The 65,430-nt window shown below is 45.6% G+C and overlaps 1 protein-coding gene and 2 gene segments (V, D, J or C); 2 read left to right on the forward strand and 1 right to left on the reverse strand.

Moving 5' to 3' along the window:
- Window positions 1-4,768: 4,768 nt before the first annotated feature.
- Window positions 4,769-8,814, reverse strand: LOC132430794 (trypsin-like). The gene is made up of 5 exons (XM_060020033.1): window positions 8,775-8,814; window positions 7,130-7,289; window positions 6,130-6,383; window positions 5,438-5,574; window positions 4,769-4,918 (listed from the first exon to the last, which is right to left on the reverse strand). The coding sequence occupies exons 1-5, from the start codon at window positions 8,812-8,814 to the stop codon at window positions 4,769-4,771; spliced, it is 741 nt and encodes a 246-aa protein (XP_059876016.1).
- A 13,985-nt stretch (window positions 8,815-22,799) lies between these two features.
- LOC132430551 (T cell receptor beta variable 4-1-like) lies at window positions 22,800-26,562 on the forward strand. The segment is given in 4 exon segments: window positions 22,800-22,848; window positions 22,961-23,264; window positions 26,043-26,128; window positions 26,474-26,562. Coding segments are annotated over 4 exon segments (528 nt in total).
- A 16,180-nt stretch (window positions 26,563-42,742) lies between these two features.
- LOC132430552 (T cell receptor beta variable 6-6-like) lies at window positions 42,743-43,262 on the forward strand. The segment is given in 2 exon segments: window positions 42,743-42,791; window positions 42,877-43,262. Coding segments are annotated over 2 exon segments (435 nt in total).
- Window positions 43,263-65,430: the final 22,168 nt, after the last annotated feature.

Here is a 65,430-nt window from a genome sequence, read left to right on the forward strand (position 1 = left end):
GAGCCGTCTGAGAGTTTTCAGAGCAAGTGATAAGCAAATTAATTCTATCTGTTACTGTAATGAGATAGCAAAAAAACTTTTGCTAATCTCAGACTGTTACCTCTTTACATTGCCTTATTTTTGCTATGAAATATCATGTCTTCCTGGATTTTATTGAATCATGAATTAGGTATTTATTTGTAGTAGATATCTTTTGGTGAGAGATATCTCTTCTGACTACAAAATGGGTTTTTAAATCATAGTATGCTTTCACAGTTCTTTTGATGTTTTTCTTTTGATTATACTTTGGAAGCAGATCTTTGCTTTCCGTTTACCCATTCTTTGATCCAGTTTTCTTTTCCTGTGGCATTTGCATTGATTAGCATTATATTCTCTAGTCTCTATTTATTTGTTTTCTGTTTACCCAGTCAGAATGAATACACCGTGAAGGCAAGGTTTTAACTGTTTTCTTCCCTGCTGTATCTTTAGTGAATAAAACACTGTTAGGCAGGTAATAGGCCCTCAATAAGTTAAGCGGTTGGATAAATGAATAGAATAGTTACATTGTCTCCACTGTACAACATACCAAGTTTATTTAATCAGTCTGCTATTAATGACTATTTGAGTTATTTCCGGATTTTCAGTGTGATGTAGACAATACATCAGTAAGCATCCTTGATTACTCTTGGTGGAGACTGTGGCTGCCTCCTTAAAATCTACAGCTCCTTTTCTTGATAGCTAACCTTATAATTACTCAGTTAACCAAATATATACCAAGTAGGCTGTGTTTATTGCAAAATGAAAAGGTTACTCGTGCGTTGATGGTGTGCCATGTAACTTAATTATAAGTTCAACAGCATAATCCTCTTCAGTTTTTGGCTCAGGGATGAGAGAGTGACCAAATTCAGTTAAGGAGACACAATATGTTTGACAGCAGCTTCTGGGGAAAAAGCTTCTTTCTCCCTATACACAGGCAAGGGAGAGTATGGCTCCAACAGCTGTCTTGATCACAAGGCTTTATCCTTAGGATAAAGCTGACAGTGGTGCAGAGGGCAAAGACAGAAATAAATTGGGTCCCCTGGTGGCATTTTTGAATTGCTGAATCAAACCATTCTTTCAGTGCTCACTATTTCTAAGCTTCCACCAGTGCATTTTAAAGTACATGTTAAAGTATGAGTTGGACATTCTGTTCCTTGCAACTGAATGATTCCTAAATGATACACTCACACTTACACTTTTTTTTTTTTTTTTTTTTTGCCGTACGCGGGCCTCTCACTGTTGTGGCCTCTCCCGTTGCAGAGCGGAGGCTCCGGACGCGCAGACTCAGTGGCCATGGCTCACGAGCCTAGCCGCTCCGCGGCATGTGGGATCTTCCCGGACCGGGGCACGAACCTGTGTCCCCTGCATCGGCAGGCGGACTCTCAACCACTGCGCCACCTGGGAAGCCCCACATTTTTGTTTTTATAAGCACATTTTAATAGGATAGGATTCTAGAAGTTTAGTTGCTGGGCCAAAGAGCATATAGATTTCACATTTTAATATAATTTCACAAATTGTAACAAATCATATTTTAAATAAGAGATAGAAAATGCCAAGATATGCTGAAAAGGGACTATTGGATGGCGTCCAGAAAAATGATTTATTTGCCTTTTCATACTTTACTCTGGGCCTGCCCTGATCTCTCATCTTTTATGTTATCTCACTTATCTTTTCAGGTCTCTGAATCTTCCCTCTACCTGAGGTGGTTAGGTGAGTAGGTGTATATTGGTGGTGGTGATGGGTGGGGTAGAAGAACGTCTCAGAGGGAACAGGGAAATCTTTAAACTCATTTGTCTCTGTAGAGAAGCCTGAGATGTTTATTTAAGGTAGATATAAGGTAACATTTAAAAACAACAAAAAAAGAGGAGTTATATGTGAAATTATTTTAGGCCATAAGCAAACATAAAAGCAATTCAATAACAACTAAGGAAATACACAGGACAGATTAGTTATAACTGAACACTTAAGAGCCCTGAATGCAAGGCTAAGGAATTTGGGCTCCATCCTAGTGGCATGATAAGGTAATATTAAGGGCTCAGGACTGCTCCCTACAAATGTGCCACCCAGAGGTATACAAAGGGATAGAAAATTGGTAATAGAGGAATGTATCTTCCCATACCTTCCTCTTCTGAGATACCGGTTATGGACTGCATACCTGTGTCCCTCACCACCAAAATTCGTATGTTCAAACCCTAACACCCAAGGAGATGGTATGAGGAGGTAGGGCCTTTGGAAAGTTTAGATGAGGTCATAAAGGTGGAGCCCCCATGATGGAATTAGTGCTCTTATAAGAGGGAGATGCTGTTACCTAACACAAGTCTGTGTGACATAATGAGGCCAAACAATACCAAAACATCAGAGTTGGGAGCAGAGAAAGGTTTATTGCAGGGCCATGCAAGGAAATGGGTGGCTCATACCTTAAAAATCCTAAACTCCCTGAAAGCTTTCAGCAAAGCCCTTTTATAGGAAAGCTGAGGGAGCGGTGTGGTTAGTTGTTGCAGATTTCTTGCTGTCAGATCCTTTGTTCTTGAGGTCAGGTCGCGGTCAGGTCACGATGTTCCTGTAAACCTCCACCAAAACAAATGTTGTTCTCTGTTCTGACAAGAAAGTGCAAGGTCCCAAGGCTCGACTTTCGCCCTCTGAGGTCCAGGCTCTGGCTAAGAGGAGGGGGTCCCCGCACAGGAGGGTTACCCTGCCCGGGAGTGCTCGTCCAGCACCCAGGCCCCGCCGAAGACGTAGTTCTCCGCTGACGATGCCCTCAGGGCCAGGTCCCCAGACCCTGCCCAGCTGTCATCACTGAGGGAGCCGGGCACCCAGGACCCAGCCAGTGCTCAGGCTCCTCAGGCCACCCAAAGCGGGGCTGGGGAGCAGGTCCTGTGGACCCATGCAGACTGCCGCGGCCATTAGGTCGCAGAGGCAGGGAGCGGGGAGAGGTTCCCCCTGCCTCAAGGCCTGGGCCCGGCCAGTGGGCTGCCGTGGCGAGGGCTCTGGAGCTCTGCAGGACACGGCACCCAGCCTGTCCCCGAGGCCCCCCCAGCGCACCTGCTGGCCCTTGATACACCTCTTACCACACGCACTGCTCCGCGCGAGGACCACGACATGGCCAACCATTGGCCAAGGGCGACCTCCACCCGGCAGGTGAAGGGTCTCCTGCTTCTGATCTCGCAGTAACAGTTGCTCAGTAACAGGGTAACGGCCGCATGCTATTGGCTGCACGCCTGCCCCGCCCCTATTACAATACTAGAGTCAGTTCTCTCAGCCATGAGAGGATACAGCAAGAAGGCAGCTGTCTACAAGCCAGAAGGGGGCCCCCACTATCTCCCGTGTCACCTTGATCTTGGACTTTCCAGTCTCAAAAACTGTGAGTAATTAATGTCTATTGCTTAAGCCACGCAATCTGTGGTTTTCTGGTTACAGAGCACCAACTGACTAAGGTAATACCCATCCTTCACCGTATCACGTTATCCTACTGGGACTACAAACATTTTTACCTTTCAGAACTCCTCGACCTATTCCAATGCTGTTATGCTCAGACCATATTGTATCTTTCATCCTTGATTCATACCAAATACACATAGGAATCATGTACTGGGACCTGTACTCCTAATCATCCTCTAGATGATCCAAGGAAAAATGAAAAGTTGCAGGGAACAACATTGAAGAACTAAAGTGGGGTGTCTGTGCTGCCTCTCTGGATAGGGCGGAAGAGAACAGAGAGCACCACCCGTATAGTCAAGACTTTTATGATCTCATGGTAACAGATCAATTTTCCACAAAACTTATCTGCATTTGCACCTTTTTTTGCTTACAGTTCAAAATAGTACCTACGTTGAGCTGGGGTTTGGGCGGTCTAGTTTGGGACGGGGTACAGATTACCGGCAGAAATCATGCATGCCGTAGCGTAAAATTCCAGATGGAAAACAAGAGTATCTTGGAGAATAAAAGAAATAGGTAGATGAAACCTTGGAAATACAGGATCTGTACTTTTTAAAACATTCTCCATGTAGCCTTTCCCCTAGTCTAGCCTCACAGAGTTTCAGGTAGATTAGAGACAAAGGGAGAGCACAGGGTCACACAGCAGCAGCAAAGCGATGGGATAAGAATGGCTGGGGCTTCACTTCAGCCGCAGAGTGAACTAGTTGAGTGACTTTAGGCAGTTGATTTTAACCTTCTGCATTTTAGTGTCATTATCTGTGTAAAAATATAGTGGTAACAGTGATGGCTAACCTTATTCATCTTTATAGCCCAAACATCCACACGGAGTCTGGTGATGTAGGTGAGCAGTAATTTACTTATTTTTTTATTTTTTTGCGGTACGCGGGCCTCTCACTGTTGTGGCCTCTCCCGTTGCAGAGCACAGGCTCCGGACGCGCAGGCTCAGCGGCCATGGCTCACAGGCCCAGCCGCTCCACAGCATGTGGGATCTTCCCGGACCGGGGCATGAACCTGCGTCCCCTGCATCGGCAGGCGGACTCTCAACCACTGCGCCACCAGGGAAGCCCAGTAATTTATTTTGATGAGGCTGAATGAATGACTAAATAACCTTTCAAATTCCATCTTCATGTAATAGTTCAACTCTATATCCACCCTCTTCTCAGTAGCCACATTGAAGAGAAAGTACACAAACCAAGTAAGGACACTTCTTGGATATATCTGGTACAGGAGAAAATGTTTTTATTTAGATACTGTTTTCAGGATGGGAGGAAGGTGAAGCTGACTAACATGGAGGGTCATGAAGAGATGACGCCGTTTAGTTGTCAGCGATAGTCTTCTGAATCCAGTTCATGTAGTTGCAGACCTTAGTGTAGACACCAGGTTTGCCTTTCAGAGCGCAGCCATAGCCCCAGGAGACAATGCCCTGGAGCTGTCCTTTGCAGACCACAGGGCCACCAGAGTCACCCTGGGCAAGAAGGAAGAGCCAGTTAGAACTCACAGCTGTGCCCAGATGGGAGAAAGGCTCAAAGGTGTTCCTCCTTTACCCGGGGACCACCTTCCCAGGCTGCTGACCCTCCATGAAGCCCTTCTCTTTCCCTGGAAAACCAACCCTCAGTCTCCATACTGGACCCCTATTCTTTCCCCTCCTTTGAACTCCCTCTTTCCTTAGTTGCAGGGCTGTAGTGCCAAGAAGAGGTGGACCGGGCAGTGCAATGCTGCCCATCTAGCCCTGCTCCTTTCAAAGTTTCCTTCTGCTCTAGCCCTCCTCAGAAGCCCGCCTGGATGTACTGTTTGCACATGATCTTCTGTGTATCTTTTCCCCTGATCCCTAACCATTAATATGGCAAAATGAATTTATCATTTATCCCAAATCTATCCCTCAGCCCTCATAATCAGCCCCAGGGACAGCTTTTCAATTGTCTGAGTTTCCGAAAAGAGATATGTGAAGCTGAGCTGGAAGGAGAAGGCGTGCAAAGCAACTAACCTGGCAAGAGTCCTTTCCGCCCTCTAGGAAGCCCAGGCACATCATGTTTTTGGAGATCTGTTTGGGATAGGCACTGTGGCAAACGCTGTCAGACAGGATGGGAGCTTTCAGACACTGCAGGAGCTCAGGGAAGTTGGCTGTTGGGAGTGAGAGTGGAAATGGAAGAGGATTACCCATCCAATCTGGGAAATTTCTTTCTCAGTATCTCTCCCCCCTCTTCCCAATATCCCCATTCCTTCTCTCAGATTGCAGGTAACTTCTATTTTGGAAGAACAAGTTATATCTGGAGGGTCTTCCAAATGGTTTTCATCAACAGATTGTTCTCTCTCTGACACTAGCATCAGTGACCATAGATCTCAAATCTAGAGACTTTATTTCTGAAGCGGGGCTATGCTTTGAAAAGTTCCAAATCTCTTAGTCTCTGTTCTGTGTACCTCCTCGCATTTTGGTTCCCTGCAAATCACTAATCACATTTTAGTTGCATACCTGGCAACTTTACCGTAGTGCTTTTTTGTTGTGTTGTCAAGCAGAGGAATGTTACGCATTTCAATTAGTATATTCTAAGACTCCATAGAACCCCACTATTCTCTGGGAACATTGCCTTGAGTGAGAGCTCGGGCTAACTGACGCTGAACACGTTTTTCACCTCTAGGATTCTCAGACTTGGTGATTCTGTTCCAGGTGACACTTACAGCCACTGCTCTTGGTGTTGCCCCAGCCAGAGATGAGACACTGGGTACCAGCAGCTGCACAACGTGTTGGCAGAGGGATAGCGGCTACTTGATTGTTGAGAGTGGCAGGTGGGTCCAGTTTAATCAGCATGATGTCGTTATCCAAGGTCCTTTTGTTGAACTTGGGATGGACGATGATCTTGGCTGCTTTGATGAATTGCTCATTGCCCTCAAGGACTTCAATGTTGTGTGCTCCCAGGCCCACCTTCATTCGGCTGGATTAAAGGGTTACAAGTTCTCTAAGTCTCCAACGTGAGCTCCTTCCCATTCCATTACAGCCCAGTCTTGAGCATAAGCACAGACAGAAGCCCCCACATACACACACAGGTTAGTGTGCACTTAAGGTAGTCCTACCACCTACGGCACAGGTTAGAGGATTCCTTAGGTAGGTGTCACTCCAAGGCCAGACTCACAACCCAACATCTTGCTAGATTCATTAGGTGTAGGAATGGGAACCAAATGATGCCAGTCAAGCAGTGGGAGGTGAAAAGGCAACTGGTGTTGATTAATCTGGTTGGGATTATCAGTTATTATAGGGAGTCGTGGCAGGCCTCAGAGATATGGCAGAATATTAAGGGAATAGAATGAGTTGTGTTTATCTTTAGGTTGTACTGGAAATGTCCTGTGTTTTGTTACTTGCATATGCCATGTTTTTCCTGGTTGAGCTATAATGATTAGAGCTGTTAAGGTACTCTAGGTATATTTAATCACTCACTATTTTTCTTGCTATGTCTTTATTGCCCTCATTTGGAAGGCCATCAGGGAACTCTAAGGGTATCTTTTTGTGGGAAAATCCCTCAATGCATACAACGCCTGGGCCGGTGGGGGGGGGGATAATGAGGTCTTGAAATCTGAATGCTCCCCCCTCAAGCATAACTCTGTAGTTCTCCCTGATTGTGCTTTGGCAGGGCTGGGGATGACCTGACCTCAGAGAACAGGGTTGTGAGTATTGGTTACTTACGACTTGTAGCAGTGAGCCGCGGACACCACCCACTGGTCACTGATGAGGGAGCCCCCGCAGAAGTGGTAGCCGGAGTTCAGGGACACCTGGTAGGGGATGGAATGTGCTTCACAGGTGTAGCCCCCGACAATCTTGTCATCATCATCAGTGGGGAAAGCAACTGACAGAGAGAAGTTGGAGCTATTGTGGAATTTCTACTCAGAAGCAAGGTTTTGCAGATTAACCAGAAAAAACATAGGTCATGTTTTCTTGTCATACATAATCAGGAAACAGTGATTTTAATATAATTGTTTCCAAAATCTTATCGTTCTATACATTTAACACATGTGCTACTTACACTATTATAAGTATCTCATTTTTAATTTATGCTTTAAATTTGATCAATAGACTGATTTTTTTACATATGTCACATACACACACACACACACACACACACACATACAAATCAGAGACTCCTTACGTAATAAATGCCTTGAAGCCCGCTACCTGAGAATATAAAGAATACTTTTTACACAGAAGCTTGTTTGCTAAGGAGACATTTAAGTATGCGTTCAATAAAGCTTTGCCGTCACCATGATTGTGTTTATTTGTAGAGTTCAGTATAGGATAAACACCACATGAGGTAACAGAAAGGAAACTTAAATACCACCTGAGAATGTTCTGGCCTGGAAAAAATGGGGAGTTTTGTACTTTTGTTTCCACAATCTCTTCTTGGTTCTCACCTAAGATGTTAACTAAATAATCTCATAGAACATTATAAGGTTTCTCTCTCTAATGTTTCCCCTCATCCCAATTATATTTCCAACATTTTTAATTTATTCAGCACTGTAAATTTTGGACCACTGATTTATTATGATTTCTAAGGACTCCAAATGTCTGGAATTATATGATATATGCCCTGTTGTTCATATATTTTAAAGTAATTTGAAATAGACTTTTTTGATATGTAAATATGTGTATTGAATTTATTTATAACAACCAAATTAGGGAAAATTCTGTAGTAAGTTTGAAGTGTACAATAGTATTGAATAGTATAAAAACAGAAATAGTCATTTCTCTATTTCTTTTCATGATTGCATGACATGTTGTTTTACATCAGAGAGATTTCATTAGTGAAGATGTGGTAAAACCAGCCCATAGCTTTTATTCACGAGAAATAGAGTGTCTTTTCCTGTTAAGATCTCTCTTAAGATGCCCTTTAGTACAGAGGAGACTCAGGCTGTGATACTCACAGCCTCTTCAAGGAGAACAAGATTAGTCTTTAGTCCCAATTATTAACTCCAAGTTCTTATAAAGATCAAAACAACATTCCCTTAACATTGACTATCTTTTCTTTTTCACTCTTACTTCATAGACTGTACCCGAAATTCAGGGCAGATTCTTCCTCTTAATACTTTCTACACTGATCACCCCTGCCCCGCATCATCTTCTGTGAGATTTAGTTACAGACATATGTACTGTACACTGTGAGATTTAGCAAGTGAGATTTAGTTACAGACATATGTACTGTACACTGTTGTTTCAACATCTTAAGCCTCTTAAGTACAGAGATTATATTCCGCATTCATTATTGTCTTCCAGAGTAGAAAGTGCATCCTTAAAAAAGTCATAGACACCTACTGATCACTTATTGATCAAGACTCACCAGCGACTCCCAAGAGAGCAAGAAAGATGAAGGTCGTCATGGTTGCTCCCCGGATCTGGACTAGGGACTATGCTGAAGGGTTTCCATCCACAGCTATTTATACCAGGCTTGTCGTTGACACCCATGGCCACAGGTGCCGGAAATGTGCTTTCTTCACTGGAAAGTCACAAATCCAAATTTAGAATTCAATTCCGTGCCACATTGAAGATGATTCAGCATCCAATTTAAACATCCACTTTTGTCCACTTTTGCAGAGGTTATGGGAATGGAAAAAATGAACCCACCTGGTAGAAACTGTTCCCCATAATAGAAAAGTAAGTTGGAGTAAGGTCACAGATCAGGGCTGCAGGTGTCCTGATTCCCAGAGAAAAAATTTAGGTACTTGGTTGTCACAAGCATGAACTTTTATGCTGAGGATTATCTTGAGAGCTATACCCTTGATGTAATTAACATTGCCTGTTTCAGAATTATATATTTGTCTTATAGTAGCTCTGGCCTTGTATACCCATGTGAATGTTTCATTATTGATAGGAACACTTGTTCTCCTAAAAAAAGAAAAACATTTCTGATTTGAAACCACAATAGTTCAAAATAGGAAAGGGAAAGAATGAGAATAATTTATCGTTATCTGAACTTAGTATTTAATAGGCATATGCTAAATACTTAGCCTATTTGTTAAACTAGTAATTCTCAGAACAAGCCTACAAGATCTCTATTATAATTCCCATTTAACAGTTGGGAAAACTGAGGCTCACAAAAATATAAGGGACTTTACCAAAATCACAAAGCAAATCCATGGTAGGGTCAGGATTCCAGCCCCGGAAATCTGGCTTCACTGCCTGTGCTCTCAAGCACTACGTAACACTTCCCTAGTCAGTTCACCAAAGTCTGGACACCAAGATAATACGGAGTTCTTGGCCAGCGAAGAGACAATGGGAATTTATTGAGTGCGTACTATAATATGTATCAAACCCTGGGGGTGGGATTTTGATACATCTACTCATTCAGTCCTTACAAACAACTTTATAAGTGTTGTACTCTAATTTTTGCCATTTTATAGACGGGGAGGTTGTGGCTTAGAGAAGGTAAGAGTTTTTTTCTCATGTTCAGTACTATGAGGTGATCCATACAGAGTTCAAACACAAGCAACCTCACTTCAGAGCCCACGCCCTCCATTGTGATGACGTACACATAATACAGGAATGATGGAATAACATTTATATTTTAAGGCAGGACAAGAAAAGTTCAACATTACATTCTCTCTGTGTCAGGTAATTTTATGCCCTTTCCTTCAATGAGTCTGTTTTTCTTTTGCTTTGGCTTCTCTAGTCACTTTCCTGGTTAATACATCACCAGTCACTGAGGCTGTGCTGTGCTGGCCCTTGACCACTACAATGTGTAGGGAAATTTTACATAAGAACTTCTCCCCTTGAAACATAATATACTAAGAAACTTACGAAAACACTGAAGTAAACAAGGAAATTTTAAATAAGAACTTCTCCCCTTGAAACATGATATACTAAGAAACTTACGAAAAAACTGAAGTAAACAAGGAGATTTTAAATAAGAATTTCTCCCCTTGAAACATGATATACTAAGAAACTTACAAAAAAACTGAAGTAAACAAGGAAATTTTAAATAAGAACTTTTCCCCTTGAAACATAATATACTAAGAAACTTACGAAAAAACTGAAGTAAACAATCAGGGCAAATCGGTGTTAGTGAATAGAATGTTCTTCCCTGGTAAAGTGAATCCTGGAACCAGGCTGTTTTCCCTGAGAATCGGCTCAAGGGTTCCATTGGTCTGGGGGCATTTCTCTTCTAGCCACATGTGGTTCTCTCCACGTTTCATGTGCAGGGTCAGAAACCTTTTCTTTTTCCTGTAAAGGGCCAGATAGTAAATGTTTTAGGCTTTGCAGGCAATATATATGGTCTCTGTCACTACTACTCTACTCTTGTCCATGAGCAACTCTAAAGAGTACATGAATAAGTGAGTGCAGCCGTGTTTTTGGGGGGGGGGAGGGGTGTCTGGACTTTAATATCCTCATAGATAAAATGAATACCCAGAGAAAATAATGGGGAAATGGGAGAAGTTAATCTTTGATCCACATATCAGAGTTTTGTTAAAGTGCCAACTTAGTTCAGTTATGTCTCTGTCAGAATTCACTTCACATTTCTCTCTCTTCCCATTTGCAGCCATATCCTACCTCCATTCCTCAAGATTAGGCTGGTAAAGCAGGCTTAATAAAAGGACAATTAAGGGCTTCCCTGGTGGTGCAGTGGTTGAGAGTCTGCCTGCCGATGCGGGGGACGCGGGTTCGTGCCCCGGTCCTGGAGGATCCCACGTGCCGCGGAGCGGCTGGGCCCGTGAGCCATGGCCACTGGGCCTGCGTGTCCAGAGCCTGTGCTCCGCAACGGGAGAGGCCACGGCGGTGAGAGGCCCGCGTACCGCAAAATAAATAAATAAAAGAACAATTAAGTTTTATCATAGAGGTTCTCAGGTATGTAACCTGAGACCCACAGCTGTCAGAACAGCATGCGCAACGCAAATGCCATCTTGAAATAATTTGGAAACTTGCCACTTCTGAATATGATAGTGAGTGGCTAGTGAGGCATTTATTAAGAGAAAACATTCTATTGGATTGGAAGGCAATGAGATTAGGAAGAGAAACAGAGACGGATGAAGGTGAAAATGATGCTGAAGGTCAAAATAGAGCATCATAAATGGAAAATGACAAGAAAGAGGGAAAAATTGGAGTACACACCCCACATTAATTTTTTGACAAAGACAGTTTTCTTTCAGATATTTATATCCCCACCAGGAAAACTTTTTGTGATCTGTTTCCAAGCTCCATCATCCCAACCTCCTTCAATATACCCACCTTGCTTTTATGGGATACATTTCCTAAATCAAAGTACAGAGATATCCAAAGAGTTCCATTACTAGGATCAGAAATATTTTTCTATTATAGTTTTGGAAATTCGGGGATTAGGAAAAACCTAGTAGGCACCTTGAATTCCACTCTAGGAAGGAGACATAGCTCCTGGGACATAGGCTAGTGAGCAACCATTCACAAGTGCTGTAACCCTCAAAACTCTCAGTCATTGTCACTTTGCTACTTCATCCTTGTGAGTGACAGTCATCAAAGTATTTAGTAATCTTAGTAGAGAAGACAGGTTCACATAGGATAAGTCATGTCCAGCTGATCCCATTTTCTTTTGGGTGAGCTCGCTAGATTGAAGAATTTGGAAGAAATTGGGACTAGCATGTCTTGTTTTCAGCAAAGCACTTGACAATGTTTCCATGGTAGTTTTGCAGTTTCCATGGCATTTTTGCAGGTAAGGAGTTGATACATGCTCTTGTAGCTGTACTCCAAGGTAGATTCCCAGCTGATTAACAACTTTTCTCCAAAGTGCTGTCTCAGAGCCCATATGAAATGTAGCAAGAAGTCCCTGAGGTCTCTGATTTGAGATCAGAGAAAGCCATGTAGCTGATTTGCTAGTGACCCAGAGCTGAGAAGAATCAACACCACAGGTGACTGAATCAAGGCACCAAAGATGTAACATCCAATGTAAAAATCTCCCTGGTTTGTCCAAGTAGTTCTCCAATCATTTTACTCTCTTAAGTGCTACTACCAGACTCAACTTTGACCCACGATTTGATATAATGCCATTCCTAGACAAATGGAATTCAAGGAGATCAAGGCTAATGACAGAGCATCAAGTAACATTGGCCAATCATCACCCTGGGCTCTTGTCTCCTCTCTGCTCATGCATCTTAGCTGTCACCATTTCCTTGTGACCAAGTCCTCATTTGATCACCATCTCCAATTAATGGGTTTCTTTTGTTCTCAGGTTTTTGTGTCAATACCCACTTAGTATCCTAACTCCTTAGAAAAGTGTTCAGCTTTACCAGTCTGAAGCCAAACTGTCATCCCCAAGCCCAACCTACTGCCTTCTTCCCATCCCTCTGAGGCTCACAGCCATCTTCATGGGGGGTAGGGGATGGGTCTATTCCTCTCAGTCCTGCCAAAGTAGCCCCAACCCACCTTTTGAGGTGCTGGCACAGGTCATAAAAGGGAAAGAGGGAACGTGAGCTGAAGAAACAAACAAGGGCAGTGATTCCTCAAGCACATCCCCCTCAGGACCAGGGAAGTGCACTGAGAAGACAGGAACCTGGGCAGGGAGACACCGGGTCCCATCCTGTCTGAGCTGAGGAGGGCTTCAGGCCCCTCTGCTGTGTGGTCCTTTGTCTCCTGGGAGCAGGTGAGTCCTGGGAACAGGTGGGACAGCTTTGTCTTTGAACTTCTAGCTTTTTTCATGGAGCTGCCTCAGGAGACTCTCTGAATGTGGTTTCTTAATTCCTCAGGCCCTATGGACACTGGAATTATATTGTTATTATAACTTTTGAATTTTGTTGCAAGATTTGATTTCCTTGTCATGAAGACAGCTAGATTTTGAGCTCCTGAAGCAAACATTTTGTGTTTACATCCCCAGTTTGTAACTCTGTCTCTGGAACGGAGTAGATGCTTAAGCACCTCTTTGCCCCTCGGGCACTTGAGCCCCAGCTACAATATCCCCGCCAAAGGTCATCCAGCCTCTGTTGCAGAGAGGAGATCATGGTATCTCCTCAACCATCCAGTTAGAAAATTCTTCCTTGTGTTGAACCAGGAAACAGTCTATTTAAAGCTCTGACCATTTTTTCTTAGTCTTGTCCCTTGGGAAGATAGAACCAGGAGAGTCATAGTAAGAAAATAAGTGGTCACTAGAGGCCAAAACCAGCAGAAGATTGTGGGTTCTAGAATAGTACAAGGAGAGTCAAGATAAGCCAGGGTTCCAGTCCATTAGAGACTCCTTTACCTCTGTATACAGCAGGGACACATCTCAAAAGGCAATCTCAAAAGCTGTTTCACATTACTGGAGAAAGGCATGCCAGATAGTACAGCTGAAGCTAGAGGCTAGCTTCATTTTAGACAACCTAGCAGAGCTATTTCTTAGAAAGAATAAATTGGTATAGGACTAGTTAGAGAGCTTAAAGATCTGGTTAAACTCCTCTCCTTCAAAAACCCTTTTCCAACTCTGGCAGACCCCAAATGATAACTGTTTTTTCTATATATTCTTTCAGTGCTGGTAAATACAGTTTATACCCCATTATTTTATTTATTTATTTATATTGAAATATAGTTGGTTTACAATATTATATTATTTTCAGGTGTACAGAATAATGCTTCAATATTTTATAGATTATACTGCATTTCAAGTTATTACAAAATAATGACTATAGTTAGATAAGCAACAAGGATATATGGTATACCCATTATTTTACGATCGGTGAAATATATAGTTATTTCTTTCTTCAGGTGCTTCATCTTGATATTGGCTCTGTTTTACTGTCTAGAATATTCACGTACACCAAAAACAAATCTGTATATTCTATGGTTTTTGTTTCTTATTGTTTTATTTCTCCTTTCCACACAGAACCCATTGCTATCAGGGCACTTCTATTGATTCGCATGGAATCAATATGGCTGTTTGGTGACCAGAACATAGCATGGGACCAGTCCTTGAAGAAGCTGAGACTTCAGTCAGGCTCTCAAATGATGAGAAGAAAGCATCTGGTTGTGGTTCTAAAGCCTGGGATCCTAGCAAGATGAACAGGTGGTGATTAGACTGTTTGCTCATCTGGGAGTGTTGGAAGGTAACCCCTAGGGAGGAAATAGTGAAACGCATGTAGTGGGCTCTCAGGAATAGCTGTTGTTTCAGGCAAAGGGAGGACACCTTTAATATGTCATGCAAGACTGACAGGTAAGAAGGGGGGTTTTGATGGGAAGGAGAAAAAAGAAAATAATTAAGATATGTATATTATCTTGATTGTGGGGATGGTATAGGTGTTTTCATAGGTCCACACTCCTCAAATGGTACACATTAGATGTGTGCAGTTCTTTTCATATCAATTGCACCTCAATAAAGCTGTTAAAAATAAATAAAATAGGGACTTCCCTGGCGGTCCAGCGGTTAAGACTCTGCGCTTCCAATGCGGGGGACGTGGGTTCGATCTCTGGTCGGGGAACTAAGGTCCCACATGCCGCTCGGTGCGGCCAAATAAATAAATAAAATAAAATTATGGAGGACAACATGCAGGAAATTTTAAAAAGGAATTGGAAAAAAAAAAGATACAGCCTGTGACCTTAAAAAGAGAAAATTCAGTAGGGAAGACGAGTACCCACATGACAAAAATGTGTTATAATAGGAGGGGGAAAAAAAAAAAAGGGAAAATCTAGGACTTTTGGAACCAAGAAACTGGCATTGCTTCCTGGAGGACAGGGTGAAAAAAATGAGAAATGCAAGTTGTTCAAAGAAGTCCAGGTAAATTAAGTACACGTTCATTAGCTATAATCATCACCCTGTCTGGATCTGTCTAGAGCGTATGCGAAACAGACAAGGTCTGTGTGAGGTTCTGCAAATTATGCAATAAGCATCCTGTGAAGTGAAATATCTCTGTTGTCAGAGGACTGAACTGGTGCATTTCTTTGTATCTCTGCAGGAAGGAGCCCAGTGCAAGACTACAGAGACCATGCCAAGCGAGGAGGGCATTCCTGAGTGAGTGGGGTGTTGGAGCCCAAGTAGGGTGAGGCTAGCAGGCTGGTGAAGCCCAGCAGATTGAGAAGGGCACGCACATGGGGCAGGGCATGCCTGTTGTGGGGTATCGGAAACTGGACTGCGGTAAGGAGGGTTCTGACGTGGGTAGACGCTCTGACACAGGGTCAGACCCAAGCAGAGTGAGAAGGACATTTACAAAGGAGCAAAGGTGGCCCTTGCAATGGACAGCTGGGTACCTGCAAGGATCCAATATGTAAATCTATGAAGGATGACAGGAGCCAGGTTTCTCAGTATTGGATAAGGGGATTGCAAATATGGAAAGGCAGAACACTAGAATAAACCTTACAATATTGGAATTGGAAACAGAAGTATTTCTGTAAACTCATGGTTTTTCCATATGCATAGATAAATTTAGAATTAAAGATACATGTAAATGTGTGTACATGTATGTACATATATATACACGTATATTCCCGAGCTCTGTCCACTGTGATGATCCTAAAGTAGTCACCCCCAAAGCCCAGATGTAGTGCCCATGTCTTATTTTCTGAACACCATTATCCAATGTATTATCTATGTATGGTGATAGATGGTAACTAGAATTATTGTGGTGATTATTTTGTAATGTATAGAAATATTGAATTGTTGTGTTATGCACCAAGAAATAATATAGTGTTGTAGGTCAATTATACTTCAAACAGGCGAACAAACAAACAAACAAACTCATAGCAAAAGAGAGCAGAGGCAAGAGGTTGGGCAAGAGGGAATTGGATGAAAGTGGTCAAAAGGTACAAACTTCCAGTTATAACATGAACAAGTACTGGGCATGTCATGTACAACATGATGAATATAATTAACATTGCTCTGTGTTATGTATGAAAGTTAAGAGAGTAAATCCTAGAAGTTCTCATCACAAGGAAAAAGAATTTTCTTCCATTTTGTATCTATGTGAAATGATGGATGTTCATTAAACTTATTGTGATAATCGTTTCATGATGTATGTAAATCACATAAGTATGCCGTACACCTTAAACTTACACAGTGCTGTATGTCAATTATATCTCAATAAAACTGGAAGAAAAAACACACAAAAATAAATAAATATCATAATCCACTCAAAGGAACCAGGACTTTGCAGAAACAGCTGATACCAAGACGGAGACAGGGAAAGTACAAGATGAGACTTGAATGTCTTCTTGTGCCATGAAGGAAGGAAATACTCAAAGAATGATGGAGACCCTGACAGGAAGGAAGGTTTAAGAAGGGAAACAATTTCCCTATTTCAATATCTCCTTTGGATAATACTTGATACACACTGAAAAATTATTCTATACCTATCCTTTAAAATTAAAGAAAAAAATAGTACCAAAAGCTCACCTCATGCCAGGCAAATTAATTTTTAGCATTTACATTTCAGCCTTGTATCCTAACTTCCATAAAGCCACCAGTAAAAATACACCAACAGCAACCATACCACATTTGGAACACATTTTTTAAATGGTTAGATTGACTCATTACATATAGTCTCTTACTATTTTCCATTATATTCATTTATGCATTTGTTCATTAAATAAGCATGTATTAAGTACCTGCAAAGTGTTGAGTATAGTTAGATGAGCTGAGGACACTGGGAGGTCCCGGCACATCAGCCTGGTAAACGGCGGGGGGGAGTTTACCCTAACTGGCTCATGCTGTTTCAGACTTGGACAGAGGCTCGGAGACTATTATTTCAGACTCTCCCCTCATCCAGGTTTCATGGATGAAGAAATGAGAAGGTGAGAAGATGAAATGATTGAGCCATCTAAAATCCAATTATATTTTAACCTTCCTAAAATACACACTTTAAAACTCTCCAAACTATACATTATCTGAAAAACCTGATTTATTGCTCCTATAAGTCTAGTAGCATTTTGAGGATGAGAACATCGTCTTTTTCACAAATGCTTGTTGAGCTAATTAAAATAGTCTATGTGCTCCATGAGGGTCTGTTTTACTCCCTTCTCTATTCCTAGTCCTTGAACAATACCTGGCATATATAGTACATGTTCAACAAACACTTATTGAAAAATATTTAAAAAAAAGAAGAATATGCTAAGTAAGTGTGTATATGATGGTGGTAGTTGGCGATGTTTCGCCAGCACGTGATACGGTGCTTCAGATGTCTCCTTGCCTGTGTATTTCCCTGCCTTAAACGTCTCTGCTTCATCCCTACCCATCATCTCTGCTCTCAGTGCTCTATCAGGAGGACTGGGGTCCCATGACTGAGATGAGGTTAACGTGCCTCTTTGACCCCTATGAGGAGCTGTGACTTTACTGAAACTCCCGGCTAGAACGGAGTGGGGGTGGTGGGGGGGGGGAGGGGGGAGGGAAGGTGTGTGGACAGTTGAGAGCACTAAGGTCCATTGCACGTGGCACCTGCCCAACCTCAGTAGCAGTGTATCTGCTATCCCTTTGGCTCGCAGCCCTCAGAGCCTTTTGTTTTGCCCCTGCGTCTTCCTCTGTGTATATCTGCTCCATATTCAGGCTCAGCAACCCAAGGAGGCGAGATGCTCCCTGGGGATACAGGTTGCAGCGTATTCCTCTTGTATTCCCCTCAGCACCCACTGAGGGGTGCTTCCTATCTAGTTAGCCCCGAATTCCTGGGTCTTAAAATGACATACAGCTGGTTCCAGGGACGGGCTCTGACGACCTGTGCAAGGCAGCCTGTCTGAGTTAAATCAGGATGAGGCTGGAAGGGGATGGTCCCGCATCCCCGAGAGGCAGCAGGGGAGGATATCTGCCCAAAGTGGTGGTGAAGGGTTGTGGGTATGAGGGAGGAGGCGGCGCTAGACAGTAGAAAAAGGGAGGGAAAACCCAGTTATTTGTTGGGCGTGGGGAGCTAATTGCAAACAAAGCAGCTGAGAAACCTCCTTGGGAAGCTGGGGCTTGGTGGCAGGTCTCCTCCTCTGCCCCTGCCTCTGTACACCCAGTCCTGACAAGACAGCCCCGACTCACCTCTGCAGGTGCTGGCACAGGGCATGAGAGGGAGAGAGGGAATGTGAGCTGCAGAAACTAACGGGGCCGTGACTCCCCAAGCAAATCCCCTTCAGGACCAGGGAAACACACTCAGAGGACTGGAACCTGGCAGGGAGACACCGGGTCCCATCCTGTCTGAGCTGAGGAGGGCTCCAGGCCCCTCTGCTGTGTGGTCCTTTGTCTCCTTGGAGCAGGTGAGTCCTGGGAACAGGTGGGACAGCTTTGTCCTTGAACTTCAAGGTTTTTTTATGGAGCTGCCTCATGAGACTCTCTGAATGTGGTTTCTTGCTCCCAGAGGCCCTTTGGACACTGGAATTACCCAGACCCCAAAACACCTGGTGACAGTGTTGGGGAGCAACGGGACCCTAAAGTGTGAACGACATCCGGGACGTAATTCTATATACTGCTATACACAGAATGCTGAGAAGTCACTGGAGCTCCTGTTTTTCTAACAGTAAGCCTCATCCAGATTGAGAAATCAGTCCAAGACGGGAGAGCCATGGGCTAATCCCAACCCTCTGACTGTAGGCCCCCCTAAGACCTCTTACTGCCTTTCTGTCTTGGTCCAGGACAGAAGAACTGAGTTTTCCATTTGGCCACAAGGGGGCACTGTGAGATTCAGGGAGAAGAGGGAGGGTCGAGAGAACTCCCTGGATGGGAGAGGGTTGAGAGAGAGTCCGGGTTTGTTCACAACACAGGAGAATGTGGTTTGCGGAGGCTGTGAGTCCGTGCTGAAATGTTAGGGGTTAAACACAGACTATTGGCTTTGTGTTGATCTGCAGGGTTTTTTTTTTCCCCTTATTAACAAGAGGTACTTTTATTTTTTTTAAACATCTTTATTGGAGTATAATTGCTTTATAACAAAGTGAATCAGTTATACATATACCAAGGTTCCCATATCTCTTCCCTCTTGCGTCTCCCTCCCTCCCTCCCTCCCTATCCCACCCCTCTAGGTGGTCACAAAGCACTGAGCTGATCTCCCTGTGCTATGCGGCTGCTTCCCACTAGCTATCTATTTTACGTTTGAAAGTGTATATATGTCCATGCCACTCTCACTTTATCACAGCTTACCCTTCCCCCTCCCCATATCCTCAGGTCCATTCTCTAGTAGCTCTGTGTCTTTATTCCCGTCTTGCCCCTAGGTTCTTCATGACCTTTTTTTTTTTTCTTAGATTCTATGTATATGTGTTAGCATACAGTATTTGTTTTTCTCTTTCTGACTTACTTCACTCTGTATGACAGACTCTAGGTCCATCCACCTCACTACAAATAACTCAGTTTTGTTTCCTTTTATGGCTGAGTAATATTCCATTGTATATATGTGCCACATCTTCTTTATCCATTCATCTGTTGATGGACACTTAGGTTGCTTCCATGTCCTGGCTATTGTAAATAGAGCTGCAATGAACATTTTGGTACATGACTCTTTTTGAATTATGGGAGCCTTAGCATGTGGGTTCATTGTTACCGTGCTTGGTCTTTCCAGGGTCTCCGTGGGAATCACAGCATATGCACCAAGGTCTCTCACTCTAACTGGGTCTGTATGCCAATGTCTTCCAGCTGAGTGTCCTCTGAAATCTCTGCTCAGTTCTATAGCCTTCCAGAACCTTCTAGAGTCCCGCCCTGTGTAGACACAACTGGCCAAGAAAAAAGGTAATTTCCCTTCATGTATTCTTGGGGCTCCCATAACCCAAATCCCAGCTGTCTTGGAGTCAGTTATGTCTTTTCTATATATCTTCGAGGAGCATATACTATTACTATTTGATAATGGGCAGTGTTTGAATTTACCTACATGTTTACCATTCCACTTCTTCATTATTTGTTCTTGCAATGCAGACTGTCCTTAGATCATTTTCTTTCTTTGGTCACATCCCTAATTCAGATAATTTAAACTCACCTTTCACCCCACTCCTTGCTTGGGGAAATGCTTATGTTAGCTAATGTTCTCAGGGCAATTGAGCTTTTCACTTTTACTCATTGTTCGGGGTTTTAGTTTAAATTCCATTGCTTTTTGTCATCTGTGAAATTTTGCATATGTACTGACAGCCTAACAATGCAATAAAATTTTATTTATTCATATTTTTCTGTTTTCTTGTAGAAGGGCCAATCAGTGTCTTCTTACTACAGGGAATGGCCATCATAATAATGTTAATAGTAACAATGTTGGCCTTTTAACTAGGGTTAATTTTTGGTTCTTATCTAAGAATGGAATATCTCCAACGGCAGTGGATTTAAGGTCCATCATATATGTAACCTGTTCAGGAGGAGAATATCCAACCCACTTTGCTTAAATTCTAACCCATATACCCTTACATCTTTTTGTTTCGTGGGCCACAGTGAAAAATCTGATAAAATTTATCACATTAGAAAAATATTAGTATTTTCTTCCTGACCCAGCACATCCCTGGGTTAAAAAACATTTCACTTATCAACTCTTGACTTTACACATGGATAACTACCCTCCCTAGTCCCAACATAGATTTATATAGATTCTTGTTATTCCAACTTGGTAATAAATATCTAATATAACAATAAACAAATGTTATAGTTAGCAACTATAGATCATTTCATTTTTGTGTTTATTCGTATCTTCAGATTTTCTAGAATGAAAACTCAATACTGGCATAACAGTATGTTTTAAGAAAACGGATGATATTCCAATAAGTAAGTGGACAAAAGGCATAAGCAATTTATAGTGTGAAGTAGGAAAGACTCATGGTGGATCACGCAAGCTAGTCCCAGATTGGAAAACTGTCTGTGGATCGGATGGGCCTGGTTTGGTTTCTAACATTTTGGAAATGCACGGGGCTTTGAAGATCGTTTGCATTCAGTCCCCATGTTGTAATAGCTGAGGAAATATGCTATCACATTCATGAAGTGATTGAAATACTGGACACATTTCTCAAACTTCATATAAGCTACATTTGATTCCCTAGTGGTTGTCTATGACTATACTGAATTACCCACGGCAGTAGAATTCTGGGGGTGAACGTGTTGAAGTTTTGTGCTTGTTCCTAGCTGTTGCTCAGTGAGAATTGAACAAATCAAGATGGTCTATAAGCTCCACAGGGGCTGGGGTAGTATCTGCAGGGCTGCATTTTGTTCATTCCTAAGAATCCAGACGTAACCAATCTCCATTGAGTAAAAATTGAATGTCCTAGGTAAGTGGATGAATGGTATTGTTGCCGACTGTTTTGGTTGTTTCAGGTGCTTCTTTCTTCTTCATGATTTCCTGGAGTTTCGTACCCATCACAGCTGCTCCGGGTCAGTGGAGTGAGTGAGGGATCTGGGCTGCCTGCCGACGCGGGCTGGTAAGAGGCCTGTGATCTGGGAAATGCACAGCTTTGGCCACAAGGCGGCGCTGTGGCTCCACTGAGACCGCCGAGACTGGGGTGGGGGAGGGGCTGGGAGTGAGTAGAGGGAGGGCGTGAGGGGGGGAGCAGGGCATTGAGGCTTCATGCTTACATCAGTTGCGTGCATCGTTTGCAGACTTCTCAAAGATACTAAACTGAAGTCATTTTCAAATCGATTTCCGTTTGTCTTGCACCGGACGTCTTGCGCTCTTTTACTTGGGGCAACTTGTTTGCTTTAAGCCCAGCCAAGCCCTGCACCCTCAATACAGGGCCAGAGAGTGGCTTATTCCTTGTTATGGCCCCCTCTCAGCACTCTTCCCAATGTGTGGTTCCTGGCTGGCATCACAGTCGTGCCTTTTTTTGTGTGTGTGGTACGCGAGCCTCTCACTGTTGTGGCCTCTCCCGTTGCGCAGCACAGGCTCCGGACGCGCAGGCTCAGCGGCCATGGCTCACGGGCCCAGCCGCTCCGCGGCATGTGGGATCTTCCCGGACCGGGGCACGAACCCGTGTCCCCTGCATCGGCAGGCGGACTCTCAACCACTGCGCCACCAGGGAAACCCCACAGTCGTGCCTTTTTAATGATGAGCACTGGTACAGAAAAGGACCACAGCCTTCGAATCTTCCTCCCTCCATGCAACTGGGCAAAGGGGCTCCAGCCAGCTTAGACACTGAGGGAAAGGACGTTTTAAGTGTTGTCCTGCCTCGGACTGAGCAGGGGAGGAAGGAGATCTCTTCAAGGGGGTATGGTCTGTTGCTGAGAGGGGCTCTTGTAAGGGAGAGGGGACAGAGGGAGAATCTATATAATAAGGAGGGCAGCTAATAGCAAAAGAGCAACTGTCAGAGGATTATCTCAGCCCAGTCCATTCAAGTCCACCTTCTATAAAAATCTATGTAAGGCATAAAAGGGGAAGGAAGAAACATCGCTTGGGGCTGGGGAGACTGACAAGGACACTGACGTCACAGGCAAAAGCACCAACCAAGGCCAAGGAGACCAGAGGCCACCCCCCACCCCCGGGGCATCCTAGTTAGATGATGCCACTTCGACCCTGACACCGCCATGGGCTGCGGGCTGTTCTGCTGTGTGGTCCTCTGTCTTGTGGGAGCAGGTGAGTCGTGCGTTCACATGGGCTGCCCCCGGACCCCCAACAATTTCCCTGCGGCTGCATCAACACCTCCCCTTCTGGGCTTTGTCTGAATTTTGTCCCTTTCTCCCAGCAGCCTCCGCGGACACGGAAATAACTCAGATACCAAAATACCTAATCATGGAAACTAGAAATAAGAAATCTTTGAGATGTGAACAACATCTGGGTCACAATGCTATGTACTGGTATAAACAGAGAGCTCAGAAGCCGCCGGAGCTCATGTTCGTCTGCAACTACAAGGAACTTGCTGGCAATGAGACTGTTCCAAGTCGCTTCTGGCCTGAATGCCCAGACAGCTCCCGCATCTACCTGCACGTGGACACCCTGAAACTGGAAGACTCCGCCCTGTATCTCTGCGCCAGCAGCAAAGACACAGCCCTGCAGAGCCAACTCCTTCCTGTGCACAAACCTCCAGGGGCCAGCCAGGAAGCTAGGGGGCCAGCCAAGGCACCGTTCGCCACTTCCCATTAAACCCTAGACAGAAATCCCAGACCACAATACTGCCCGCAGGTTCATGGGGCACGGCAGGGCTCAGATCCCCACAGACGCCAGCAGTCTGTGCCGGGCTCGTCCTGACCAAGATTGTGCCTCTGGGTGAATAGAGGACAGACGTTCAAGTTTAAGTTGTCCCAAGGATTTTCCAATTGGCTGGCGCCCCTGGGAAGTCTTTCATGAGACACTTGACCTTCTGGCCGCAGCAGTACTACTAATCCTCCTTCTAAAAGGTGTCTTTCTCTGACTTCCCCTTCCATCCAAGTTAGACCCTGGATCTCAGCCCAGATCCCAGCTCCAACTATGCTCAGACCTTTTTCAAAGCACCTCATTCCCTCACCAGGGTCTCCAGCTGTTCCTGCCCCTGAGGACCATGGATCCCCCATCCCGCTGGGATTCCTATTCTCTGGTTCACTCCGCCGGCTGCACGTTCAGGGGCTCAGCCGCTCGCTGGCTTCTCTTCCACTCCAGCCTTAACGCTTTCAGGCTTGCTTCTTTTTCCTTCTGTCTTTGTAACCCTAGCTCTTCGGGCCTTCGCCTCCTGTATGATCAGCCATAGAGTCCGACGGGCTTGGATTGTTGCTTACAGCAGGCAGTGAGGAGTGATGGGCTCCTGACATTTCAGAGCAGGACTTCATACCCAGGGCTGAACCCTGTATCTTCCGGCTCTGCTCCTTGTAATGGCTCTCTGGGCTGCACAACCCAGCAGCCAAGGGCTGACAAAGCCCTGCGTCCTGGAGGGTCAGCTGTCTGCATGTGCACCAAGGCTCCCTCCTCTCTCCTGCAGAGGATGCTCCAGGGACAGGGAGACCCCCCACAGAGCCTCAAACCATAATACCCAAGTCGACCCCTGTGGCGACTCTCTATTCTACGTCTTTAGAGTGGGGGGTTTTTTTCACCCGAGTGTGACTCTGCCCTGTCAACTGGTTAAGAGATAAACACATCCCCATCTACTATTTCAATGCTTTATTTGTCGTGAAATAAACAAGCCTGCTGTAAAGTGGATGGTTTGGTTTAAGGTTTCATAGGGATCCTCTAAACGAATGCCTGCACGCCAGGACTCACACCCTACACGGGCCCAGAGGATAGGAAGGACGCCGCCCTGTGAGGAAGTGCGTTGCTGGGAGCTCGGCAGGTACCTGACTTCTGAGCTTCTTCTTTTCAGGAACCGAGGATTCCCTGTTGCCGAGGCTGTGGCCTCCCAGGGCTGAGCAGCACGGAGCTTTGGGGAATCAGAGAAGGACTTCCAGGCAAGGGTCCCAGGACTGGAGACCCCGCAAAGGACAGTAAGAGACCCAGCCTTTAGGAAATGGGTGTGAGAAAGATGTGTCTCTCTGTCCTCACCAAATCCATATTCTATAACCTGGCTCGTCTATTCTCCGATTTCTCTTTTTCCCACCCAAGGCTAGACCCCGAGCCCCAGCCTGATCAAAGCGCCAAATCTGCACAGACGCTTGCTCTCCACCCCTCAGGCAGTCAGCGGGCCCCTGCGCCCCTCAGTTCAGAGCCAGCGCGCTGGGCTGAGTGCTTACTTTCTCGTCCACCCTCCTTCCCTTGCTCTGAAATGTAATTTTAGGTTTCAGGTCTCAACGTCTCACTAGATTTCCTCTCCACACTGACACTCGTAGGGTTATTTTTTGTTTTCGTTTGATCTCTTTACTCCCAACATTTTAGTCATCAGGCTCAGGATTGTGACACACAGAGTCCACGCCTCTGGACTGCGGCTCTGAATTGGCCATTAGAGAGGGGAGTGGGTCCCGCCTGTCTGTCTGGGTCTTCATACCTGGCCTCACTGTCCCGAAGTTTGTATTCTCCCAGGGTCCCTCTGCAACTGCAGTTTTTCACTCGGGGCGTGGGAGCCTGAACGCTCCAGGGCACACGGGGGCTGAGCCTTGGAGCACCCTGTGTCCACGTTGGCACGAGGCACTTGTGTGGGCACTCCTGAGTCTGTGGGTGCTGCCCAAGACTAGGACATCGTCACAGAGTCTCCTCGCTTGGGCTGCTAAAGACCTGATGCCCCACTGGGGAGACCTCAGCCCTGCCCCGCCCCTGCCATGGACCACAGGTTCTGCTGGGTGATCGTTTGTCTCCTGGGCGTATGTGGAAAACTCCCATCTCATTCCCTGGACCTAAGGCCAGTTCCAAACTTTTGCCTCATTCTCTTTCTGGACTCTGTCCTCCCCCAGGACGCATAGAATCTGGTGTCAGCCAAAGCCCTTGCCACTATGTCACAGGGATGGGATGGAATGTGACTCTGGGATGTGGTCCTGTGCCCCGTTGTTTGTACCTCTTCTGGTACCAACAGACCCCAGGAAAGGGCATGGGGTTTCTGATGTCCATCCATAACAAAGTGTGTTCAGAGAAGGCAGACTTTTTGAAGGATCACTTCTCAGCTGAGATGCCTGATGGCGTGTGCCTCACTCTGAAGACCCAGCCTGCACAGCTGGGGGACTCGGCCCTGTGCCTCTGTGCCGGGAGCTCAGCCACGGCCTTGCAGAGACGCTTCCTGCCCTTCCACCAACCCTACAGCTTCGCTGCTCTCCCCAGGCTCTCAGCCTCCCTGCCCTGCCCAAGGCGGGTGGGGAATGTGTGGTGGGACTGCAGCTGCTCCCCAGTAGCAGAGGTCAAAATTAACTTTAATTTGCAGAAAAGGAAATATTGCACAGGATATCTGGGGCTGTGGTATTTGGGAAAGGTTCCCAGACACCACAGAATGTGGCCGGGGACCCCAACGATGGGACAGGTGTAGCCAGTGAGTGACCTGGGGAGCCTACAGAGAAACCTGTGTATTCTCTTTTGGTCTCTGTGTTATTTCCTATTTAGCAGAACATGCCTTCCTTCCATCTCTGAGTGGAGATTGGCTTACTGGAGAGGAGGGGAGGGGTTTGCACGGGGATACCTAGGAGCCCCAACTGGGAACTTTCCAGAAGGTGAAGGATCTCAACGCCAGAGCCTAGTACCGGTAGGAGAGGGGTGTTCTGGGACAGTAGGCAGCTGAGGCAGAAGCACCTCAGGACCCTGCCAGCCAGGACAGAGAGGTTCTTTGCGGAACAGTGGTTGCCCCTGTGAATGTGATCTCATGCTCTTGGGCCAGCAGGGATCCAGGCCAACAAGAAGGTCACCACAGAGGACACACTGGGCAAGAGCAAACGCCCACAGAACTTCCCGTGCCCGCAACTGGCGTGAACTGCTCACTCTGGGCATGATGGGCGAAGATAGGACTGACTTCTCAGAGGCTAAGACCTGAGGGTTCCTGAACAACTGGCTGGAGGAATGATGCAGAGAATACTTCACAAGGGAGATACTGGATGTCCCATTAATAAGGCAGGTGGACCTCAAGAATTCAGTTAGAGAAATAAATCGGTACTGTTGTGCTAGTGAATTAAGTATTTTATATTGGTTACACACTTTTCTTTCTTTTTCTTTCTTTCTTTCTCCCTCCCTCCCTCCCTGTCTCTCTCTCTCCCTTCCTTTCGTTCTTTCTTTTTCTTTCTTCCCTCCCTCCCTCCCTCCTTTCCTTCCTTCCTTCCTTTCTTTCTTCTTTCTTTCTTCCTTTCTTCCTTTCTTTCTTTCTTTCTTTTTCTTTCTTCCCTCCCTCCCTCCTTTCCTTCCTTCCTTTCCTTTCTTTCTTTCTCTCTCTCTCTCTCTCTCCCTCCCCCTTCCTTCCCTCCCTCCCTCCTTCCCTCCCCCCTTCCCCTTTCCTTCCTTCCTTCCCTCTTTCCTTTCAACAAAAGTTTCCTCACCCCAAGATATGGGAAGTATGGCTAGTGCATCGCAGGGACCCCATGTGTCTCAGAGGAAGAGTCAATCACAGGGTCATGTATGATGAGGGCTCAGCCTACCCTAAAGAAATCTCCTTCATGTTATGAAATCACCAGTTCCTCTAGAAAAGATGTGCTGGGGCTACTAAGACAGAAACACCATAGAGAGAACATGCAAAATGAGGAGGAGATGTATAGTCTCATATTGTTAGGGGAGTGAAAGTGGTGCTGTTAATAATTACCCTTGAACAACAAGGTGAGACCTATACTTACCCCACCTGTGTCCCAAACGTGGGCTTCATCTCAGAGTCCTGAACAGGAGGAGGCTTCAGGCTTGGGCAAACAGCTGTGGCTAATGGGAGACATGTCTGCTAAGAGCAGTGGTCATGGTGGCTCATGGGGTTTTGCTGGTGGATCTACCTAACAGGGTGGCCCAGAGTGAAGGGGCGCCTACCCTTCCTCCCTGAGGGACCACTAGTGGCTGAGCACGTGCCCCTCTTTTCCCCCCACATTCTGACCCCTGGAAGCAGCAGACAGGGCCGGTTTTCCAGGCTGCTGGGAAGAAACACAAGCTCCTGAGGCAACCTGAAAGACGGTGGCCTGAAGGGTCAACCCCTGCTGGGTTCAGCTTAAGGTGATTCACAAACAATAAACAAGCCTGGGGCTCCTTAGGAATTCATATGGAATCAAGCCGTTGGGTAATGTGGGTACTTAGGGCTCAGAGCTAGCCCATTTTGTATATTTGTGAATATGTGACCTTCCTGTGTAATGTAAAAAATTAATAAACAGAAGCCCCAATTAAACAGAGTTGGGAGACCAGGAGGTGGAGCTCTCCAGCCCTGTGATGGTAGCAGAGCCCAAGAGAAAGAAAAAGATTCCTCTTCTTTCCTGGCAAGGACTCAGTCAGTGAAAAGCCTTGGACCCTTTTTTACTGCAGACCTCCCATCTTCCTTTTCCCGTCTGTAAAATGTGCAGGAACTTGCATGTGGCTTGCCATATTTGCAGAAAAGCCGTGAGTCAGGTTTCTTCAATGTCTTACCAAGGGATATAGCCGGGGAGACAGACTCTGAGAGAGCTCTGAGAAACTGCTCTGAAAGGCATTGGCGGGGGGATGTGAGCGTATCTGTGATTTTGGCAAAGGGTACCTGCACCCAAGCTCACATCTCGGTAGAAGGCTGCTGCTGGTCACAAGGAACAGACACCTTAGTTCATCGTTTTAGTGCTTTTCTAAGTATGGGAAGATGCAAGAATCCAGGTTCTTGAAAATTTCTCCTGAAAATATCTATCTGAAGGCCTGTTCTGCCGGTTTTCCCAGAGCACAGAGTGCCCCATTCCTGATCTTTGCTAGGAAGGTGAGTTTCAGTTGCTTCCGTTTGTGTTGGAAAAGAAGTGGAAGCGGGGGAAGGGACGTCAATATGGTGATTCGGAAGAGTCGTGATTAGTGCTGCCTTCAGCTGGGAAATACCGCACGGGAAGCCGGGAGGGCTCCGGAGAGGATGCTGGTGAGACATCCAGGAAATTACCGGAAACTTTCCTGCCCCGGCTGACGCTGTAAACACTTCCAATTTATTAAGACGAGGCACTGTGGTTCCACTGAACCGCAAGATGCTGTGGGGAGGGGCAGAGAGAGCTGCACAAAGTGAGGAGTTCAGAAAGCTTTGTACTTTTGTCGGGCAGATCGGTTGCCGATCTTGAGCCACTGCGAGAATACGAGCAGAGCTCTCTGTAGACAGTGGGAAATGCTTCAAAACTGGGAAGGAAAGTAGACAGGGAGGGAGTTTGAAGGAGCATACTGGGTACCCAGGGGCAAGTGTATACAGAGGAGTCATAGCCTCAAAGGAAGATCAGAGAAGCTAGGGCATGAGCGAAGTCCCCAAACCCAGTTTCACGGAGCATGGCCCTACTTTAGAAAAGAGAAAGAGACAGTGACTAATTTTGAGCCACATAAGAGGGGATTCTGGGCTTGGAGGACCTGTAAGAGTTCTGATGTCCCAGGAAGACCTGGCTATCAGATCGTGATGAGGCTCAGAGAGCCAGTTCTCACCTATGAACACCACTGGGCAGGGGGTCGCCCCTCCCTCCCTGACCTGCCCTGGGTGCCAGGCTTCTCTGATTTGTGGCCTCTTGTGTCTTGGGAGCAGGTAAGTCCAGAAAACAGGAGGGAAACTCCTGATGTGGGTTTCCCAATTCCAGATCCTCGTTATTTCCTTCATCTGCTTCCTTGTCTCTATCGTAGCTTACATATCCTTTCCTATCAAAACCCGTGGATGCTCAGGTCAGACAGATACCAAGATCCTTATGGAGATGGAAAAGAAGCTGATCTTTGAACAGTCTTAGACGATGCACCATTTTGCCTTGTGCTGCTACTGACAAGACTCAGGACTGGGACTTAGGCTGATCCGTTAGTCAGAAAGAGCAAACCTTACAGTCCCTGGAGTGTTTGAAGGTTACTGGTCTCAAAAAGATACAGAGATGTTCCCCCCGACAATGGGGTCAGCCACCACAAGCCGGAAGTCTCCGCACTTCTGTGTCAGCTGGGATGCCACAGGGCTGCAGAGTCACAGGCACTCAGTTCTGAGAAGGAACAAGGTGGTTCTCCTTCAAGAGGCACCTGCACTAAACAGGGGAAAAACAGAAGCCCTTCCGCCACCACTCCCGCCCCAGGCAAACAGAGAGTGAGAGTAAAGAAAATAACAGAAAACGCATGTTGGTGAGGTTGTGGAGATGTTGGAACCCTATTGCGTTGTTGTGGGAATATAAAATAGTGCAAACACTATGGAAAACTGTGGCAATTCCTCAAAATACTGAACATAGAACTACCATATGATCCAGAAATTCCACTCCTGGCTATATACCCAAAGGAGTTAAAGCAGGAATTCAAACAAATATTAGCACACCTGTGTTCATAGAAGCATTGTCTGCAATAGCCAAAAGGTGAAAACAACCTGTCCAACGAAGAGATAAATGGATAAAGCAAATGTGATATATACATCCAATGGAATACTATTCAGCCTTAGAAAGCAACGACTTTCTGATTCGTGTTACAACATGAATCAACCTTGAAAACATTATGCTACGTGAAATAAGCTGGACATAAAAGGCCAAATTGTGTTTGTATCCATTTATATGAGGTACCTGGAGTAGTCAAATTCATACAGACAGAAAATGGAATAGAGGTTTCCAGGGTCTGGGGTGAGGGAGGGAATGAGGAGTTAGTATTTAACAGATAGAGTTTCATTTGGGGAAGATGAAAATGTTCTGGAGATGGAAAGTGGTGATGGTAGCACGATGTGAATGCCACTGAACTTTAGACTTAAGATGGTAAGTTTTATGTTATATATATTTTATCACAATAATAAAACGAAAGAACAGCTTAAATTAAAATTTAGAAACAGACAGGCTTTGAATAGAGATGAGTTCCATTCAAAAAAAGAATTGGTTAACCATAATTTTGAATGCAGAAAAGTTAAATTTTAGTGTCTTAAAGAGATTATACCCTATTTCTTAGGGAGGAAAGTATTGTTGATGAGAATATTTTAATAGAAGTGCTAAGTGTGCAGGGCAAACTCCAAGGACACTGTTCAATATAATACAGGTAGAATAATTTGAGATTCTGGGAAGTCTTGGAAGGGAGTGCAATGGGTAAGGATGAGAGGCAAATGGTGAAAATCTGTGTTCCGCATCATCCGATTCCTTTACAGAACCACCCAAATCTTCATTAGACTCTACTAAACTCACGGGACCTTGATGTACATAATTTTGTTGAGGAAATCAAAAAGGTCTTAGCTTTATGGACAGGTAATGAGACAGGGTTAGAGAAGACCAGGAGAATACAAGTGTCCATGGGCATGGTCGGAGATCTCTGGAAGGGCTTTGAATTTCCATAGCTTTTGGAATTTATAACCTCTAAGAAATTTCACCTAGTTTTCAAAGAAGAGAGAGCTTCACAGATCTTATCTGGGTTATAAATGTATTAGCTGAAACCTTGTTTTTATAAAAACGGGGGAAAAAAATCCCCTGATGATAGGAGTCATTATTTTAAGAAAAGGGTAATATATATTAGTTCCTACTGGAAGGAAAACTTCGTGTTTACATGAAACATTGGCTTCTTTTACAGAATTCGAGAACATGAACATTCTTCCCCATAATACAGCACTTTGAAATGCTGATGTAAAATATACTAGGTGGGCTGCTGGTAAGATCTTCGATAAGTTGACCTTAAATTTTCTTATGTGGTAGACGTCTTCTATATTCTTGTTTATATCGCAGATCTTCACGTAGTATATTTGTCATGCTTGTTATAAATTCTTGGTTCATCGGGTTCAGTAATTCGCTTTCTGGGGATATATACTGTCCAGTTGGTTATCTTTTTTGTTTTCAGTCCTTTAATGGTATCACTTATCCTGCTATTGATTCCTGCAGTAAAAATGCAGGTAAGATTGTCTCAGAGCAAAGAAGAGGTCGGGTAAGAGCAGAGCTTCACTTATTTTTACCATCTTGCTGTCTCACTGCTCTCCTGGGCTCACCTCTCATCTTACTCATATTCCAGCCCCAAATAGACTCAGTCTTTCCAGAATATTCTCTTGGTTTTGGTGAGTCTCTAGTGTTCATGTTTGCTTCCTGCCTCATCAGGTTTCCCTGGAGAAGGAGCCAGGAGATGGCGCTAGTTCACAATTTTAGCAGGATGCAGCACTCAGTGCCCTCATATTTCACGCGTTGTTGTAATATCGGCTGGGCTCCTCTTGTCTGAAATGTAATGGCTGTTTATCATGGGGTCTCAGGCATCTCTTAAGCAATCTTAGATGTTCTGGTTTTTTTCAAATATCAGTAGTTAAGAACTGATTGGCAATCTGGCAATTTTATCTAACTAAAGCCAAACCATGCCAAGTGTTCCTTAAAACTGAGAAACACACTTTGCTTAGTGTGATTTATAGTGATTGTTTATACTTCTATGATTTTGTGTAGAAACTTCTCCTTCTCTACCATTAGAAACTCCATAAGACACATCAGCTGCTATTGTGAAAGGTTTTGAGTTACGTATGCACAAAATTCAGAAAAAAAATTTAGTTATAGGACATTCCCATCTGGGCTTGAGATAATTTTATCTAGTTTATATCCATGGGGCATCACTCAGGGTGGAATTTTCCTCCACTGGGTGATCTTATAAGAGGTACTGGTAACTCTTGGCTCGTTGGCACAGCAACTAGTCATTGATGACATTGATGCATCGCCCATCAGTGTCACATGCAGCTGGATCAGTGATCTCTTCTCAGTGGTATTTGATGGACTTGTTGCCTTTGGACTTTGAAGTAAAGAAATAGATTCCATTAGAATATCTATATTTACTCTATGTAATGCACTATGTAAAACTGAATAACAGGTAAGTCAAATGTAAATATGTAAAGAAACTTGGGTTGGAAGTAAACTAAAAGTCAGAAGTAGCAAATGGGAGATACTGGCTCTGGAATCGAGTCCTTCTCAGATTCTGTTTTCCCAAATCCTTCTGTTTATTTTGTTATCCTACATTAATCCAGACTGGCCTTTCCTTTCTAGCATACTAATTGCAAAAGGTTAGAATATTTTATTTCCCACACGGGCATCAAAGAAAAACCTAGAGAAATATAATTTATCTACACACATATTTATTCATAGATGGGCAAATGGGCATTATATTATTATCAATGAACAGAGGCAAAAAGAGGATTTCTAAAAGAGAGACATAGAAGATAAAGAAATTCTCCAGCAGTACAGAAACAGGGAGTATTATTTTCTTCATTCTGGGGTAAGCTGATTAGTGGGGACCTTGCAAAGAGACCTAAGTGGTCTGCTTTGAGCGAGCTGTCCTAGGTTATCTAAGGAAAAACAACTTTAGCATCTCACCTAACCTAGACCAGGTTTGTACCATTTCCCTCATCAAAAGCTTCTCAAAGTCAAAACATTTCCACCATGGCCACATTTCTTTTTTCTCTTAAAATACAAAATCACAAATCAGCTAGGGCCTGTGTGTGTGTGTGTCCTTTTAGGAAAAACAAAGCAAAAAGCCCCACAAAAAACAAACAAACAAAAAGTGCAATAGGCAAACAGTGAAATAGTTTCTAATTTAAACACATCCCATAATTATTACATCACGGCAAAGACAATGTCTTGGTTACCACCCATAGACCGCGTGGGGGCGCTGTGGAATTGCCAAACTCCAAAAGGTTCTGGGGCAGAGCAAGCTGACAGAGCTAGGTGCCTGGGACCAGGAGGGTTAAGAAACAGCTTTGTTTCGTGGCTTTATCCTCCGGAAGGCTTAATAGCATAGACACTAATTTACAGGTGTGCTGCCCCAGATGGGAGCCATGAACTTCACCTATGCAGTGATGAGGGAGTCTCTGAGGTTACAAGGGAAAGTGAAGGGTGTGGAGCTGGGAGGGGGCAGGTACAGGTAGAGAAACAACTGCCTCAAAGGAAAAGCAAAGGAGCTGTGGGGATGGGCACGTGGCCTACACCCAGCCTCGCTGAGGCCAGCTCAGTCCAGCCCCACATGTCACATAAGAGGCTTTGCAGGACAAAGCAGGGTTCCTGAATCAGCTGACCTGGAAAGGGAGGCCAGGCTCATGGGAACCAGCAGAGGCAATGACGTCAGAGCAGTGACATCACTGCCTAACCTCCGAGCAGAGAAAGGATGCCCAGAACTTCAGCTCTCAGAGAACCAGAGCTCTGAGCAATGTGACACCTGCCCAGCTCTGCCCCTTCCTGCCATGGGCTCCAGCCTCCTCTGCTGTGTGGCTCTGTGTCTCCTGGCAGCAGGTCCATCCTTGGTAAAGGCGTGGCATCTCTGTTCTAAGCCTGACAGTGCCTGAATCCATTGGGGTCCATCGGGCTCTCTCCTGCATTCTTTCTCCAGCCCCAGTTCCTTCCCTCACAGGTGCAGTGGATTCTGGAGTCACCCAAACACCAAGACACCTGATTAAAGCAAGAGGACACCAAGTGATACTAGGTGTTCCCCTATGTCTGGGCACCGCACTGCGTCTTGGTACCAACAGGCCCTGGGTCAGGGCCCCTAGTTCCTCTTTGAGTTTTATGAAAATATGCAGAGAGCAAAAGGAAACTTCCCGGGTCGATTCTCAGCACAACAGTTCTGTGATGCTCGCTCTGAGCTGAACGTGAGCTCCCTGTACCTGTGTGCCAGCAGCTTAACACAGCCCTGCTGAGTCACCCGCGTTCTGTGCAAACCTCCCTGCCCCAGTGGGGGCAACCTCAGAGGTGACAGATGCACGAGAGCTCAGAGATTGCAGTGGGAAAGGAAAATGACTGAGGGTGCTGGAAAGCAGCCACGGGCTCTTGTGCTGCTCAGAGGAGGGACCACAGAGGTCAAGAAGATATGTTCAGAGGCTGGGGCTACATCAGCAGGTTCCCTCCAACATGACCTTCTGGGCCTGACACTCGATGCTACCAGGGAGAGGAGAGTTTGTAACTTAATAGCCGGCGGGCTCTTTTTCAGGGAGAGAGAGTTCATTGGGGGAGCAAAATTACTTGATAAATGTGTGATTCTAATAGAATCAGGGGTTTGCTTTATATAATTTAGGGAGAAGAAATGGAGATTTGGGGAAAGTCTAGGACAGAAAATATGGCTGAGATGCTTGAGAACAGAGCTAGAGCTACAAAATAAGCAAAAACTGTGTTATTTGTAACATGATCTCTTTCCTCCTTTCCTCTCCCAAGGTCTTCAATCACCAGAAAATACTAAGCCAGGCCTTATAACAACCAGCATCACCTGGGGGCTGGCCCAGGTGAGGTCATCACCACACAGATGATGTGATGATGGTGTGAGAAGCCTGGACATGATTCTGACTTGTCCCTTCTTGACCTCTTACCCCAGTCCCGTCTCCTCAGGGCGAAGACGGGTGCCTCCCGCCCAGAGATGAGGGCAGGCCTCCCCTGATTATAAACAGGCAAGGGCTCCCCACATCAATTCTGCTTCCCTGGAATCGCTTTTTAACACTTCACCACCCAGATTCTATTTGCTCCAGGGCATCAGGATGTGTGATACTCTGAGACCAAATATCCCTGTAAAATTCCCTGAAACACCGATGCCTTTTCAATCCTCTTCATCTGCCCTTGCTCTGCCCATGGCCTAGGGGGCCCTCTCTCCTCCTGAAGCAGGACCAGGCACTGCCCATCTTTCAAGCACTGGCTCGGACATGCCTTCCTCTTTGCTTTTTATCCTGACATTCACGGCTCTATACTATTGATTAGTTTGCTCAGGCTGCCAAATTAAAATACCACAGACTGTGTGGCTTAAACAACAGACATTTATTTTCTCACAGTTCTGGAGGCCTGAAGTCCAAGATCAAGGTGCCAGGGCTGGTTTCTGGTGAGAATTCTGTTTCCGGTTTGTAGACAGCTGCCTTCTCCCCATGTCTTCACGTGGCCTCTCTGTGCTTCACAGAGAAAGAGCTCTCTTGTGTCACCTCCTCTTCTTCTAAGGGCACCAGTCATGTTTTATTAGAGTCCCACCCTTATAATGTTATTTACCCTTAACTACCTCCCTCAAAGCCCTAAGTCCAGACACATTCACAGTGGGGCTTAGGGCTTCAACATATGAATTTCGGGGAGACACAATTTCATCTGTAAAAACTACCTTGCTCCCTCTACTTTCATAGGAAAAGCTAAGTGTGTATATACTGGGGTTGGCCAAAAAGTTCATTTGGTGAATGAATACATTGTTCAATAGAATTCTTGGTGAAAATGAAAAATGTGTCTTTTATTTTTACCTAAAACTGAATGAACTTTATTTTTACTAATATATAATTGATACGCTTTGACACCTGTGAAATGAATTAAGTAATGCCCACTTATATATAGCTGCGTGGAATACTTTTTTCCCAGCACAACTCAGGCATTTATCCTAGTATATGAACAACTGGACCCAAGCCCAGGCTTCCAATTTGTGTGAACATTTTAACATTTTCTTTTCTGGGTATGTTTATGTCAGTGTTAAGTCTGATCATAATATTCCATATTTAGCCCTCTTCAGATCAAAGTACATTTGTTGATATAGTTCCCAGTGAGTATAGTGTAAAGTGTTAATGGAACGGTAACATAGAATTTAAAATATATATATATATATATATATATATATATATATATATATATATATATATGTAGTGGAATAACTGAGGACATGGAAAGGAGACGTGACCCATGAGCCCCACACCCGCAGCAAACTGGGGGCTGGCGAATAAGCCAGAACTGCAAACAGTCCTGAATGCTTTGAGGCCCCCCCCCTCCGGCAAACCGGGGGCCTGCGAAGAAGCATTGAGTGCTTTGGGCACTGATCCATGAGATGTCCTCAGTATAATCAGAATGGTGGGAACGCAAGGAAATGTCCTTGTACTGCTTCAGTATAATCAAAATAATGGTGGGAACTTTGTGCTGCTTTTGCGCTCAGGGACGAAGCCCGGCATGTCTTCAAGAAAGCCCATTGTTGCTTGTATAATCAATAGAAGCATATGTTGCTGCTTTGGCATTTCTGAAATGTTAAAAAAACAAGTCTTAAAATGTAAACCTAGATAATGCTTTAATAAAAGTTACCACAGCAGGACAGAAGGCGCTGTTTTGCCTGAGCGAGCGGCAGCCCTCTACTGCTGTGCTTCGGCACAATTCATCTCGTGCGATGAGCTTACTTTCGGCCCTGACATGAGGTAAACTACAACTATATATATATATAGGTTTTATAGTTAAACGTGGGTTTGAATCCAAACTGCCCCTCTCTTGCAATTTCCCTAATCTCTCTGAACTATAACAATTTCAGAATTTAGAGTTGGGATGTTTTCAATCTCTTCTTTGCATTTGTCTGTATAGTTGATTTACATTGTTGTGTTAGTTTCAGGTGTACAGCTCAGTGATTCACATACACACACACACACACACACACACACACACACACACACATATGTATATATACTTTTTCAGATTCATTTCCCTTACAGGTCATTACAAAATATCGATTATTGTTCCTTGTGCTATTCAATAGGTCCTTGTTGTTTATCTCTTTTATTTATAGTAGTATGTACATGTTAATCCCAAACTCCTAATTCATCCCACCCCACCTTTCCCCTTTCGTAACCATGAGTTTTTTTCCTATGTCTGTGGGTCTATTTCTGTTTTGTAAAAGAGCTTATTTGTATCTTTTTTTCTGTAGATTCTACCTATAAGCAATATCATATGATATTTGTCTTTCTCTGTCTGTCTTACTTCATTACTATGGTAATCTCTAGGTCCAGCCATGTTGCTGAAAATGGCATTATTTATTCTTTTTTATGCCTGAGTAGATACCAGATCTTTATCCATTCATCTGCCTATGGGCATTTAGGTTGCTTCCATATCTTGGCTAGTGTAAAAAGTGCCTTATGAACATGGGGGGGTGCATGTATCTTTTCAAATGATAGTTTTGTCAGGATTTATGCCCAGGAATGGGATTGCAGGATTATATGGTAACTCTATCTTTAGATTTTAAGAAACCTCTATACTGTTCTCTATAGTGGCTGTACCAACTTACATTCCCACCAACAGTGTAGGAGGGTTCCATTTTCTCCACACCCTGTCCAGCATTTCTTATTTGTAGACTTCCTGATGATAGTTATTCTGACCGATGTGAGGTGTTACCTCGTTATAGTTCTGATTTGCATTTCTCTGATAATTAGTGATGTCGAGCATATTTCATGTGCCTTTTGGCCATCTGTATGTCTTCTTTGGAGAAATGTCCAGTTAGGTCTTCCGCTGACATGGCTGTTTATTTCGGGATTTTATGAGTTCAGAAATAAATGGGATAATACGCATAAAACCTCTTTATAAAATGCACTACCTAGAATTTGGTAATAATTTAAATATAAAATCTGGAAACTATGGATCCGATTAGTCAGAAGGAGCTATGGAATCCATGTTTCCAGCCTGGTTTCACTTGAAATCATCCGTGTTTATTTTTATGCCCTATTATTCCATCTTAGCATACTGCCGTCATTGCAATGGTGCAGCAAGTATTTGCTTCTTAATGGAAATGGATCATACAATCTTTCACCTCCACAGGCTAAGAGTGGATTTGAAGATCAACCCTAATTTAGCCAGGCTGGGAAGGCAGTAGAACAGGGGTGTGTGTGTGTGTGTGTGTGTGTGTGTGTGTGTGTGTGTGTAGTGGTTTGCAGGTGGGGTTATGGGGAATTTCTATCCCTGATTTAGACAGAAGCTGTAAATCCATGATACCGTGGACGGTTGGCCTCTCGCAGGCACTGTGGGCCCAGGGTACTCATGGCGCGGACGGGGTTGACAGTCACCCAGGAGAGGGCAGCTTAAGGGAACCTTGGCTACATGCCTGCATCAGGGGGCCTGGTTGAGTTCACTGAGTGGGCCCAGGACAGGAGGAGCGAGCACGGCCTTCTCACTGCTCAGGGAAGTGGAGATGCATCTGGAGCCCCAGGATACGCCAAGCAGGAGTCTCTGGGAGACTGCAAAGGAAGTGGAAGGTGAAGGGGTGGGGATGGCTGGGGAGGACGGGGTGATTGTTATCAGGCAGGGGCAGGCAGAGGAGAACAAGTGTGTCGTGGGCACACGGGGATGTGGCGATGGTACTCACCTCACACCCACCCTTTGCCGAGGGGCTGTGCGGGACAGGGAATGGCATAGAGTAGCCGGCCTGGGTCCTGCCAAGGGGTGCAGTGGACCAGGAGGCAGCCTGCAGAGACATCAGGGCAGTGACATCATGGGCGAATCTCCTACCAGGGAAACAGGAGGTTCAGCTCTTTAGACCACTCACCCCAGGACACCCGCCCTGAGCTAGGAGTTGTCTGGTTCCTGACGCTGCCGTGGACTCCAGGCTCCTCTGCTGTGTGACTCTTTGTCTCCTGGGAGCAGGTGAGTCCTGGGCACAGTGTGGAAGCTTCTGATATGCCTTCGTCATCCCGAGATACAAGCCGATGAGGGCTGCACCAGCGGGCTTCCCAGCGCCCTGCCCTCAGCTTCCTTCTGTCTCCCCGCGACAGGCCCGCTGGATTCTGGAGTCACCTAGACCCCAAAATACGTGATCAAATCGAGACAACAGCAAGAGACACTGAGATGTTCCCCTGTCTCTGGACACCGCTCTGTGTCCTGGTACCAACAGGCCCTGGGCCAGGGCCATCAGTTCCCAGCTGAGTATTACAGAGGGGAAGAGAGAGGAGAAGGAAACATCCTAGATAGATTCTCAGGCCAACAGTTCAGTGACTCTAGCTCTGAGCCTGACTTGAGCTCCTTGGAGCTGACGGAGGCGGCCCTGTATCTCTGTGCCAGCAGCCAAGACGCAGCCCTGCATGATCAGCTGCCTCTGGTACAAAAACCTTCCTGCCCCAGCTCAGGAAGTGGCCGTGAGGGCGTTGACTGCCAGCCAACCACTCCCAGGCCCTGGTAAAGCAGACAGCCTTTCGCAGGTATTATTTCTTCGATATGTATGAATGCTCCCAAAGAGCATGCATAATAAATATTATTTTACCTGTTTGTATATCTGCGGAGAAGTGTCTTGCCCAGATCTCCTATTTCATAACTGTCAGAGCAAGGAAGCAGACTCAAGTCTGTCCTCAACACCTGTGGTCCCTGCCCTATAGAACAGTCCCCCCATAGAACAAATATATATATATGTGTGTGTGTGTGTATGTGTGTGTATATATAGATATATATGTATATATACATAATTTAAGGGAGTTGGCTCACATTTTTTTTAAGGCTGGTAAGTCTAAAATCTGCAGCTGGGCTGGTGGTACTAGAGATCCAGGGAGAGCTGACGTTTAAGTTCAGAGGCTGTTAGGCAGAAGGAGCCGATGTTCCAGTGAAGGCCATCAGCTGGACAATTCTGTCTTACCTGGGAAGATTAGGCTTTCTGTTCTATTCATGTCTTCAACTGATGGGATGTGGCCCACCTACATTATGGAAAGTCATCTGCTTTACTAGCTAAAATGTTAATCTAGTCTAATATTAAAGTCTACCTATTCACATGTTAATCTCTTCCAAAAACATCCTAACAGGAACACCCCGAATAGTGTTTAACTAAATACTTGTGGGCCAGCCAAGTTGACACATTACATTAGCCATCGCACCATCTTCCAAGGTTGCATAAAAATTTAGCAAGCGTGAAGTACCTGGCACATAACAGAACTCTGCATTTCTTGACTCCCTTTGCTACTCTCTGACAGCCTCTTCCACCGTTTCCCAGGGGAAAAGTTAGAGATGGACATATTTTGCCTGTAGTTGAGGACTTCAGAAGTCACAGAAAGGTGGATATTTATGCCCGATGATTCATTACATGAAATTAACCAGAGCATGTAATACACATCCCTCATCAGGCATTTTTAAATCAACTTTATTGACGGATGAATTATAGTTAAGCCTTGAACAATGCGGAGTTTAGCAGAGGCTAGGGGCTCTGAGCCACCTCCAAGCCCACAGTCAAAAATTTACATATAACTTCACACTTGAATGTCCGTATCCGCGGTTCTGCATCTGAAGATTCAACTAACTACAGATCCTGCAGTACTGTAGTATGTATTTATTAAAAAGTGGACCCACACAGTTCACACCTGTGTTGTTCAAGGATCAACTGTGTATACAATAATCATTACACACTTTATAATTGACAGGTCAATGGTTTTGCTCAATATATACATATATACCCATGTAATAGCTACCCTATTAAGATATAGAAACATTTCCATCTCCCAGAAAGTTCCTTCATGCCCCTTTCCTATGTCCCTGTCCATCCCTGAAAACCAAATAAATGATTTCTGTTACTATAGATTCGTTTTGCTCAGGCATCTTTTTAGTGAAAATTTAAGGTCTCTAACCATTGAAACAATTCCTCTTTAGCACAGAGCTAAATATTTAAGACAGTGAGGTGCTACTGGAAAGCGTTATGGTTAAAAAAAGTGCTTGAAATCATGTGATACGCAATATCCACTTCAGGGACAATCCTCGCTGGGGATGGAAAGTTTGATAAAATGACCATCAGAAGGTCTTGCCAGGTGGTAGAGGCTGTTTTTGTAAAATTTATTTATTCACTTTTAGAAATTTCTTTGCTCATGCACCCATTCCCAGAAATCATTGTATAATGATATTTTGATAAGCAGTCATCATCTCCCAGGAAATTATTTTGAGATCCCATGAGACATACAGAGCAAGGCTTCATGTTCACACACTGTGTGCTGGGCTGTGCAGACAACAGGCAGTAGCAATTTCGGGGAGAGATCGTTTCACGTCAGGAGAAGGGTTCCCTTGGCTTTTACCCCCAGTATCCAAGACACAGGCCTTGATCTGGAAAGTCCCCCTTTCTGTTCTGGCCTTGCCTGTGCACCGGTCTCCCATGCTGTGTGTCCTTCTGTCTCCTGGACTAGGGATGTCTGAGCACAGATGTGGAACCACTCCGGGGCTTGCCAGGCCCCAGATCAAGCCTTCTTCTTGTGGTTACATCAGGATCCTTCTTTGCTTCTGACTTTAGTTTCTGTGTCTTTCTCTCCCAGACCCCAGGAATGCCGAGTCACCAAGACCCCAGACATGTGGTCACGCTCAAGGGAAACCGGCACATCAGGCAGTACCCACAGGTCCAAAATCATGTACTCAGGACCAGCTACATAATTTGCAGGGCCTGTGATTCTAAACTTATTTAGAATGAATATCACGGCCGCAGAACATTGCAGCAAGTACAGGGTCCTTCTCAGGGTGGGGTTATGTGCAACAAGGTACAGTTTGGGGCTCTGTGATATTTGTGACTCAATTAATGGCAGCTGCTACACCAGGAGGTATTCCCCATGGAATGGATGTCTCAGGTAAAAACAGAGCACCTTTCATTTACCCTGGAGTCTGCCACCTCTCACCCCGTCCCTCCCACGTCTGTATTCCTCTGTGCTAACATGTCATCTGCGGTGCTGGGCAACCATCTCTCCACAAAGGAAGGTTGGTCATAGGCGTGATGTGTCTCTGCTGCTGCTAGATGTCCCCTCCTGACACAGGAAGCACGTGCTTAGGTGACCAGGAAGGAGTTGCAGCTGCCCCTGTCGGTGAATTGATAAGAAATAGAGCCAAACGATTCCTCAAATGTTGATGAGCCTGAGGTTGGGAAACCAGATACCAGAAGAATCACTGTAGGTGGAAGGACAGGACCAGGACTGTGATGAATTAAACAAAGTAGAAACAGACACTTGAAGAGTATTTGGGATGCATGAGTCATAAAGGGCTGCAGGAAGCCATAAGGATTTTCCCCAAAATTCAAAACTAGATTAGATAAATGAAACCAATATACATATTAATGAAGAATTATCTCTGGGATAAAATACACATAAAGTTACAAAGTGTTTTACAGAAAAGTTAACAAAACTTGTAAGACAGGCATCCATTCAGAGGAACGCGTTCTTCCTGTTCTGAGCTGTTCACTGGAGGTTCATGTTTCATTTCAGCCTCTGGGGGAAGGGGCGTGGCCCCCTGTGACGGGTTGGCTCTGGGGCCAGACAGGGACCGTGACACCTCAGAATGACTCCCTGGAGAGCCCCTCTGCCCTCTCCTTAACACACAGAAGACCCCTCTGCCTGCCGGCCTGCCCTGCCATGGGCACCAGCCTCCTGTGCTGTGTGACCTTCTGTCTCCTGCAGGCAGGTGAGTCCGGGAAAGGGTCCCTTTTGGGGTCCCGGCACCAAGCGTGTCCCCTGTGTCTGCAGCATCAGCTTCTCCTTCTCCACAGGTCCAGGGAATGCTGGTGTCACTCAGGACCCAAAATTCCGGGTCCTGAGGACAGGACAGAGCACGACCCTGAAATGTGCCCAGGATCTGGACCACTACTATATGTACTGGTACCGACAAGACCTGGGACATGGGCTGAGGCTGATCCATTACTCAACTGACACTGGCAACATCAACAAAGGAGACGTCCCCAACGGGTACAGCGTCTCCAGATCAAACCTCGAGAACTTCCCTCTCACACTGGAGGCTGCCACCCACTCCCAGACATCTGTGTACCTCTGCGCCAGCAGTTACTCCACGGCACTGCACGGCCACCTCCTCTCTGCACAAAAAGGCAGGGGAGGCCCTGCACCCCGGGACTCAGCAGAGCCCCTTGCAGGCTCCTAGCACCTGGAGCCTTGGAGCCCTGGGTGCCAGGTGCCTGCAGTGTGACCCTCAGTGTGTGGTCTCGGCCGGCCCAGACCTGACTCCATGGCCTTGCAGATGTGTGCCCACCATCACTCTCTGTCTTTCCTCTGCAGCTGCCCAGAAAGATGCTGCCCCAGCTCTGACTCCTAGCCATCAGCCTGAGTCTGAGGCCTCCAGGAGGGAACGTTATTGGTAAATCACATACATCTAGATCCTCTTGTCCATCCCCAGGCACCTAACTTCTGTTTCTCTGGAAGGTTCTCCCCCAGACTGGCCCTTACGTGCTCTCTGCTCTTTCCTGCCTTTCCCTGGTGGGGCAGGTCTTCCCACCTCCCTGATCTCAGATTTCCGGCCCTCTCTACTCCAGCCTGGCTGCTCCTGCCTCATCTGGGTCATGTCCCGTCCCATCTAAGAGACGTCAGAAGCTACTTCCTCTGCACTGGACACAGACCATTCCTTTTGTTGTGATTAACTCCTGCCCATGTTCCTGTTCAAGGTCCCACTGGGTGGTCAGGCAATTCTGGGCACCCCTGTTTCCCAGGAGAATTGTGAACACGGTCGGGGTGTCTCTGTTCGAGCTTGTCCAGGTCCGGACCATGAACTTTCCCCTTGTTACTGTGGACTACGCCTCCTTCCTACTCATAAGCGGGCCTCCGTCTTCTGTGTGTGTGTGTGATGATTACAAGTATGTTCTTCCTTACTGTCCCCAACTTCTGTCCCCACAGGTCACACAGGAGCTGGACTGTCCCAGTCCCCCAGGCACAGGGTCACAGGGAGGGGCCCAGCTGTAGTTCTCAGGTGTGACCCAATTTCTGGTCATGTTTCCCTTTGTTGGACTGACAGACACTGGGGCAGGGCCCAGAGCTTTTGATTTACTTTCAAAACAAGGCTGCACCAGAGGCGTCGGGGATGCCTAATGATTGGGTCTCTGCTGAGAGACCTGAGGGCTCATACTCCCATCTGAATATCCAGCCAGTGGAGCCTGGGGACTCAGCCGTGTATCTCCGTGCCAGCAGCTTAATCAAACAGTGTCACACAGTCGCTTCCTTCTTGTTCACAGACCTCATCCTTCTCTCTCCTTGCAGTTCCTAGAGACCTTAAATAGGCTGTTTTTTGCTTTCCATTCACCAAAAAAAAAAAAAGAGGTTGATTTGGACATCAGCTGTTCTTTGGATAGAAAGAGACCACAGGTTAACTCCTGAAATACTGTGGCTGTAAATGTTGGTGGATAGAAATCATTATGGCTCCTGTGTTCTAGGAGTCCCAGGGCCAGCTCAGTGCTCCAAGGCAAGGACCCAAAGTCCCGGACATAACAGTCTTCCGTGGGTCCTTCGGGAGGCTGCCCAAATACCTGGCTTTGGCTGCCTGTCTGTGCAGTGAGCAGAACCTCCTCTGTGCTTGTGGCTGGCATCTGGAAAGGTTTCAACTACCTCCTGGGGCATATTCTTTCTTCTAAAGCCTCTTCTGTCCCTGTCACGTTGGAAGTTTTCCACAACATAGCATCAAGACTCTCTTCCTCTTCCTGTTTTATTTTTTTATTTTTATTTTTTGCGGTACGCGGGCCTCTCGCCGTTGTGGCCTCTCCCATTGCGGAGCACAGGCTCCCGACGCGCAGGCTCAGTGGCCATGGCTCACGGGCCCAGCCGCTCCGCGGCACGTGGGATCCTCCCAGACCGAGGCACGAACCCGTGTCCCCCTCATCAGCAGGCGGACTCTCAACCACTGCACCACCAGGGAAACCCTCTCTTCCTGTTTTAAGTAAAGTCCTTACTACTTTTGTGCCAGTTAATTGACAAACGCAATGTTGAAAACAATAAGACTTCATTTCCTCTGCCTCATTTCAGCAGCCCACTTTATTTTGTTTTCATGTTTTCACTGCCCCAGTCCCGACAGGGACACTAGAGCATACTTTTACAACCTCTCCAGTTTCATCTTGATTTCCTGAGTAAATCTGTTCTCGAGAGACTGTTTTATTTCATGCCCTAGCCTTTCCATTTGAAATAATTTCCCTGAAACCTTTACCTTATTTTCTAATGTCCCTATCCCTTTTTATGTATTTGCTATATTATATATTGTCATAGATATTCATTATAAGCATAAACACCTCTATTGTAAATAACATCTTCCATCCATCTGTGGGCGAAGCTGCGGTTTGAATGTATGAAATCTAAGGCCCTGGTCAGAGTGGATATGATTATGGACCATGTCTTCTGGGAGTCCTAAGACTCAGCTCCGGGACTGGGATTGAATGTCACGGCCATGGTAGAGGCTCCCTGAGCCTTGCATAGCAGGTAAGGGGAGTGACAGTTGCCCCAAATCCACTTATCAGAAGTTGTCGTGTCTCTGTACAACAAAGTTCTTTCCCCAGGGAGTGAGCATCCCTGGGAGGGAGTTTTCCTGGTCTTTAATTGTGGCACCAGCAAAGCTCCCCTTGCTCTGTTGCCCTGTGCCTCTGGGGAGTGAGGAGAGCCAGGGCACACATGGGAATTCCCTACTCTTGGAATCCCATTCCAAGGACTCCCTTTCTAGATTTCATCTTCAATTTTTTTTTCCATTTTTTTCCCCATTTTTGCCACATGAACCTGGCAGATTCAGCCTCCTTATACTACTATTTTGTACCGATGTTTTCATATCTCCTAACTCCTCTGCTTCTTCCAGAATCATCTCTTCCCTCCCTGCTGCTCAAATCAGCAGAGGCACATTGTACAAGTTTTCATTTAGTGGAGACTGTCCCTTGCTGGTCTTAATCCCATCCATCCTTATTTCCCCATCAGATACTGTTTCCTCCGTGATTGCTTAATGCCTTGTAAGATGTTCTTATTTTTCTTACATTCCAGTTTTACTTTTTACTCGTACGCATTTGACCCCATCTCGAAGGTAATTTCATTACCTTCCCAGTCCTTTGCTAATCTATATTTTGGAGTTAACATTGGTTGTCTTTTATTTTTCTTCAGCATTTTTCTTTATCTTTTGTAATGAAGGTAAAAGAACCTCCTTACACTTCAAGGTCTGTGTTTTTCTTCCTACTTTGAACATTAGTTTAAAGTAAACATTAGTTTAACTAAACATCAGTTCCTTTAATTTCTCCCATTCTATCCCTCTCCCTTTCAGAAGATAATTTTAAGGGGGAAGAACTCAGTTGGCCTATAACTGGCAGACAATGCGATAGTGGTTGAACAGAATGAGGGCGGCCTATTAAGCATGATAAATCAACGGAATAGTTTGGGTTAGAACTGGTGTTGGGATTAGCGTTGAAGGAAGTTGAGCATAAAAGGTGATCGTGCAGACACTTCCAGCACCCCTTGGGCCACTGCAGAAGAAACAGTGATGAAACTTCAGGTATTGGCCACAAGATGGCACTATGGCGCCACCGAGATCTAAGGGGCTCTGGGCAGAGTCTGGGAGAGCAGCCTGGGAGGAAAAGGGTTAAGAAAAACTTAGGCGTGGATCCACTACTCGACAGCTGTTGAAGAAGTTTTCAGTTATTGCCAAACTACCTACAGCTATGGAAGAAGTGGGAGGCCCCTCTAAACTGTAATGAGATCCACAGTTGAAGGATTTGGGCGAAGCAGCCTTGATGTCAGGGGCAGGTGCAGACAAGGAGCAACTGTGTCAGAAGAATATGGGAAACCCAGGGGGCGGAGTGCACCCAAAAGTCAGAGCGTCGCAGCCCTACTCCACCTCCCCTGCAGGCAAGCTAAGCAACATCTAGGAGAGGAGACGCTGACCTCACCTGAGCCAAGTCACAGGGGGATCCTCCCGGGGCGGGGAGAATCTGCAGGGGTAGGGGGAGTGACATCCCAGGCAGCCCCACCTGGCCATTGGAGAAGAGCCCCCCAGCTCCCTTTCTCAGGCCTGTGGAACAGAGCATTTAGTGGGGACAGCCCTCTTCTCGCCCTCACCCTGCCATGAGCCCCAACCTCTTTTGTGTGATTCTTTGTCTGCTGGTGGCAGGTGAGTCCGGAACTCAGCTGAAACCTCTGCTGTGGGTTTGCAGAGCCCCAGCTCCGAGGCTTTCCCTTTCCTTTGCAGATCCACGTTACTCATTGAGCCTTGTCTTTACCGTGTGTCTGCCTCTTCAGCAGGTCCCAGGGATGCAGCAGTCACCCAGAAGCCAAGATACCATATTATACGAGCAGGAAGCAAGATGGTCCTGGATTGTTCTCAGGATATGAACCATGTGGGAATGTTCTGGTATCGGCAAGATCTGGGACAGGGGCTGAGGCTGATCCATTATTCAAATGGCGTCGGTAGCACTGGCGAAGGGGAGGTCACGGAGGGGTACAGTGTCTCCCGAAAGAAGAATGACCATTTCCCCCTGACCCTGGAGCCGGCCAGCACCAAGCAGACCTCCCTGTACCTCTGTGCCAGCAGTGAACCCACAGCACGGCACAGTCAGCTGCTCTCCGCACGAAAAGCTCGGCCACAGGCGTGAGGTGGACGCTTCTTCCTGAGGCCACGTCTCACCAGGGGAGCAAAACTGCTCTTTCTGAAGCTCTCACCAGACTAGTGTGAACTGAGGTCCATCAGCGTGAAGGGTGTGAGTGTGAGTGTGTGTGTGTGTGTGTGTGTGTGAGCGCGTGTGTGTGTGTGTGTGCGCGCTCTAATTTGAAAAGACACATGACCCCAATGTTCACTGCAGCACTATTCACAATAGCCAAGACGTGGAAGCAACCTAAATGTCCACTGACAGCTGAATGGATAAAGAAGATGTGGTGCATATACACAATGGAATATTACTCAACGATTAAAAAAAGTGAAATGATGTCCTTTGCAGCAAGATGGATAGACTTAGAGATTATCATACAAAGTGAAGTCAGAGAAAGACAAATATCGTATGATATCACTTATACATGGAATCTAAAAAAGGATATAAATGAACTTATTTACAAAACAGAACTATAACACACCATTGTAAGGCAATTATACTCCAATAAAGGTGTATAAAAAAAAACACAACAGAAATAGACTCACAGACATGGAAAACAAACTTACGGTTACCAGAGGGGATAGGAGGGTTGGGGGGGGGGCAGGGATAAATTAAGAGTTTGGGATTAACATATACACACTACTATGTATAAAATAAACAACAAGCACTTACTGTATAGCACGGGGAACTCTGTGCAATGTCTTGTAATAACCTATAATGGAAAAGAATCTGAAAAAGATGATATGTATGCATATATAACTGAATCACTTTGCTGAACACCTGAAGTTAACACAACATTGTACATTAATGATACTTCAATTTTAAAATGGTTAGAAAAAGTAAATGCAAATAGCACTTAGTGTTACGTCACTCAATTCAGAATATTCTGGTAATTGAATAAAGCCGAAGGACAGCAGCGTCTAACATGAAATTTATATTTCACTTCCTTTTTCAGCACAGAGCTAAGCAGAAAGCAGTCATGCAGCTTTAAATTCCCTGAGCGATCTGGGGCTCTGGAAGCTTGAAACTATTACACAAAGGTGCCTGGGGCTCATTGAATACCAAGCAAGAATTCTTTGGAGAAAAACAATTTTCAGTAACAAATTATGAAACACGTAAGTAAACAAACCCCTTAGGGGAAATGTGAGTAGATGCATCAAACAGCAGCATTAAACCCCGAGATGATCAACTGTAGAATTATCAAAAAAAAAGATGACAAACTAAGTCTCTCCTGTGGGCACAGGGCAGTATTTTGCGTCTTCGGAGGTTATGAGGTCTTTTGAGGTCACTGAGAACTTCTCACGTTCTCAATATCTTATGCCTGTGACTGTTCTCATCTTCTCTTATTTGTGTGTGATTCATTTCTAAGTTGAACTACATGCATAAAATTGTATATGATTCCCATCTTTTAGGCAATTTGTAAATTAAGAAAGAACCTCATTTTTATCATCCCTTTGGCTTGGATTAAAATCTATGAGCTTTTCAATTTTTTTTTTCTTGCAAAATATTACAAAATGATATTGGCAACAATTTATTCTCCCCCAGCCTGTATCCCTCCTCGGCTTCTTACAGGTGGAAGTCCATACACAAGAGCAGGGTTTCTTCACGTGGGATCCAGTAAGTCCAAGTCTGGGGGTCCATAGTTGGGCTTCACAGGAAGGGCAAACCCCATGTGCTGCTCACCCCTTGACCTGCTGTGCCATGTACACCCTGGGTTGGGGGAGCGCTGGCTGACCCAGGACCTGATTACAGACAAGGGAGCAGGCTGCTCGCTGGGCAAAAACTGAACTCACTAATTGCACAATCTGCTGAAAGTCTAAATGGTGAAACTGACGAATGACCAATTTTGCCAAATTATGGCATTTACAGCAGTTCAGGATGCTTGGAATGATTAAAACAGACTTTGAGGATTTTTTTTTTTTTGAAGTTTTTGTTTGGCTACAGCTTTCCTTCAGCCATTGATCCTCAGCTATTTCTGAGCAAACTTGTCAGTCCAGCTTATTTTGAGGTCAAATTTGGATGTTGTACACTCCAATCACTGAGAACTTCTCATGTTCTCAATATTTGATGCATGGAATTGTTCCTGTCTTGTGTGTGGTTTGTTTCTAAGGTGGACTACGTGGAATACACGCAATGAAATTGTATGTGACTCCCATCTCCTGTGTAATTGTTTATTACTGTTTTAGTCATACTTTATTTAAGGTGTAAATAGGGAGAAAATGCTCAAATTAATACACATATTGCTTGGTAAATTTTTTTTTGGGGGGGCTTGGTAAATTTTGTCAAAGGCCTACACCAGTGCGACCATGACTGAAATCAAGATAAAGAACATTTCTACCACCCGAGAAAATTTCCTCATGCCTCTTCCCAATCAGCTTACTTCCCAGAGCTATAACCACTTTTCTGACTTTTATGACTATAGTTTTGTCTATTCTTGAACTTCATATAAGTGGAACCCCACAGGAAATACTCTGTTTTCTTGACTTCTTGTTCTCAAAATTATTATTTCTGAAATGTACTCATATTGTGTTTATCAGTACTTTTTTCTTTATAATACTGAGTAGTATTCCATTGTATATCACAATTTGTTTATCCATCCTCCTATAGATGGATGCCTAGGTTGCTCCAGTGTTCAACTATTATGAATAAAACTGCTCTGAATATCCTTGTACAAGTCTTTGTGGGTAAAAGCATTCATTTCTCTTAGGTATAAACATGAGTGGAACTATGGATTCACGGGGTAGAGGCATATTTGACTTTATTAGAAGCAGTTGAATAGTTTTCCAAAGTGACTGCACCAATTTACAACACCAAGGGGTGGGGGTTCCCTTGACCCCCGTTCACACCAACATCTGGTGTTCTTTTTATTGTTAGCCATTCTATTGGGTTTGTAGTGGTGTCTCATTTATACTTCACTGCTCAGTAATGATATTTACTTTTTTCATATCTTCCTATCTCCTCTTATAAGGTGCCTGCTTTGGAATTCGTCCATCTTTAAAAATCAGGTTGTCTTTATATTATTGATTTGTAAGGGATATTTTAATATTCTAGATAGGAGTCTTTTGACCATTAAATAGGCTGAGTTGGTCTTGGCCCACAGTGGCTTGCCTTTTCACTTTCCTAATGTTGACTTTGGTTAATTGAAGATTTAAATTTTTATAAAGTCTAAATTAACAGCTTTTTCTTTTACACTTGGTGCTCTTTGCATCCTGTTTGCCTACCCCAAAGTTGTGAGCCTTTTCTTTCTATTTCTTGCTCCACTGCTTTGTTCCTTGCCATCAGCTGGAAAGGACCCACCTCCAAGTTCATGAGTTACTCATCCCACTCTGCCCACAGCTTCCTCCTCCCACACCTGTTCTTTGGCATTACCAGGATCTCCTATCCATTGGTAACTATTATTTCTTTCTTCCTATTCCTTAGGGTCCTTCCAAATTTTTATCACCTCCTGATAGAGTAGTATTGATGATGTTATAATACATTCTTTTAACCCTATCTTGCAAATATTCATTCTTTTACCATGATCCTCTTAGGTTGCCCTCTCATTACAGAAACCCAAACCCGAGTGAATGCATGGATCTCTCTTTTTCAGGGCTAGAGCTGTCAGAATAAATCACACCTGCACAAACTGGTATCTAGCATGATAAATCGGGTCACGAACTTCACCTGCCTTTACATCTCTGTTTTGAGATTCCAATTAGCTCACCCTCTCACTCAACAGAACATTATCTCAAATATTTCAGACATTTCCCACTCTCTGTAAAATTTACCCTCTTCTTGCTTTCTTGCCTCTTAAATCAAAGGTGATCCCTGCAGTGGAGGGCAGTGCCCACTGAGGGGGATCAGAGAGGGTGTCCTGAGGAGGGATCTGCGTGGAGCCCCAAGTTCTCCACTGCATATGTGAAGAAACACACCCTGCTGTAGACTTCCCTGGAGAGGAGTAGCTGAGGAATGGAGTCATACTTCCCTGGATCCTCTTCAGATTCTGTCCCCAAGTAATACTATTTATTTTCACATTGCATATTTCTCTATGCTTCTGCTGACTGTCTCAGCAATGCTAACTGCAGAATGTTAGAAATTTTGTTACTGCTAATCGCAGACAGTTAGAACTTCTGTTACTGCTAACTGCCGAACGTTAGGACTTTTGTTACTTTTCAAAAAGGCCCGATGCATTTTCCAAGCTCGTTTTTCCTTGTTTCCCTGGCTACATCTACTGTCTACTCCGCAAGGTGCGGGAGGGTTGAGGAGGACCAATGAATAGCCTACTTATAGAGGTGAGACAGGGTTTAGGGGGACCGGTAAGGGAAGAGAAGGGTCCTACGACAGCATAAATGGGCGGCTCTTATCCCCATTGGCCTGAAAGGAGTGGGGGAATGGTTCCCTGGGCAGTTGGCTGCTGTAATTTAGGGAACCGGCTGCCTTCCAGGTGCTGCAGCCTTTGGTGAGAACGAGTCGCTAGGCTGAAACGTAACGGGGAGAAGGAAGCCAAAGGGTACGTATTTATTATAAACCAGGACAGTGGTGCCCTGTCTCCCTTCACTCCCCTGCCATTATGTCCCATAAACAAAACTCAGTCTAGAGAAAGCCCAGTTACTATAATCTGTAAAGGTCAGCCTCACAGGGCCAGGTGAGTCTGGAGGGATAAACAGAAACTCTCCAGGATGCTACACTGAAGACGGGCTCGAGGGCAGTAAACCCCAAGTTGACTAGGTCTGTGCCACGAGCCCATGAAGGCAGAAACTTGTTTCTGGAGAATCTTCACTCTCAAGAATTTATAGCCAACCCAGGCCCCCTTCGGACCCAGTCAGATGGACTAAATCTTGGTGTCTCTGCATTGCTGGCCGCTCAGGGTGAGGGCTGGGATTGCTGCCCGGGAAAGGAAAATATCAACACAAAGCTTGGTCTGACCCCAGCATCACAGAGATGGGGGTACCCAGGCAGAGAAGGAACTGGAGGCTTACAGACCCTCCCCCTTGGCTGATGTGCCGGTGGGTGAGTTCCGGCACGGAGCCCTGCAAGCAGAAGGGGGGCGGGGGGTGAGGAAGGTGAGAGGGGACGGGGCTTCCTGGCTGCTGGGGAGGGGGGGGCAAAGAGCATGTACCTCACAGAAACATCAGCACAGCTGGGTGGGGACGGACTTCGCCCTAAGTCAGCCTCCTGCCCGGCAGAAGTGTGAGAAGAGTCTGGCGTGGGGGTAGCACAGAGCACAGGACCTCGCGAAGCCTCCAGGGGGAGGGCAACAGGGAGGGGCCCTCAAAGGGTAATCCTCCAATCAGGGAGAGTGAAGCCGGAACTCAGCTCTTCCCCAGGAGGACCAGAAGGTGAGTTCGAGGTGCACACTGCCCACCCCGCATGCCCTGGGCTCCAGCCTCCTTCCCTGGGTGATGCTTTATCTCCTGGGAGCAGGGAAGTCCTGTGAATAGACATTATCGCCTTTCTGAGCTTCCCGACTCCTGAATCCCCCACCTCACCTTGGGGGTAACCATCAAGCTCTCTCCGGTGCTCATTTCATATCTGTGTTTCCCACAGGCCCGTTGGAGGCTGGAGTCACCCAAACTCTGAGACACCTGATCAAAACAACAGGACGGACAGTGACACTGAGATGTTCCCCTGTCTCTGGGCACCGCAATGTATCTTGGTACTAACAGGCCCTGAGTCAGGGCCCCCAGTTCCTCTCAGAGTTTTATGAAAATATGCAGAGAGAAAAAGGAAACTTCCCAGATCGATTCTCAGCACAACAGTTCCGTGACACTCGCTCTGAGCTGAACGTGAGCTCCTTGGAGCTGAGGGACTCGGCCCTGTACCTCTGTGCCCGTAGCTTAGCACAGCCCTGCTGAGTCCCCCATGTTCTGTGCACAAACCTCCCTGCCTTGGCTTGAGCGCTGAGAGAGCATGCAGCCTCCCACCCAGGTTTCCCTCCTGCAAGGGATGTTTTTAGCCGTTTCAAATCCACTTCCTGTTATCTGCTGAGCCCAAAGCACTCCCAGCGAACAGAACCCAGGTTGCCCTGTGTGCACTAAATATTTCCATGTCTCCCAGCAGCAGCCAACTCAATAGAAGGGAGGCAGCTGAGCCCTTAACATGTGCTAGATTCTTTGTACATATCATCCTCTTTAAAACTTTGCAACCATTGTGCAAATCAAATATTCTGAGGCCCACTGTACAGATAAAAGGGCTCAGGGACATTAAAATATTTTCCCAATGTCTCACGGTTTAGAAGAAGCAGAACCAGGAAACAAACATGTCTGTTTACAAAGTCCACAGACCAGCTGCTCCATTAGCCTCTGCATCCCAGTCAGTGAGAACAGAGGCCTGGCCGTGTCTTCGTGTGTCTCGTGGAAAGGTCATACCTCATCATAGTTGTTACCACGGCCTCCTCCTTGGCAACACTGAGGATCTATGATTGCACACTGATTCATTATCATTTGTAGGCAGCGCTCACACCTTTTATCAGTCTTAGCTTACGTTTTCATTTTTTTTTTTTTTTTTTGCGGTACGCGGGCCTCTCACTGCTGTGGCCTCTCCCGTTGCGGAGGAACAATAATGGCTTCTCTATTATGTGAGGGAAGGTCTTCCCAAGGCACAAATCCCTCTTGGATAAATTAGAGGCCGTGAGGCCTGATACACTGAACCGTGTCGTGGATGTCCACTTCCATGGATCGTTGGACAACGCCAGAGACACAGAGCTGAGGGTCTCTCACCCCCAAACCCCAGCTTCAGCCCACACCCTGCCTGTGGGGCAGGATGCAGGGCCGTGCCCTTTCCAGCTCTCCCTCCTCGGCCATTTCGGAAATGCTGTTTGTGACGGCAAAGGCTGCATTTATAGAGAGAGGCATGCATTAGTCCTTGAAGAACTGTGTGAGTCTTTCTGGGCGGAAATAATCAAATACACAATTGTCTAGCATGGCCCAAGGATAGACCAAAGCCCCGGTTTTGCCTGAATGGTTCATATCAATGCTTAAGAGACGAATGCAGCTTCATCTCCTTAGGCAGTGAAGACCAAAAATAGACTACTTATTTCAAAGAGTCAAACCTTAGAGAGACCGGAGTTAGAACATGTTCCCTGGGGACAGCACCCCTCACCCACTTGAGAAGGCTGTGAGCTGTTGATGAACACTGGAAGAACGTCACAACCGACCCTGGAGCGAACAACACTGCTACTTGAATTAGGAGTAAAAGACGAGCATTTCTAGAGCCTGTGAAAACGTCACTGATTTTTATTGAGTTTGAAAATGCAGGCGGTAGGAGGCGCTCATTTACCTTCCTCTTCAAATAAGGGGATTATTCAAGGCTTGTTCTAGAATGAGCGGTCAGAGCCTCCACTCCCGGTGGTGGCCGTTCTTGCAGAGGCAGAAGCCACATTAATCCACAGTCAACACAAACGGAAGTCACCGTCGACCTCACCGCTTACCCAGTTCACCGGTCAGGGGCCGTCCATGTGCACAGGGTGCTGTGCTCCTTCACCCTTGGCTTATTTTTAAAAATGGGCATTTAGGGGCTTCCCTGGTGGCGCAGTGGTTGACAGTCCGCCTGCCGATGCAGGGGACACGGGTTCGTGCCCCGGTCCGGGAAGATCCCACATGCCGCGGAGCGGCTGGGCCCGTGAGCCATGGCCGCTGAGCCTGCGCGTCCGGAGCCTGTGCTCCGCAACGGGAGAGACCACAACAGCGAGAGGCCCGCATACCGCAAAAAAAAAAAAAAGGGCATTTATACCCATTATATATACACACTGTATATATACAATGTGCATATACAATGGAATATTATATAATATATACAATTATATAATGTGGCATATATATATGCCACACCTTCTTTATCCATTCATCTGTTGGGCACTTGAGTTGCTTCCATGCCTTGTATATAGTGCTAAGCTATGTTTTATAATAAAAAAGCATCAACAATGTATAAGGAAAATGTTAAATGTTAATAATCCTCCTCCCTCTGCAAACACAGCCCTATCCAATCCCACCTTTAGGGGTGTGTTTCTTACCTTCTTCTCTATGCTCATGCAAACCTGTCTACCCAAATACCCCTACAAAAGCGGGGCCACCTGCACACATTAACTGCAACTTGCATACTTTTTTCTCTTAGTCTACTTTGGACTTTATTTTTTCAGATCGGTAAATAGAGATCTAACTTGCTTCCGTTAGCTGCTTCATATCGCCTAACGGGGATAGACAGGCAGGTTAATGGCCTCGTGCGTGGTCTCAGAGTTGATAAATGGTGGAACCAGATTACAGACGACAGTCTGTTTACATCTGTGTGGGACCCCCTGGGAGCCTGGGGGTTTTCAGTCTGCAGGTAGGAGCGTCCGTGTGTGTCCTACAGCACTGCAGGTAAAAACATCATGATGTTGGAAGAAGAGAAGTTCTAGAGACGGCTGATCAGGACTTAGCCCCGGAAAAACTGAGATTTGAGCAAATTATTCCAATCCCAAGATGCATCACAGGTACGAATGTGATTTAGGGAAGGGACCTTTGTGAGAAGCTATTATTAAAATGAGAAAGGCGGGGAGAGAGGCAACTAAGTGGTCGCTTCACACATGTGAAATGTAGAGGAACACAGTGTTAACTAAACTCCAAGCTGGTTCTGATCGGTTTTGCTTTTTAAGGGGGTGGAAATGGATAATTTATTTCACATGTGAAGTTACCAGCTGTACTGCCCCTTTTTCCTGTGAAGGCTGGTGACGAAGAGAGAAGCGGTGAGGCTGGGGGCCACAGTTTACCTGTTCAACGGGGCACACTAATAAAACAGGCAGTGCCCAAGGACACTCTCAGGGGCCGGAAATAGGTCAATTTTCCTGCTTAATCAGGTTGGAGGAATCCCATCTTCTTCTGGAAAGGATCGTGTGTCTCGTTCCTTTTCTGAAGGGGGCCACCAGTCAGGTTTTGAGAGTTAGCCTAGGAGTGAAAATGAGAAATGAATTACTCATAATGCAGCCTGTTAGGAGCCCCAAGGATCAGTTCAACCCCCCACCGCGTTTTTATTGTATGACTCTCACCCGAACGTTAAAGGTAAAACAGTTCTGTCTCCTCCAGGTAAGGTTCTGTAACATTTATTTATGTTAGAAGTGACTTAGAAACACAGGAGGCACCATGATAGGGAGTTGAGGACAAAAACTGTACGGAGATTCATGAATTAATCAAGGGAACTGTTTTTGTTTTAACCTCCAGAATTACTAGAAGATTTGAACTTAGATCGGTACACACCAGAGGCGCTGTTTCATCCCTTGCCCAGAGCTGTGAGTGCAGACTGCCTTTGGGACAAAGACGTGGCGATTCCACCACCCACCTTCCCCCCCCCACACACACACATAGCCCACTCCTGCCCAGATCATGCATGGCACCAGGCGAATGCAGGAACGAGGTCAGAAAGAGGAGTCTCAGCTGGAGTTGATAAAATCAGCATTTCCTACCTCAACTGTGAAGGGCTGTTGAAGCATCCAGGTGGAAATGTCCAGCTGATGATGAGAAAAGAAGGAGAGAAGCGAGAAGGCCAGGTAGGGAGTCTGGGATTCAGGCCCCGGGACACTGGGGCGACAGTGAGGACCTAACAGAATCAGTGCCTATTTAGACCCACTTCTGAATTTCCATTTTTCTTTTTTTTTTTTTTTCGGTACGCGGGCCTCTCACGGTTGTGGCCTCTCCCGTTGCGGAGCACAGGTTCCAGACGCGCAGGCTCAGTGGCCGTGGCTCACGGGCCTAGTCGCTCCGCGGCACGTGGGAACTTCCCGGACCGGGGCACGAACCCACATCCCCTGCATCGGCAGGCGGACTCTCAACCACTGCGCCACCAGGGAAGCCCTCCATTTTTCATTAATTCTATGCCTCACAAGTTTTCACCTTTTAATGTTTCTGATGATGACTGACAGTCATATTTTTCTTTCTTAATCGTACATAATAAATGGTGCATCTCCGCATTGCAGACATCTTAGATTACTTAATTAATTAATTAATCCTGAGGCTCAGTGATGTCACCATGGGAACTGCCCTGTGGGGACATGGACGCCCCTCCTCCTCTGCTCATGCTTACAAGGACCCTGAGCTGGTCAACCTCCCACTGCTGCCCTGACCCTGCCATGGGCTCCAGGCTCCTCTGCTGGGCTACCTCTGTCTCCTGGGGGCAGGTGAGTCCTCAGCAAACCAAGCAGTTCTGTGTGTGTGTGTGTGTGTGTGTGTGTGTGTGTGTGTGTGTGTGTGTGTGTGTGTGTGATGATTACAATTATTTTCTTCCTTACTATCCCCACAGGTCACACAGGAGCTGGAGTGTCCCAGTCCCCCAGGCACAGGGTCACAGGGAGGGGCCAGGCTGTAGTTCTCATGTGTGACCCAATTTCTGGTCACCAAGTATTTTACTGGTACTGACAGATGCTGGGGCAGGGCCCGGAGTTTCTGACTTATTTTCAGAGAAAAGGTGCACCAGATGCATCGGGGATGCCTAGTGATTGGTTCACCGCTGAGAGGCCTGAGGGCTCGTACTCCCGTCTGAAGATCCAGGGAGCAGAGCCTGGGGACTCGACCGTGTATCTCTGGGCCAGCAGCTTAGCCACAGCGTGGCACAGTCACCTCCTTCCTGTTTACAAACACCCACGTGCTCACCTCTACTCATAGTTCCCAGAAATCCCCATATAAAGGACTTACCCCACGCTTCCCTCAGCAGGGGAAATAAGTGGACTTGGGGCTTCGGCTGTTCTGATAGTAGGAAGTCAGAAAATAACCTTTGAAAGACTGGAGCATCTGGGTTTCTGAGATTCCTTTATACAGTTTAAGATTCTCTAATTGGGGTTGAATATCAGACCACAGTCTCAGGTAGAGTGAAGTATCCTCTGGTAAGCCTATCTAGTTTCAGCACGTTTATAATAACCTCCTCACACTGAATGTCACCAACTCAGACCACACAGTGCCCAGATGTGGGCCAGCCAATGCAGAACACTGTTAAGGTCATCTGTAGCCACCAACCTTAAAAATAAATAAATTACAATCCTTAGCAACAGTTGCCACTGAAATAAATTATCCACAGGGAACTGTCATCCACAGTAATGCACGCTAATGTATGTCCCTATATTGCTTTTTTATTGCTTGACAATCCTGCTGTCATTTTGTGTCTAATTTTCTTCTCTATTTTTTTTTTTTTTTTTTTGCGGTACGCGGGCCTCTCACTGTTCTGGCCTCTCCCATGGCGGAGCACAGGCTCCGGACGCGCAGGCTCAGCGGCCATGGCTCACGGGCCCAGCCGCTCCGCGGCATGTGGGATCCTCCCGGACCGGGGCACGAACCCGTGTCGCCTGCATCGGCAGGCGGACTCTCAACCACTGCACCACCAGGGAAGCCCTCTTCTCTATTTTTTTAAATAGAAACTCAGTTTGGCTTTCATAAAAGGTAACCCTGCTTGAGAAGGTGTTAAAGGGGAGTAATTCAAAGAAGACTGGAATAAGTTATATCATCCATTCAGGGTTCTGTGAGGTTTCCAATTTACACTCCTACCAAGGTATATGAGCCTTTCCACTGGCACACACACATATGAACACACCCATGCACACACACACATGCACACACACATGCACACACACATGCACACACACACATGCACACACACACTCTTTGGGTTACTTTTTCACTCTTAGTTGTGTCCTTTGATGAGGAGAACTTCTTAATCCAAAATCAGTCCATTTTCCCCCCTCTTTGGTTTATATTTTGTATTTTGGTGTCTAGTTTAGGAAATCTTTGCCTATTTCAAAATGATCATGTTTTCTTATATTGCCTTCTAAATTCTTTATATTTTAAACTTTTACATTAAGATGTGTAATTCAACTGGAGTTCTTTGTATATGACATGAGGAAGAGGTAAGGTTATGGCTTTCCATGTAGCTATCTGATTGACCCAGTATTATTTGTTGAAGAGTAATACTTTCCTCACCAATTTGTGATCTCACTTTTGTCATGTATCAGTCATTGCATATGCGTTAGTCTGTTTTGTCAGTTCTTACACAAATAGCACACTGCCTTATTTACTATAGCTTTACAATTCATCATATCAAATACTATCAAAGGAAAACCATTTGATCATCTCTATAGATGCTCAAAAAATTTTTGATAAAGTCCAACATCCATTCCTGATTTAAAAACAATTAGCAAATTAGGAATAACTGGAAACTTCCTAATAAAAAGCATTTATGGAAAACCTATGGTTAATAGAACATTTTTACACATAGACCATGATAAGTTACAGATGCACATTGTAATCCCTAGGTCAAACACTAAAAGTAGCATAAAGAGGGGAAAAATAATCTTTTCAACAAATGGTGCTGGAAAAAAATATATATCCATGTGGAAAAGGAATGAATCTCAATTTTTATCTCAGTCCATGAACCAGGAGTTGGCAAACTAAGGCCCAGAGGCCAAATATGGCCTCTGCCTGTTTTTATATGGCCGAGAAGCTAACAATGGTTTTTACATTTTTAAATGGTTAAAAAAATAAAAAGAATAACATTCTGTGCCAGGTGATAATTATACAAAATTCAGATTTCAGTATCTGTAAGTAAAGTTTTTTTTTTTTTTTTTTTTTTTTGCGGTACGCGGGCCTCTCGCTGTTGTGGCCTCTCCCATTGCGGAGCACAGGCTCCGGACGCGCAGGCTCAGCGGCCATGGCTCACGGGCCCAGCCGCTCCGCGGCATGTAGGATCTTCCTGGACCAGGGCACGAACCCGTGTCCCCTGCATTGGCAGGCGGACTCTCAACCACTGCGCCACCAGGGAAGCCCTGTAAGTAAAGTTTTGTTGGAATAAAACTAAGCTCAACCATCTACGTATTGCCTATGGCTGGTTTTGCACTGCAATGGCAGAGTTGAGTAGTTCCGGCAGAAACTGCATGGGGTGCACAAAACCAAACATATTTACTATCTGACTCCTTACAGAAAAGGCTTGCTGACCCTTGCCAAAACCAAAAATGAATATGAGTTGGAACAACATTTCCAATGATCTATAAAGCTTCTGAAGTATAAAGAGTCTGAAAGAAAACACAGCAAATTCTCTTCATGACCTTGTAGTAGGCAAAGATTTCTAAAAGAGGATGAAAAATGTTCTAATTTTTTAAAGAATTAAATTATTCTTTATCAAAATTTTAAAAAACTGTGTTTGTCAGAAGATACTAAGACCCAATACAGTGACCCAATGCAGCCAAAAATAAATAAATAAAATAACTTTTTAAAAATTTGAACAGGATATTCAGATAAGAGAAGATATGTAAGGAGGCAGTGTCCTCTTCAAGGACTTGATGGGCTTCTTTCCCTGGCTGCTTGGAAGATGTTTTGGCTGATAGAACTCCACTGTCAGCCTCTCCAGGAATTATCTTTGGTTAAAGAGAAAGCTTTGCCCGAGGTCCCACCCCTTCCCAGGGCAACTGGCAACTGGCCCGTATCCCCTTTCCTAGAACACTAATTGATGAGGTTTAGAATTTTTATTCCGTCTTGGAAAAATCTTTACTTCATGCCTCCCTCACTACCACGTGCTAAGGGTGAGCCCGAGACAGATAAAGAGCAAATCAGCAAGACCTGTGCCCTGCATGTCCCGGTGGATCCGGATTTCGATCCTAATAGGTAGCACTCGACCTGCCTGGGCTCTGGCAATTGCGCTACTGCACAACTGGCCACTTGAGGGCACTGTGGATCCACCGAGCGAGCCTCCGTTAGCAGCGTCCGGGAGGGGGAGGGAGAGGAGGAGGGGGCGGGGTTAAGGGCGAGAGCGTCCTGGCTCGGTCCCTGAGTCAGGGAGATTATTTGATGAATCAGAGTCAGTGTTGGCATTTGAAGAGCTGATCACCGACTTCTCGCATGAACAAACATGCAGGTGTGTTTGTCCCAGCAGGGAACCGTGAACTTCGCCTGGCAGGGAGTAAAGGCCTCTCTGGGAGGCTACATTTAGTGAAGAGTGTGATGGGGCTTCAGTGGGGCAGCCTGGATAATCCAAGACAGGTGTAGGGAAAGGAGCTCCTGCCCTGGGGCAATAGAGAAGCAGCGAGGGTTGATCACCTGGCCCAGCCCTGCACAGCCTAGCTCAGCACACCCAGCCCCACCTGCTCCATGGGTGACGGGACAGCATGGGAAGGCCTCGATCAGCTGAGCCTGCCTGGGGGGGTGCAGGGCGCCTGCGGGAGCCCACAAGGACAGGGACATCAGAACAGAGACATCACAGGTAAGCCCTCCATACAGAGAAAAGGGAGGATCAAACATCTGCTCTCTCATCCTGGAAACCAGAGCCCTGAGTAGGGAGAAGACCAGTTTCGTACTGCCTGAGTCGCCTGGGGCACTCGGCTTCTTGGCTGTGTGGCCCACTGGGGCAGATGAGTCCTGAGCTCGGGTGGGACAGCCCTGGACCCCAAAGCTTTGACTGTTGCTAGTATCAGACCCCTTCCTGTGCTAGGTATCCAGCTTCTTAAGTACGTTATTTCGATTCGTTTCCTTAAGAACCACGTGAGATAGAGCACCACGTTAAGGGGGAAAAAACTGATTGCTGGAGAGTTTAGATAACTTGCTGAAGTAGGCACAGCTAACAAATATCAGAGCTGAGACTCAAACCCACCCACGCTTTAGATCCCCCTCTGCGTTTTGGTAGAGGTAGACAGCTTCAGAATCGGAACATTGACCCACAAGTCCCTTTCAGAAACACTGACTCTGACACAAGTTATTATCACAACATCTTTCACCTGGGGGGCTAAAGAGAAAAGAGTTCTGACTTCAGAGGCCTTGGTCTGTTTTGCCTTGGACTATTCCGACCTGCCTCGAGCTGGTGACTTGGAAAAGATTTGGCTAAGTTTTCCCGTTTGTAAACTGAGTGACACCTGTTTTGCAGAGGTTTTATGCAAGAAAATGAAACAAATTGCATAATACAAAGTACAGGCTTAAGAAATCTTAGTTCCCTGTTAACTCTCTGACACAACTCTGGTCTAGCACAATTACTGGCTGTGTGCAATTCTGGGATCAAAGGCAGGCACGGATTACTTTTGCCTGAGTCACCTGTGCTCCAGACGCAAAATCATCTGAAATGCAAATACAGTCGTCTGATAATTTATTATGTGAAACTAACTACAAAGGGTTGCCTCTTAAGGGAGTTGCCTCTTAAGGGAAAATGAAAATGGGACCCAGGACAGCCCTTCCTGTTTGATATTAAGTCTGATATTCAAGAAGGTGTGGTGCTTCCAGAAAATTCCGGCTTCTGAGCCATTAGTAGTCATGAGAAAGATCTGCTAGAAGAAGGGACACTTTCACTTGAAGAGTGGCCATCAAGGATCCTCTAGGGCTTTCCATCACATCCTCAGCCCACCTCTGATTTCATCCTTGACTGCGGTTAAGGGTTATGTGCAAGCCTATGTCCATTTGCCCCATGCTGACGGCTCCCCATCACATGCATGCTGGGGGTCCCTCTGCTTTCTGCCCCAGGGTCTTCTCTGATGTCATAGGAGCCCCGTTGGCCCGTATACAGGGCAGCCAGAGCTGAAGGGGTGCTAAAGCTCCTTGTGGGACAGGAGCCAGGGGACGAAAGCTCCGGAGTCAGCATTCAGGAATAGTTCAGAGAGGCATTTCCTGGGCTTCTCAGAAGGTCCAATGGAATCCATCTCCTGTTGCCCCAGCACAACTTCACTGTGGTGCCTTATCCTGGTTTTCTCCTTCCCTGCTTCATTCTCCCTGCTCTCTGACAGTGATGGAATGATGTCACATCAGAAGACCCTTCTTGGGCTTCCCTGGTGGCGCAGTGGTTAAGAATCCGCCTGCCAATGCAGGGGACACGGGTTTGAGCCCTGGTCTGGGAAGATCCCACATGCCGCGGAACAACTAAGCCCATGCGCCAAAACTACTGAAGCCCACGCGCCTAGAGCCTGTGCTCTGCAACAAGAGAAGCCACTGCAATGAGAAGCCATGTACCACAATGAAGAGTAGCCCCCGCTCACCGCAACTAGAGAAGGCCCGCGCACAGCAACGAAGACCCAATGCAGCCAAAAATAAATAAATAAATAAGAAGACCCTTCTCTTTGGAAGAGGCCACCATTTTTCTTTTCTTCATACTGCCATTCAGTCATTCAAAAAGTCTTATAGAACATATATGAATGAATCTTTCTCAATTCATTTTGGTTTATTTTGAATTCCCAACAGACTTACATGATCTCTGCTCCCTTAAAGCTCTGAACCTATTGATATTTGCAACTGAATAGACTGGAGTTATGTTTTACGAAAGTAGAGTCGGCCTGGACTCAGATAATCATTTTTTTTCTTCAGTCATTCAACAAACACTTATTGAATGTGGAGTAGATCCAGGTTTTGGTGTGGCCTAAACCTTATCAAATGTTAGGGTGCTCTTTGAAAAAGAGAATAGAAAAAAAAATTTTTTAAGTCTTGGAAAGTTTCTGTGCAATTGAGAGGGCCTGAAGTTATTTTATTCTTCACTGACTTTATGGACAGTCTATTCTTCACTACTTACCGTGTGTAGGTACTGTTCTATACTGTTCCCGGTGCCTAGAAACACCAGTGCAAAAACGAAACAAAAAAAACTAAAAACAAAAAAACAGACAAAGCTTCTAGATGAGGTGTATGTTTTCAGCAACACCAAATTTGTGACTTGATAATTAATTAATTTAAAAATAAAAAGGAAATATTCCTGGTAAATACTTATTCCCTAAAATTTAGCATATTGTTGAGAATATTAATATTATAGGTAGATCATACCTTATCATGAGAACAGTCCTCAGCTTTCTAGGACTCCATGTACCCTACCCCAAAGAATGTGAGTCCTAGCTGAAAAACTCCCTTTTTTTTGCACACACCCAGCCGTGGTCAGTAGGCTGCTTTGCTGTCAGGCTCTTGGTCCCTGGGACAATGTGGGTCCTGGGCATAGATGGGAAAGCCCTTCCCCAAGTTTGCCAGACCCCAGTCACAAGCATTTCCATGCAGTGCTACATCAGCCTCCTTCTTGTCTCTGATTTTGGATTCCATATCCTTTCTCACTACTGTGTGATTATAGGAATTACCCATCCAGATAACATGGACATATATAATCACAGAAATAGGGAAGCCACACACACTCACATGACCTATGTTTGAAATGACAGTATGCCCTGATATTGTCTAGCTGTAAGTCTTGCACTACAGCAATTTATGATTCAATGTAATAAAATATGATTCAATCAATATTCTCTCATTTGGAGTGTATGAGACCTTTCAAATGGAGACAAAACATTTCCCTGTGGCCCTGGAGGCATCACGCATGTGTACGTCTGGATGGGTCTCTCATCCACATTGCTAATGCGCCTCCTTTCTTTTTCACAGAAAGCACGGTCACAGGGGGTAAGTGGTCTAGTCCTCCCATGGCCTCCTTGGGGGGGGGGGGAAGGGAGGACTCTTACCCCCAAGGATATAGAGACCTGAGCACAGATAGTGGAGCTCCCAATGTAAACAATTCTTCAAATTCCAGTGACTTTGACCTTGAGACTGAAAACATTCTGGACATCAGGTAGTTCTTTTTAAATGAAAAGATCACTGCTGGCTGAGAGTCAATTATCCAGAGTTTAGGCAAAGGGAAAAAAACTAGTAACATTTTGAGCAGAGAGGTCACTAAAGTACTGGGATTGCCATGAGAATATTTCTTAGTCTACAGAAATATGAAAAATCTTAACAGCATCCAAATAAGGAATGTTATTATGCAGAGAAGAAAAAATTTCCTTACTAAAAGGCA

The sequence above is a fragment of the Delphinus delphis genome, chromosome 9, assembly GCF_949987515.2.
Source record: "Delphinus delphis chromosome 9, mDelDel1.2, whole genome shotgun sequence".
Lineage (NCBI taxonomy): Eukaryota > Metazoa > Chordata > Mammalia > Artiodactyla > Delphinidae > Delphinus > Delphinus delphis.

Bases quoted from the DNA above. Each gene is read 5' to 3' on its own strand.
- LOC132430794 (XM_060020033.1), bottom strand. From the start codon at position 8,814: ATGACGACCTTCATCTTTCTTGCTCTCTTGGGAGTCGCTG. The intron at 7,290-8,774 runs GTGAGTCTTGAT...TCTCTCTGTCAG, and splicing joins TGCTCTCTTGGGAGTCGCTG to TTGCTTTCCCCACTGATGAT. The intron at 4,919-5,437 runs GTTAGTTGCTTT...CTTCTTGCCCAG, and splicing joins GCGGAAAGGACTCTTGCCAG to GGTGACTCTGGTGGCCCTGT.